Raw genomic sequence first — 63,251 nt, 5'->3', positions numbered from 1 at the left:
ACTTTTTTTCTACAGGCCCAAAATGTAAATTGATACGTTTTAAGACGTCTTAACAGCCAAATTGCTACAAGGAAATCTGCAAGAAAGTCACATGACTGATGCAATTTGTTTGCAATGATGACAAATGCCCCAAGGGAAGCAGTAACCAACTGTCTTGTGTAGTCACCAACTGACTGAAGCAAAACATTATCAAATGCAGTTATTATCTGTAGATCAAGAGATTTATGTTGAGAAACCCATACTAGATGCAGAGGAACAGCTGCTTATTGAGTAATTAGTCATTAGCTCAAAAAACAATTATCACTCTGGGGATTTTAGGACTATAACAGTACAAAGATTTTACTTAATATGCCTGCATGTGTTTTTTTTGATAATGGCAGCCAAATGATAAAGGCTTTTCTAATTTCTTTGTCTTCAATTTCTACAGCTTACATCACAGAAAACATGGTATTTTGAGTCCATAAAGGAACCTATAGTGTTGCACAACAATATATGGTTATTGGTGCCCCGCGTGAGGCTTGGATACACAGAGATTTCTATCCGGCACAAACAAACAAATAAATCCAAAGAGCTTGAATTAAAAATAATCCGTTGTTCAGCCTTGAACCAGCAACAGAGTGGTGCTGATTTCGCTGAGCAGGAAGCTGCATCGAACTCTCACCAGTAACTCAGTGCTTCTTTAAAGGTGCAACGTGTAAATTAATTCTGGTTAACCTTTTAGGTTAAAATTCAGCTTTTCCTTAAAGGTGCAACGTGTAATTAATTCTGGCTAACCTTTTAGGTTAAAATTCAGTTTTTCCTTAAAGGTGCAACGTGTAATTAATTCTGGCTAACCTTTTAGGTTAAAATTCAGTTCCTCATTAAAGGTGCAGCGTGTAAGTAATTCTGACTAACCCTTTTAGGCTAAAATTAACTGCTAATTTAGCGACTTTAACTCACAGTGGCTATTATAACTAACTGAAACCTTCACTCAAAGACTGATAACACCCTGTTTGCTAATATTCTGAAGGAATAACTAGCATATTTAACACTGCAAGTGTTGTAAGACGTTGCTACGGCAACGCACCAGCTTTTGCTAAAATACTGAAAGGAATAGTATTTTAAGCGTCAGTCACGGCAGTCCGTGCAATTTTAAAACGCTAAAACCTGTGCGCACAAAGGTTAATTTAGTGTTTTTCTGCTACAAAACTAGCAGTTGCTGCCAAAAGGTGCAGCTTTGAGCTATCTGCAGAAGCTCTACTAGGCTATTTTTGGTTCGGTTGTTAAAATGGAGGGACAGAGTAGTGAACTGACCAACTCCCAGCAACCAGGTGGCGCTGCGGCCCACGACTATGAACCTGGCCTACTTTCTGGACAAATATTGTCCAAACTGGTCGCGGTTGCTCGAGAACCCGACTACCCTTCTAGGGATTTCACTGAAGAACAGCGTAGCGACGAGCTAGAAGCTGTAATTGATCAAATAGAAAACCCGGATGGTACAAAACCAATCCAGGTTCACTTAGCTAAGTTAGCCCTGATCCTCTATCAGAGAGAACTCCAACATGATCGAGAGATCATGAAGCTCCAGAGCATGCTAGCTGAAAGGCAGCAAAATGGAAGGCAGAAGGATGACGAGGAGGAAGACGGCACCGATTCTGGGGAAGATGGGGAGAAGACCCCGCCCCCTTCTGCTGATGACAACAGACAGTGGGAAGGGGGGAAACACCATGACTCTCTGGACGGACGCACGCCGCAGGGGAGAGATGAAGCTTATCTGTCCCAACCTTCGGCCCCGTTCCCTACACACACTCTAGGGCATTCAGGACCACCTAGGGGCCGAGAGCAGTTCGCCCTCGAATCCCAGGTTGGACCACCACCCTCATCTTCACGGCCTTCTCAATCAGTGAGAAGTCGACCAGCTGAGCGGCACCTCTATTTAGACCGCTCCCCCAGTCCACGAAGGGTGCAAGGTGCCGATTGGGGTTATGCACCCCAAGCTGCACCTCAACCATCCACCCATCCTAGCTACTCCGGTATTCGGCATGCCGATAACCAGCTGCAGGACAAAGCATCATACGCCAGTCCGTACCCGGACAAAGCGTATTACGCAGATGCCCCAGTTGAAAGACGCAGGCTGCACTACGCAGACGTGCCCCGGGAGGAGGATCTCCCAGGACACCCACGTGACGTGCCAGCAGCCCGCCACAACATGCCGGACCCCGATTTGGGCCCCAGGAGTCAACATTGGGAGCCCAGAGCACACCAGCGATATCCAGCGCCTTCTGAGACAGACCGTGGGTCAGAGTCAGAGGATGACGCGCCGTACCGTGAGTCAGGGCTCCGTGTACGTCAAATTGAATCGCTAGCTAAAGACATAGAACGCTTTGATCCTAACACCAATGAATCCAATGTCGACGATTATCTCAGGGAGATAGAACGTTGTCTGCTTGATCTTCCAGCACCCTCTTCAAGGGAAAAGCTCAAGCTAATTTGGAAAACCACATCTAGAACGGTGCACGGTTTCATGGAAACTCTACCACCTGACATTCGTGATCGGTACTCCTCGCTCTGCCGAGCGTTGAGAGATGAATACGCCACGTATGCAGACTCTGCGTCAGCTACAATGGGGGCCTTCTCCATCAAACACGGGAGGAACGAACCCCCCAGAGAGTATTATCGCCGACTCAAAAGTGCTTATTTCCAAGGTCGAAACGGCCCTGGGCTCGAGGAAGACCCTGCCTTCAGATCCCTGTTCATTCACAACCTGCACGAGTGTGTTCGCTCCGAAGTCTCAATGTATTGTCGGATGAAAAAACTGACAACTCAGGAGATTAGGAGATACGCTCAACAGGCTTGGGAAGCCGGCGGAAAGCCCCAAAAGCCTGACGCACATCACCGCGTCATGCACCTAGCTCCCGACGCCGAGCCGCGTTTGGAGCTTGAAGGCACAGAAGCTCCACCCACTAAGCCAAAATCTGCTAAACCTAGACCTGTTAAACCGCGAGAGCAGTCCCAATCTCCTCAACAGGGGAAGGGGGGTGCTGATTGGCCGCCTAGGTCTGGACAATCAGACAGGAAGTGGCCCAACCAAAATCAACGGCAGGCAGGTCGGAACAGTGGAAGGTTTAAGGAGCGCCGCCCACAGGTAGGTCCCGAACACAAGTCCGCAGGTGAGTACTTGACCAAAGCCGACCTCCAGGAGATGTTTCAGCAGTTCCTAGCTAAACAGAAGGAACAGCTGAGATCTGCAGAAGAGACCCCTGCACCAAAGTCTTCTTCTAAGAAGCCAGACCCAGAGCCAACGTCCGCATGACTAGGCGTGGCTCAACCTCCCAGCGTGGCCAGGACCTACCTGATCAGCTGGGGGAACACTACTGATAGATCACAGGAGTCTCCTGAAATCTACCCCCCAGAGAAACCTGATACTAAATTTCTGAAGTTCCTTGGTGACTTAACAAACCATGATCATGCTCGCCGTTTGTACTGTAGCACCAACGTAGGTGGATGCATACAGGTTGATGCTCTGCTGGATACCGGCTCAGAAATCACCCTGATGTGCTCCACGCTGTTCCATCGCGTGTCTGACACCATGCGGTCGCTCGGGAAACCAGTCCAGGTTGAACCTTGTGACCTGAAAATCACCAGCTACACCCAGACCCGGGAGTGTATCACTCACCGGGCGTGGCTGGACATCACCTTCCAAGACATGACTCTGGTTCACCCGTTTTATGTCTGCCAGCTAGACACTGAACCACTTCTCATTGGTCAGGACCTGCTTGAACGTCTAGCTCCCCTCATCGACTGCCAGAAGGGTCAACTGTGGGCCCAGGTGGACACACCTAAGCCCTGGAACCCAGATAGCAGCCGACCATCCTCCATTCTTGAGGTCAGCATAAGTGAGCCGCAAAACCCTTGTTCCAAGGTCATGCCCCTCCCTACGGCTCCCACAGACGATGTCCGCCTGCAAAGGCATGAAACCGCTCCTGGAACTCCGTTCCGCACACATTCATCTTTTCTCTGCTCGCTGAAGAACGTCAGCCTGCAGCCATATGCACCACACATAGTTGGTGGTCTTACCATCAACTGCACCCACATCTCAGATGCTCGCCTTGCTCTTTGGTCTGAAAAGTCAGCCATCAGCCAGCAGACGTTTGAACACCTGCGTCAGAAGGACCCCCTTCTGGTCAGCGTGACACGTAGCCATCGGCTCTTGTCACCTACTTGGCCGCAGAGGCTCCTGAAAGCGCCAGAGGTCTGCTCTCTGACTATCCAACTTGGAGCAAGACAGGTCACACATACATTCAGCATCATACCACAGCTTGATCCACCTGCACTCATTGGAGCAGATCTGCTGGTCCGACTCGGTGCCCAGCTGGACACTTGCAATCAAGTCCTTTGGGCCCGGGCCACACCATCCTCTGAGCCCCGCTCAGAAGGCCCTGAACACTTGCTGTCCGGTCAGACCATTCCACAGGCCTGCCGTGCAGTGGTTGAAGCCAGCACGGTTCTGCCCCCATTGGTCAAAGGGGTGCCTGTTCGTCTGACTCTGATGAAGCATCAGAAGCTGCCAGGCACACAGGCCTTCTTCCAGCCATCACCACACTTCTTGGAGCTCAACTTAGCCGTCTGTGGCACGCCACTCTTGGAGCTGAACAATCGTTCTGCTTACTTGTTGGTCGAAAATCCGACCCAGAGTCCTATCCACATGCCGGCAGGAAAGCCCTTGGGCATGCTGATAGATAGCTCATTCCATGACTTCGAACTGTCAGTCCCCGTGATCGGACAACTTCCGTTGTTCTTGAACGACAGACAGGTTGGTGTAGACACATTCAGTACTTTCCCTTCACAAATGATTACCATCAAGCGGCATGAAGCCCTTCCTGAGGAACCTATTTGCAGTGCAACCTTAGATACTGACGGTGGTCAGTGTCTAACGGTTTTTGCAATAAATACTCAACCCTCTGAGTCACCGGTTGAAAGCCCGGAACACCAGAGACCCTCCTCCTCTGAACCTTATGACGGCTTCGAGGCCGAAGTCAGCCAGCAGCTTGACAAAGCGGATGCGCTGGAGTCAGAGGAGCAGAGAGCAGCGCTTAGAAGCCTGTTCTATGAGTTTCAGTCCGTCTTATCCAGGGACTCCCTGGACTGTGGACTCACAAACCTGCACACGGTTCGCATTCCGACGAACCCGAATGCCCCTCCTATTTTTGTACGTCAGTACAAGATTCCCCTCGCTGCTTATGAGTCGATCCAGGAGATCCTCGATCAGCTGAAGGAGAAAAACATCATCAGAGAGTGTAACTCCACTTACAACTCTCCCATCTGGCCGGTTCTGAAACCGACTGGGAAATGGCGTCTCACCATAGACTATCGTGCACTGAACAAACAAGTACCTCTCTCCAGATGGCCTATGATCCATTTAGATCAGGAGCTAGCCAGAGTCAGAGATGCTCGTTTCTTCTCTACGGTTGACGTAGCCAACGGCTTCTGGACCATGAAGGTTGAGCCGGCGGACCAGTATAAACTGGCTTTCTCCTTTGGAAATCGCCAATATACTTGGAACCGCTGCCCCTTTGGCTACTCTAACTCACCTGCCGAGTTCAACATCTTCCTCCACAAAGCCATGTCAGATGCTGCTTCCAGAGGGAACCTCATATATGTCGATGACATCTTGATGAGGAGTCGAACCTTCGAGGAGCACCTGGCCGAACTCCGTCACGTGCTGCAACAGCTCGCTGACGCCGGAGCTAAATTGGCGATTCTCAAGGGACAGTGGTGTCGAACCAAAGTGGAGTATGTTGGACTGCTGGTTGGCCCTAATGGAGTCGAGCCCCAAGCGGGACGCATTAGAGCCATTCAGGACATCAAAGCCCCAGCTAATCTGACCGAACTCAGGAGCTTCCTCGGAGTCTGCAACTATTCCAGGCAGTTCATTGAGGAGTACGCTGAAATAGCGAGGCCCCTCACTGAGCTGCTTCAGAACGACACACCTTTCGTGTGGGACAGACCCCAAGAACACTCCTTCCAGTTCCTAAAACAGAAGTTGGCGTCCGCACCCTGTCTGGCTTACCCAGACAAGGATAAAGAGTTCTACATAGAGGCTACTTTCTCCTCTCACTGCCTGAGCGCTGCTTTGAAGCAGAAACACGATCAGGACATGAGAGTTGTGGCATACGCCAGCAAGCCTCTGAGCAAGGTGGAACTCCAGTTCTCAGACTGCGAGAGAGCTCTCCTCTCTACAGTCTGGGCCGTCGAACACTTTCGTAGTTACATCGGTGGACAGAAAGTGATCATTGAAACGTGTCATCAGCCTGTCACCTTCCTAAACAGCCAGCGACTGCGTGAAGGAAGAGTGTCAAACAGCCGCATTGCGACGTGGATGATGGTGCTCCAAGGATACAACATTGAGGTCAAGTATGGTCAGAACACCAAGCTAGCGCTAGGACAAGGGCTAGCAGGCTGCCAGTACTGTGACTCTGACTCCGTCATGGGCCCCCTGGACACACCTGCCGCAGTCTACCCAACCGCATCCTATCATCGCTACTTTGATGAGAATGTTTGCCAAGGGCTTCCGAAAGTTTACACTGATGGATGCGCCTACCTTCACGAAGGCCAGCTCCGTGCCGGGGTTGGAGTCGTTTGGGTGGACTGTGACACTAAGCAACCAAATCACTACCGGTTGGGCCAAAAGTCTAGTCAGTACGCCGAAATTGCTGCAGTGTTGATAACCCTCCAGCAGGCGGCAGCCTTGGACATCACTCAAATCGTCCTTTGCTCTGATTCAAACTACGCTAGACACAGCTTCATCTCTCACTTCCCCATGTGGAAGGAGAACAACATGAAAAACGCCAGGAACAGAGACGTGAAACACTCGGAGTTATTCCTAGCGTGTGATCTGCTCACCACTGAGAAAGGCATAATGGTCTACTGGAAAAAGGTCAAAGGTCACTCCAGGACCCTAGGTCCGGAGAAAGATGGTAATGACGAAGCTGACCGCCTTGCTAAGCTCGGTGCTGACCAGGGAACCTGTTGGGAATTCAAAGACGAGTGGCTTCCACCCAAGGCCGTTCACGAGGTCTGCGCGATTACTCGTCGCCATGCTAGCCAGGCAGACGAACCTCGGACCGTTGAGGTACCCGTGTTTCTAGGCAGAAAACCACAGGACGCGGACCTAGTCACCATGCAGGAACAAGATCCTGACCTGAAGCTCATCCGCGAGCTTCTCCAAAAGGGCCCGATGTCTAAACAACCATCACCACCTATTGGTGCAAGCCAAGATTTGGTAAACCTGCATCGTCAACTCACGCACCTGAAACTACAAAACGATTTGTTAGTTTACATGCGTGACGATCACAGCCCGCCGCGCTGGGTTGTTCCACTCGACCACAGAGGAGTGATGCTTGCCTACGCCCACGACACTCCGGTTGGAGGTCACCGCGGAGCAAAAGCTACCCTCGCGTCACTGACAGAAGTAGCATATTGGCCGTCGATGTCCAAGGACGTACACAGCTATGTCCAAGGCTGCCTCATCTGTGCCCAGTTTCAACCCTCCCAGCCGCTTGCTAGAGCACCACTGCAACGCAGGGGAATAACCTTCCCTTGGTCCCACCTGCAGATCGACTGGGTTGGACCGGTTCCCAAATCGGCAAGAGGAAACAAATATATGCTAACTGTAACTTGCAGTTTCACAAAGTGGGTGGAATGCCTTCCAGCGCCAAACGATACAGCCGTCACAACCGCTGTACTGCTGATTAACCACGTTTTCAGTCGATGGGGACTTCCACTCTGCATTGACTCTGACCGAGGAACTCATTTCACATCCAGTGTAATGACGTCCCTGTTTGAACTTCTGGGAGTGGAAGTGAGATTCCACCTCCCCTATCACCCACAGTCATCCGGACAGGTCGAACGGATGAACCGCACGGTCGTCTCTATGCTCAAAAAGTACGTCTGCTCCACTGGGAAGGACTGGGACGTCAAGCTCCCTCTGGTCCTGATGGCCATACGGTCCACTCCACAGCGATCCACGGGGGTTACGCCCTTTGAGATGATGACCGGCAGACTGATGACTCTACCACTGCACCTCCTGTATCACCCAGAGGATGTCAGTGTTGCCACTGCCTATACCGCTCATCAGTATGTGGCAGACTTGAAAACACACCTCAGAGCTACGTTCGCGCACGCTCAGAAGAAACTGGAGACCAACGTAGAAGGCGCTAAAGCCTACTACGACCAAAAGACAACCAGCCGCGAATACGAGGTGGGTGACAAAGTATTCTACTTTCGGTTCGCCCAACCGGCACGCAAAGCTAAGAAGTTCCTGCCCTGCTGGTCAGGACCATTTGAGATCGTGGCAAAACTCTCTCCAGTTGCATACAGGTTACGCATCACCAAAGCGAGACAGGAGCCTGTCTACAAATGGGTGCATGCAAACCAAATCAAACCCTACGTCAAACCATCCCCGCGGGTACAGAGACCAGACTCCCCGCAGGAGGTAGACGTAGTCGCTATATAGTTCTATGCATGGAAATGGAAAAGGGGGGGAAGTGCACGTTTAACCCACTAACATGTACTAACCGACAAAGAACCAAGCCCCCCCCCGCCGTCATTTTCACTAACCAAGAGAAACTCCTTCCTAGACCGCTAACAGGATGTACCTACTAAAACCTTACAGAGTACTCTGGTACCTACACTAGGCTCTGATTAATGAATCTCTACGTGCAATCAAGACTTTGTCTGAAACCATACCTCAGGATATTGTGTACACACGAGTGGTGAGAGATTTGATGTAGGACCTGCTCAGGGAAGTAAGTTCCACGCTGGACAGCTTGGTTGAAAGTCGTATTTCCCCGTACTTGGTACCACTGGACCTGCTCAAAGTTAGCTTGACAGCTGCTACCCCTCTACTGTGCACCTTTCATAAATCCACCTAGCGTACAGCTTAGGTAGTGCAATTCCCATTCACGTTGATGCAGAAGATTAGAATTCGGTTTCCTGTTACATGTTCCCATAATTGTGACACCTCACATCTATAGGTTTAAGTCGATGCTGAACATTGGTATTTGAAAGGACGGTAGGCATTTCCACTTTGAACTAGAAACCTGACACTCCATCACCTCAACCTCGAACAGCATGACTCAGAGATTGAGATCATGGACGCTTTCCAGGGTTATAACTTTGCCTTCAATTTAGAAATTGACCAACACTTACTGATTGAAGGAACCAAATTTGCTAAGTTCACACAAAACCCGCGTGAACTTACTTTGACGCCCAAGACGCTACATTGACAAATTATACGACTTTAATCTGCACATTGGTCGCCCTGGGGAGGGAATGGCTCATCACGGCCGTGATAGCTTATTCCGCCTACAGGCGTGTTAAGAAACTCCAAGATAAGATGCACTTGCTCACCTACGGTGTGCCTCGTGACCGCGTTCTGGGAGACTCCAAGCGTGAATGTACCACACCTGTCTAAAGGGGGTGAGCAACATTTTCTTTGTTATTTTGTAACCCTAAGAGTAGTTCTCATTTTAGTCTACCTCACATATTTATCTGAGTGTTGCAGTATGTCACATTCTTTATAAGCTACACACTGAATGTATGACCTAAGAATGTATTTTATGAGACCTCAAGGTTGCTATGAATTTTCTTGGATGTTATATGTTACATGTTTTTTTTTGGGGTTTTCTGTATTTTTGTTTCTTACTTGGTCACATATTGACTAGTGGTTATGTGCCGGCCCAGCTCAGTCTGTCAATGACTCTGTCTGACGCACCAGCACATTGTAGTACCTCTTAGTTTTATGGTCCTTGTTTTAGCCCAAAGACTGTCCTGATCCACCCTTTGGACCAAAAAAGGGGGGAATCTTGGGACCACATAGGTCAATGCGCGTTTGCGAACTATGGACCTCGTACATCACCGCGTGCTCCATAAACTGAACTGTATGGCCGGCGGTGAGATGCCTTTGTGTCCACTCGTGGAGTTAACCGCCCACCGACCTTCCTCCTTCTACACTACTACCTCTCGCATGGACGACATCATCATTGCGTACCACCTGCGTGAGTGGCTTCTTCTCGTTATGCGCGTTGGGGACTATCCCGTTTCCTATCCTCTTTGTGCCTGACCAGGATCAAAGACCAAAGGCGCCAGGATCCAAGACAAAGACCAAAGACAAAGGCGTCCAAGGAGACCAACGTCCTAAGGGACAAACCCACCTGTGCTTCCGACAATCAAGTCGACCTACGTTCATGAGGAACAAACCCATCTGTGCTTCCGACGATCGAGCTTTGGGCGCGATCCCCGAAACCAAAAGGGGGAATGTTGAGGGTCTGACCTCATGAGGAAATTACTATGCAGTGATTTTCTCCAAAATGACTGTGCTTAAATTGCTCTGAAAAGCAAATAATCACATCAGCGCCAAGAAACTTCATTTCCCATGATGCTTTGCACACGGAAGCATTGTGATGACGTCACCGCCTAATACCAGAAACACGATCTGCGGGAGGCGGGAGCTTGGAGCTTTCCCGCGACTTCAAAGACTATAAATCATGAATGAGACAAAGAAACCTCGTTCTTTTGCCCAGGATACCTGGCGGTGAGGACACGCTTGTCGAACGTTCCGACTTCTTTGAGCACGCGGAAGCTCTAAGAGCCAAGTTGAGCCCACGGGACCGCTGATCTGCTCGTTTCTGCTCCCCTCCAGCTGATGTTTGAGGACACAGAACCCGCGGAGGGAAACAACAACTCCATCCAGCTCTCAGAAACGCTGTAAGTTATAACTCAGCACAGAAAGAAACTTTGCTGTCTCTGTCCAGCCCGTGGAGAAACACTCGTGAACGCCAAACAACGGAGAAAGCATCAAACCGACGGATGACGCCGGAAACTGCGGAGAAAAACGGAGAACCGTCAAGTCATAACAGCGGGGGACGCCTTGCTGCTTTGGTGATCAGGAAACTCATTTTTTTTCTCTCCTTTTCTTCTCCCGTTTCCTCTATAGTCTCAAATAAGCAATAAACCGCGTCTATTGCTTAAAAAGTAGCTTCGTGTTTTCCTCTTTCGTCCCAAACACGTCCGTCGGGTCATTTTGAAGAATAAACTGCTTATTAATCATTGTTTGGTATCTTTAAATGTTCGGCCATGGCCAGGCTGATAAACTAAGGATATTAACTCGTGATTAATCTTTTGTGTTGTTGCATGATCCTTTGAAATGTTTTGAGTGATTTAAGGTTAAGTTACTACTGATTCTAAGTGCTTTGGAAGTTAAAGTGCAAGTTGCCACCCACACTTTAGCCAGACAAAGGGGTCAGCCATCTTGTATTCAAGACTCCATTTTGAATCCATACACACGCACACACACACACACACACACACACACACACATACACACTACTCCTTTGTGAGAACAAAGGACCCCATTCATACATCCTCCATCACATGCAAACACATCCATCTTCAATCATATCACACGGTTATTATTCATCTATTCCACTGTTTATTCATTTGACAAATTGTTAATTAAATGTTATAAAATTCAGATTTTTGTGTCCAGTAGCTTTGTTGTGTCGAAGAGAAGTCTCTGCTCCAAGGATTCTACGAACTTCAAGAAAGACTGATAAGAGTTTTGGATTCAATTTTTCCCCGGAAAAAGGGGAATGGTGCCCCGTATATCTAAGAATATCTTAATTAATTAATAAATCAGTAAATATTTACATATTTACAGAATTTATTGAAGAATCCAAAAGTAAGTTAACGCTTGCGAATTGTTCGCTCCTAATAACCCCAACATGGTGACTGCATTATTTGTTACCCAACAGGAAATTTGCTGTTTTATTGAATCTACTGCTTTCAAAGGACAATGAAGACAATGCAAAAGACAAAAAAGTGTGATGAAGAGTATAATTACAGATTGCCATATTTAGATTGTTTTACTCCTTTTCAGATATCTAAATTTCTTTATTTACAAATTCAAAAATACATTTGTTTACTTGAACTAGTATTTAGATTTTATTCAATATTGTTGCTGTTGCACGAAAAATTTGTAACCACGAAAATGTAACTTTTCAGGAAATGAGAAAAAAAAGTTTTATTTTTATTTTCAATGAATGAGATCCATATAATCACATGAATAAATAAATAAATTAATTAACTAATTTCAGATTTCATAAAACTGATTAAGAATATTTAGACGTGAATTTAGACATTTAGATTTGTTTTGAAACATTTAGATTAAACTTTTTGTATTTGAACTTGATTATAAATCTTTATATGTAATCTTGTTAATGGGAATTTAAATTAAAATATTTCCAATAAATTGACATATTTAGTTTTTACATCCAAAATCACATAGCGAACAATCATTTAGCTGTCACTAATTATGTAATTGTCATGTTTAGAAATAATGAAGATTTCATTATTTGGGTTTAATGTTATTTATCTAAATTTCAGCTTTAAATTTTGTGATTTTAATTTCAATATTTAGATATAAAATAAATAGTTAGATTTGATTCTAAATATTTAGATTTATATTTAAATATTCAAATTTGCCTTGTCATCAATGTGGGTTGTACCAACATGCTGCTTTATCCTCGTACCAAGGTCAGCACAGTGGTGGAGGTGGGCGTGCCAAGCCTTCCGCCTGGTATCACAGAGGTATCCCCCTGTGATGCTAGAATGGCATCTCAGTTGGGATATGAAGCAGTTTTGGATCAGCTTAAGAACTTGGATCTGTCAAGCCTTCCTATGAATGAGCATGAGAGGGTGAGGTCTCGGTTCGCTCGTTACAGCTCTGTTTTCTCAGCTCACAATGGTGATTTGGGCTGTACCAACTTGGTCGTACATTAGATCCCTCTTCAGGACGACGCTCCTGTTCGCCAGCGGTTTAGACAGATCCCACCATCTGAATTTGAAGCTGTGAAGGAAGACATTAACCAGCTTCTGGAGGCACAGGTATTAAGGGAGAGTAGCAGCTCTTATGCATCACCGATTGTGCTAGCAAGAAAGAAAGATGGCTGCATTAGGATGTGTATGGACTACAGACAGCTTAATGTTAAAACCAGGAAAGATGCCTTTCCCCTTCCTCGCATTGAGGAATCACTCGATGCACTCACAAGGTGCATGTTGGTTTTCCACCCTCGATCTAGCAAGCGGCTATAATCAGGTGGCAGTGGCTGAAGCAGATTGATCAAAAACCGCTTTCTGCACCCCTTTTGGTCTCTTTGAATGGAGCCGCATGCCCTTTGGTCTCTGCATTAACCGTTGGAACGTGCTAGGGGCGTTGCAAAGAGTCTTTGGTGATAAACAGTGCCAGTCCCTGCTTATTTACCTTGATGATATTGTGGTTTTCTCCTCCTCAGTTGAAGAACATCTGCAGAGGTGAAGTTGGCCAAATGTGCCTTCTTCCAGCAGGAGGTTGGCTATTTAGGCCACGTTATTTCCATTAGGGGTGTCTACAGATCCCAAGAAGGTGGAGGTGGTGGCAAAGTGGCAGACTCCATCCACCACCTCTGAGCTGCGTTCGTTCCTGGGTTTCGCCAGCTATTACCGCAGGTTTGTGGAGGGATTTGCTAAACTGGTTGCACCACTTCATAAATTAGTGGCAGAAACTGTGAATGGAATGGGTAAGAGGAAACTGAACCAGGGTCTCAGTGAACATTGGACAGCAGAATGCCAGAATAGCTTTGGGGTGTTAGAAAGAAAGTTTACTACTGCACCTGTTTTGGCCTATGCTGACTTTTCTCTTCCCTTCATCTTGGAAGTTGATGCCAGTCACAGTGGACTGGGTGCTGTGCTCTCACAAGAGCAAGAAGGTAAAGTTCGACCAGTGGCCTATGCCAGCAGTGGGCTTAGACCTAATGAACGGAACATGAAGAATTACAGCTCCATGAAATTGGAATTTTTGACCTTAAAGTGGGTCATGGCCAAAAATTTCCATGAGTACCTGTTGGGTCACAAGTGTATTGTTTACACAGATAACAACCCATTAAGCCATCTGTCATCTGCTAAGCTGGGGGCTACTGAACAGCGCTGGATTGCCCAGTTGGCATCCTTTGATTTTGAGAAAAAGTACCGTTTGGGTAAGAGTAATACGAATGCTGATGCTTTGTCCCGACAGCATCCATCTGGGGACCAGGATTTGGGAGCAATGCTCCTTGGGACGTCCCTCCCTGAACCGTTGAAGCAGGCTCTTCAGGAGCAGAAGCCTGAGGCGATCCAGGCTGCTGTGAACACTTTCCCAGAGCGTACATCCTCTGAGATTGGTGCCCTCCAGGAAAATGATCCGGTTATTCAGGAGGGTTTGAACTTCTGAAGACATGGAAAGCATCCCAATTATGAGGAACGCAAGCATTTATCTCAGTCAGCCTTGACCTTGTTGAGACAATGGAATCGTTTGGTTGAGTGTGATGGTGTTTTGTTTCGCCAGGTTACCCTCCCCAGGACCACTGGGGAAACACTGCAAGTGGTATTACCAAAGGCCTTGCAAGAGGAGGTTTTGAAAGAAGTTCATCAGAACCATGGTCATCGGGGGTGGAGAGAACTTTGGAGTTATTCAGACTCTGGTGTTATTGGCCAGGTATGTCAACTAGTGTCGCAACGTGATGTCATAGTTGTGAGCGCTGTCAGCTTGCTAAGGAGGGACCAGTCACAGGCAGCTTTATGGGGCACTTGTTGGCCTCCCGGCCAAACGAGATCCTTGCCATGGATTACACATTGCTGGAGCCTTCTTGTGGTGGGTGGGAAAATGTTCTTGTGTTAACTGATGTATTCAGTAAATATAATTTAGCGGTTCCCACCAGCAATCAGCATGCATCCACAGTAGCTCAGGTTTTAGTCACTGAATGGTTTTCCAAGTTTGGTGTGCCAGCCCGGATCCATTCTGATCAGGGGCGGAACTTTGAGAGCACCATTATTCGCCAGTTGTGTAGTTTGTATGGCATCCAGAAATCATGCACCACCCCATACCATCCTGCTGGTAATGGGCAGTGTGAAAGATTTAATAGAACTTTACACAACCTGTTGCGTACGTTGCCGGTGTCTCGGAAACGGGACTGGAGTTCCTGTCTGCCACAGTTGCTGTATTCTTATAATACAACACCCCACCAGGCTACGGGAGAATCACCATTTTTCTTGATGTTTGGCCAGGAGCCAAGACTCCCAGTTGATTTTTTTTTTACTGGGAAGGGTTAAAGAACCTGTAGGGGGCAGTGTCCATCAATGGATCCAGGAACACCAGAACCAGCTACAGGTGGCCTTTGAAGGTACTAAAGAACGTCTGAGAGAAGCTGCTGACCGTAGGAAGAGGAGTCATGACCAACATGTGAGGGACGTCAGATTGGAGGAAGGTCAGTTTGTCTTGGTTAGACAGCTCGGCCTTAAGGGACGCCATAAGATCCAGGATGTATGGTGTTCTGTGGTGCATAAAGTGGAGAAGGCCCCAAGAGAGGGAGGCCCTGTGTACACTGTTGCACCGGTAGATGATGACCAAAAACTTAAAACTATCCACCTCTCCATGTTAAAACCTGTGGGGTGGGCTGGAGCACCAGTGGCAGTGGGTCCTTCTTGCTCATCTTTGCACAAGCAAGGAACTGAAGAATCCTTGGAGGAAGGTGATGTGGTGATTGAGAGAACAGACTTTCATCAGCTGAGTCCTACGGGGTGGCTGTGGCCCCTTATCCCGCTGAGTCATCACAACCTAGAGCTCAACTTGATCAGCAGAGACCCGGCCCTGCTGTTGTGCAGGCCCCTAGTGTGAATATGCCACCTTTGGTGCCCTCTGCTGTACCAACAGTGCACCCTACTGCCCCAAGTAGTGTGGCCATACGGCGGACGCAGCGATCCACGGCAGGTCAGCACTCTAATGTGCACCATCTTCCTAGGCCGGTGGGTAGTTCTGAGTTGCAGGTGGTGGCACCCCCTAGAACTGGGTTGAATTTGGCAACAGCATATTTTAAACCTTGGAGTGATTGGAGTCCGTGGGATTATTAATCGTTGGGATGATGATTTTGGAGGGGTGGAATGTAGCAGGATGAAACAAGTCTGCTCCAAATTAGGTGGGTTGGTGCATACCGGCTTCTGTACTCAGGAGGGCGCTGTGGGTATAAAAGGGAGCTCTGCTCACTGATGGAGCATGCTAAGGAAACGCTGCATTCTGGCGTCAGCTGCTGTCTTTAAACTGTGCCTCAGTAGGTGATCGGCTCTGCTTTGGTGGTATGTACTCTATTGGCTAATCAACTAGTTTTAAGGAGATTCGTACTCAAACTATGTTGTGCACTCAACAGCTTGGGCATTTGGTTATTTTGTGCTGGGCGTGACGCTACCGCTCATCCCAGAGTGAACTGAACATTGGAGAAGAGGTATGTAGCTCCTGTAGGGGACAGCATGTGAGTTGAACTAATCCAACTCAAGCTCTATGTGTTACAACTCAGACAGGTCGAATACCTGTGCGCTGCAGGGAGGGGAAGCTTCCTTGCGGCCTAGGATGATACTAGTTGGCGGACTGGTATGTGTGGGCCTCACCTTCTCCAGACTTGGTCAAAAACAGGGCTGTGCAGAGACCTTTGAAGGGGCGGGTGCTCAAATTTAAAAAGGGGCACACAGAATAATATTTTCAAACACCATGACATAACCACAGTATACTCAGCTGAATAACAAATTATATTTATTAGAAATTCAAAATGGAAGCGAATCATTATATACACCATAAGGACAATGTAAAGCAAAAGTAACTTGTTTAGGTAAATGGTCTGTATTTGTATAATGCCTTCTTAGGGTTCTACAGCCCCCCAAGGCACATTACAACACAATCAGTCATTCACACACACACATTAACACACTGATGGTGATGAGCTATGATGTAGCCATAGCTGCTCTGGAGCGCACTGACAGAGGTGAAGCTGCTGAGCACAGGCGCCACCGGTCCCTCCGACCCCCACCAGTAGGAAAAGCAGGTTAAGTGTCTTGCCCAAGGACACAACAGCAACAATCTCTGATTGAAGTCAGGCTCAAACCTGCAACCTTCTTATTACTGGACAACCTGCTCCACCTCCTGATCTATTGCTGTCCTATTTTACCTGATGATGGGGTACAGTGTAGCTGTTGCAGGGTCGCTCCTCTTGCTGCTGCTGATGATGCTTGAGGGCAAGGCTGTGTTGATCTCAGACTGTAGGTAGTAAAACGAACAGAGGAGAAATGTTAGTCAATTACAAAATTTATGTAAGATCATAAAAAAATGGCAAAAATTGGTGAAAACTCTTAGAAGTGTAAGACAGAAATATCTGAGACAACACCTGTGGTAAATAAATGGAAATCTAAATATTAGTGGATAATAGAGGAGTTTATGTCAGAGATAAGAATGTGACAGAAATATAAACAGAAAGAGTTGTGTGTGTCTTCAGTCTCCTCGTGTGATCTATCACTCTCCACTTGCTGTCCATCTGAGAACAAGGCAAAATTAGCTATTGTATGAATGAATTATGTAGTTATTCACATTTAACAGGTCTTGCACCTAATCCATGATCAAGTAGCTAACAAAAAACATTTTCTGGCATCAAAACATTGCAGTTGTGTATATTATTGTTTCTACACTTGTTGCTGTGATGCAACTTACCTGTACTCTTTTTTTTATCCAGCTGGTGAGGGACCCACTGCCTTTAGCTGCCTCACATAGCTCTTTCTGTCGCTGCTTCCTCCTCCTGTCCTTACGAAGCATGTCTGTACAATGATATATCATAATTGATTTACAAATATTTTTTCATGCATATAAAACTCATGCATACACATTCTGGGACATTTCATTCCTTTTCCAGAAAACTAACTGTATATAATTTGGCCACAAATTTGCTTCATGATGCTGATCCAGAATATGTCCATAATATTTTAATCATAGTGCTTTAGTAATTATAATAAAAATAAAGAATAAAACAATGTTTATGCTTTCATTCAGTTTTACTATCTACTTTGTGCAAAACAGAGAACTGTACAGATAAAATAATTTTGCTGTGAAAACAGTTTTTTTTGAATGTACATCTTTAAAACATAATGTTTTTAATACAATGCATTCAAAAAGAGAGCAAATATAAACTCCAACATTTTGAGAATATGCTTAGTATTAGTGAACTAAAAAACCCACCAGAAGGGCTGAGAAACCTTAACATCTAAAACAAAACTATGTTCCCTAAAACGCTGGACAGAATTAACAAACAAGGACTGAATATTTAGTAACACAAAACTTGTGACGGATGTTACCTTTAGTATTTTTCTTATTTCCTTTCACAAAAGGTAGCTAAATTTTAAATTTGTTCAAGTTTTATTAGTCCGCGAACCAGGAAGTGATTTTGTAAACAAGAAGCAGGGCTGTGTGAGACCCTAGTCACGTGACACGCAGCAGCGATAGGAATGCAACTTTGCGGTACCTAGTTAACAACAATATCATTTTATTGGCAAATTCCCAATACTTAAGATTGAAAAAATATTTTCGTACAAGTACTTATGTACAGAATGTTTTTGGTTAATCCTAAAGCTACTGAGGTTCAGAATCGGTACCCAGCCACAGACACACACCCAGCTAGTAATATATCACACACCTAGTGCCACAAAACAACTTAATAATGTACAAAATAATCTAATAACCGTGTATAGTAGTGTGCATCCTACTTCCCGGTGTTAGTCCGTTTCTCCCAATCAATATGTATGTCCTAAAAGCTTTGCACCACTCGCTCGGCCATGAAGAAAATGTGGGTGCTTGCTTGCAGCTTGTTGTGACCGGCTGTGCGCTCTGGCGTGAGGAAGAGACGGAATGGTCACGTGACGGTATGGTCACGTGACTCACGCCAGCTATATAACATTAAACAGAAATTTTATTAATGATTATTTTTGTTATTCTTGAGGGGGCACAAACATAAAATTCTTAAAATAAATAAATAAATAAATATATATATAAAAAAATCATTAAACCTCAAAAAGGGCACTTTGGGCACATGGGAGAAAAGGGGCAGGGTCTCAAGCACCCTCCGCCCCCCCCTCTGCACGTGCCTGGTCAAAAATATAAGTGTTAACTTGTACCTTTTCCCTGTTTCCTTTTAGATTGTGCTCTGTGGTCTGGTGGTTGGCGCCGCTGTTTCGCTTTAGTTATTTGATTTGTTGAGTTTTCCAGTTTCTCCCCCTCCTGTGGGCTCTGCATGCACCTCTGCACAGTGTCGGAGGCTTTCCCACTCTCAGCGTGGGAGTCCAGAGGGGAAAACAACTGTGTTTTATTTAAGTAGTTTTAAATGATTGTTTGTTTGTAAACCCCCCTTTTCTTTTGTGCAGGCTGGGACAGGAGGTGGTGGACTCGGTGGTGGTGGTCCCGTTTTGTGCGTTTGCTGGTGCTGGGTTCCCTCACGTTGGAGTGAATGTTCACTGTTGCCTGGGGAGACTTTATTATATTTTATTGTGCTTGCTTCTTTTTGGGATTTATCACCCCGTGTGTCCATTCCCTCCTTCAGTTGGTCTCAGTCCTGCAATTTATTTCCTGTTTGTCTTGTCGCCTTGTTTTTAATCAGAACATGTTTGAACATCTCTTTATTTTATTTTAAATAAATCAATTGTAACTTCTAGAACCACGTCTCATGCCTCATTTGGTGGACTAAACTTATGTGCCTTCTGATACTTCCTTGGGTTAAAGTCCCAAGGTGGCGTTGTTGACACTGTTGGCTGCTCCCTGAACCAAAGAAAAGGTTACAGCGTGTTGTTGGAGCACGTCATATCTATAGCACCCTCGTGAATTGCCACAATAAGGCACACTGTGGCAGCAGTACTACGCTCGTTTGCTGGCATAACGTGTCCTCTAAAAGGGGCAAGCCTACTGATATGAGGCTCCTAACAGTGAGTTGGACATTATTTTAAATTTACATATTTGCTTTACACATTCTTTAAGTTTTAAAGTTCAGAAATTTGACAAAGGGACCAACATTCTTAATAGATTCTGATTTGTACCTGGTTATTTAGAAAGTACTGATATAATAGGCGCCCCATACATTGATGTAAAGTCTCGGTGCCTCTAACCTTTCACTGCTGGGGTGTGTTTGAGCTGCTGAGCAGAGCCTGCAGCGTGAAGCAGCCTTCGCTGCTACTCTAATAACAGAGTCCTGTAATGGAGGCAGGACGCACCGTTCTCTGCTGCTCCTGGATCAGCGGAGGTGAACGTTTCTTTGCTCGGTGATTAAGGGGGAGGACCAATGGCAACAAAGGAGACGGAGAGGACGGTGACTCCTCCTCTCCCTCTCTCTCTCTCCCTCTCTGAGGGCTCTCTACATGTATATAATCCCCGAGTTGACCCAGAAAACAAACTCTTCTGACTACTGAGACGCCGCGCAGCTTGGATCCGCCTCAGGGCTGCATGATCCGCGACGTTAGACTGAAGGAACCAGTCCGGGATTGATCCAACTTCTCTGTTCGGATTTCTTCATCACATCTGGTAGGTGTTGTGCTGCTCCTGTTGAGACAGCACTTCCCCTTTGTCCCGCGGACTATTTTCTTATTTCCAAACTGACGCGTGTGGATCTGGTTATTTACAGCCTATAAAATACTCACGAAGAAAGAATATTTAAAGATGGTCATGCAATGATGTCCTCCGTCAGATAATCTGTTTTAATGACGTCCAGGGTTTATAATAGTGGGGAATATTCCTACAACTCTGGTTTTATTATAGTTGAGGCTTGGCTTCCCAGAGTTCTGACCCAAATGTGGCTCCGGGATCACATCAGATCAGATCTGCATTCATTTAATAAGACAGATCAGTGAAGAACATCATCATCCTGGGGCTGACTGTATGAGGAGTGTGTTGTGTTTTCAGTGTGCGTGTGTGTGCGTGTGTGTGTGTTGTGGTCAAGCACAGATCTTGTCATTTTGGCTGCCAGGGTATTGCTGCCCTCCCACGTTTGTGTGAGATCCACTGTTACTTATAATATTTTGTGATGGTGTAATTCTGGAGGTTTTGATGCTCCCAATATGACCGGAGGAGTAAATGAAACAATTTGGAGGATGTGAGTAGTTTCAGCATACACAATAAACAGAGTTGTTTAAATGATAATAAGTGATACATCAGTTATAGTGGATGAGGTTGTTTCCAGCTGTCCAAACTCATACTAATGCATTTAAAAGCAAAGCTGGAAACTAGGTTGTTGGATAAACCACCAGAGTGCTGGTGCTGTCCAGTGTTTATGCCCACGTCGGATCAGTTGGTTTAAAAGGAATATTTAATTAAAGGGGTTTGACTCATCAAATTATTCAAAACATACCTGTGGAACTTGGGAAGTAAAGAGGCACAGGTTTACCTGAACCCGAATCTGATCGCGATTGAAACAACAGTTGGTCAGAGTGTTTCTCTCCAGTCTTAGAAATTGTGAACTATTAGGACTTGAGCCCATGTTCCTACAACTCAGATGACCTAAAACCACACTGAGGATTTGAAGCTTGCCACCAAACGTGCTTTGGATGGGCCAAGGACGTTCAAGTGTTGAGGTTTGGAGACAAACGCGTTGTTGGAGTGAGAACCACCATAGCTTAGCTTTATGTACGATCCATTGTTCTGACTGGCTTCTCTGTAGATACCAGATGGGATTGTCAGACGTGGATTCCAGCTCAGGGACTAAAAACATTTTCATTCATTATGCAGCGATGCAAGTAGGCGGTGCCACATGACAATTAGGAGCTAGCTGCCTGCAGATCGACTAAAAAAATGCATGGACATGTTTCAAACCCTTAAATAAATACAGTGATCATTGCCAATTTGACACTCGGAAGCCTTCTCGAATCAAGCAGCAAAATGACTAACGCCATGGTGAGGTCATACCTGGTGTTTACACCCAGCGCTTGGTTCTTAACTGTCATCCTCTCACAGTTCTCCAGTTATTCAGACATGATTTGCTCTTTTGTTTTTAGTCATCCAAACTTTAGTTAGATAAAAGGCCACAAAGGTGCTAACACAGGTGCAATTTTTCATGAAATGAAGCAGTTCGTCATGCAAGTGTTGAATTCTACACATCAAGTATACAAGCAGAACGATAAAAAGTAAGGAAATGAATGTTGGGTCGATTCTTGTTTGTTCTGACGATGCTTTTATGAAGGGCTGAAAAGATTCAATGATAAACTCAATTGGAAAATAAAATTGAGGCAAAACGAACAGTATTATTATTTTAAACCACATGACTGCACGCTTCTCTATAATGATGAGTTTTACAGGGACAAATGACTGATGCGTTTCTGATAGGTCAAAATAATGACTGGATCCCTTGCAGACACAGTTACTCTTTACAGTAAGACCAGCAGGTGTAAAGGTTGGTTTATGCTTGACGCGTCCGCGAGGTCCGCTCGGCTCCGCGCGGAAAAGTTGCGTCATTTTATAATTTAAGAACCACGCCCCTCCACCGCGCCTCCGCACGGCCCAAAATTTCCGCAACGCACACCTAGGAAATTTTCTAACCACGCGGACGGTCGGACGCGGAAAAACATGGCGGACCGGCAAGAACTAGTATGGCAGAGGTTGGTAAATACAGACATTTTTATGATTCAGCTCTCAGAGATCACCGTGATCAACATGTTGTTAATAATTCTTGGAGAGAAATAGCTCGCACTGTCGGAAAAGACGAGGACGCTGTTAAAAATGCTGGAATGCCATGTTGTAAACAGTAATTTCTACTTCTACTATGGTGTAGTGTTGGATGCATGCCGTAGAGCTCCATGCTGCCCCCTACAGTTTGGGAGAATATTGGCTCACCGCAGAGACGAGCCGCATGAACCATAAACGCTGCGAGTTGTGAAGCGCGTTCCATCCGCGAGCCGCATCACCGCGCGGAAAGTGAATGCGTCAAACATAAACCACGCTTTAGTGTTCATAATCTAAAGAGCAGAGAGGGGAACAAATAACTTAATCAATGGATTATTTAGTAAACTACTAAATTACTAAATTATGTTTTACCTACAGCCCATCTTCTTGAATATAAATCTTATATTGTTGGAAAGCCTGAGTAGTCACCTTTAGAACGAGATACAACTTGTAAGGATTGTGTGTCTGTGGAAAAAACCAACCTAGCTAAATATGGCAATATGGCAGAACCTGTCAACAGGCTGTACTGGCTTCACTTTTCAACCCTGGATGTATGAAATACTTGGTCTAATCTTTGTCTATGGTTGCACACCACAACACATCTCCATTATTGATTTTAACCTGAACTCTAAAAATTAGGCTTGGATCAAAGAATATGTGCATTATTAGATATTTTTCAGTCAATAAAAAGACTTGAATGTTAAAGTTGTTTCACTTAAAGGTCAATTTTATATTACATTTGCAGTGGTCTCTAGTAGGGATGAATGCCATATATGTTGGGGTTTTCTTTTTGGGGGGGGGGGGGGTGCTGTGGTGCGCATGTTTAAGGACATAGAACTCAACTGGATGAGAAAGTTTGCAGCTTTGCGACGTTGATGTTTTATCTCCACAAATATCACACGCCTGGAGGAGTTCTGCTGTGTGGTGGACTTGCTAATGCTAACAGTTAGCTTCTGTTGTCAAGACCATTCTAAACCAACAATAGCTTTCCCCATCGTGAGTCTAGATGGGTGAGTCCATGAATGTTATGTGACAGCATGGCGTAGATCTGTCAGGCTTTTCTGAACTGAGTGTTTTTTTCCTAAGCTAATGCAGGAAATAGGGGTAAAAGATAATTTCACATTCAGCCTGCATGTTAAACTCAGAGTGACTGATCATTATCAAAAAGTTGTTTTCTCAGTGAACCTGCTCTTTAAAGTAACAATAATAAATCATACCTTTACACGTCACAGTGGCTTAGTGTGTGTGGCACTAAAGTTAAAGTTCCTTTTCTTAGGGGCACAAACCAAAACTACGTTCACAACACCTGGGGTAGTTTTACACATGCAGAAAAAAATACTCAAGTAAAAAAAATCATTAAAAGAAATCAATATTCATGTATTTAAAGTAAATTTGTTAGTTTTGCTTAAGTGTGTGTCTACATGCAATCTGAATTATATACACACATCATTTTCACCAGCTGTCTCTTAAAACTGTGAATTTTCCTCCACCAGACTCACTAATGTCACCCCCGCTGCGCTGGAAAAAGCACACCTGAATTGCCGCTCAACAGCCAATCATTTTGAATGCTAAGGTGAAGTGGAGATTTTTTGACCAATCAGCATCCGTGAATTTAATACATCTGGCGACCCTGCTACAGAAAACCGCTAGCTAGCATGGTAGAAGGTGCTGGATCTCGTACCCCCCCCCCCCCCCCCCCCCACTGTCACTCCCCCATTCACATAAACTCACTGTTGATTTATATAAAGCTGAAATCTTTCCTGTAGCTCTTGCTGTAAGATGTGCTTATTTATTCTCATTTTTACATGATTAGAATGTTTTTAAAAAAGGAAGTCAACTTCAATTTCTATGTTGTTTTCCTGCCACCTACTGGTGTAGTTGAGTATTGTGCTGTGAAGTGTGCATTAGCTGAGACACGCAGGCTGTTGGAGACGGAAAACTTGAGCTGGAAAACAAACCAAGGACAAAATAAAATGGAAAACATTAACTGCAGTTGCTCTTACAGGCTCACATGGTTGGCTTGTTTACTTATTTGAGTATTAATATTATTATTGTAGTCCTCTTTATCCGCAAATGTTTTACCATATCTGTAAAACTACTTATTAGGAAAAGGAAGATAATGATAGTTTTATAATTGCAGTCATTGTTCAAATGTTAATTTTAATACTTATAATAGGCTAAGAAAGGGGAAAAAGCTGTTTATAGTCATTGTGGTCATCTGTCTGGGTACCAGCATCAGAGCCAGTGACTGTAAAAGATTGAAGCTGATAAAGAAAGCTATTTCTGTTCTGGGGACTGCTCTAGAGCCTCTGGAGCTTGTTGTACAAAATAGGAAGCTTCATAAAAAAAGCCGGATCATTCTCTTCACAAGTCTGTTCTAACGGAGTGTCATCAGTCACAGGCTTCTTCAGATCTGCTGCAACACAATCCACTACAGAAGATGCTTCCTGTCCACAGAACAAAAACAACGACTCTTTAGAGAAACCTAAAGAATGAGTCACTATAACACAAAATCTCCTTTGGGGTCAATAATGTACTTTTGAATGAGTTATTCTGAAGTTTACCTGGATAGGTTCCAGATGCTCCCATCATGTAGCTTACTGGCTTGAGCATGACTGAGGCTCATATTATTTAGTTAGGATGCATCATCTTATTGAGTTTTGATATAAATTTTATAGTAGAAAATCTTATTCTGCTATAATATGTCTTCTGTTGTGGGCTTCTGTGAAAGAGTTAGCTGAAAGTGAGGCTAATGATAGCTAGCTCTACCCTCTTGACGAGACTTGGATTTTTCGATGACGCATGTTTTCTTGCAGTTCTGGTAAACGATGTGCTGGCAGAAGAGTTTTTTCCCAACATAGAGATTATTAGGATGTTGATGTTTTTCTGCTGTGTGTGGACAAACAAAACGTGTGGCTGACTTGGTCCCTGACACCACATCAGACAAACAAAAGGATGCATAAGCCACATTAGGGCTGCACAATATATCACAAATATATTGTTGTCGCGATATCAGCATGAGCAGTATGCATATCGCAAAGAAGGGATAAATATCACGATGAGTGGTCAGCTCAAATATTTGCTACACATAATGCATTCTGTCAAACGGAAGCATGATGTTTTTTTAACAAATCAAATAGCGCTTTTCACCCATTTAGCCAATTGGGTGGGCTCTCATAGGTTAAAAGCCCGCCCCCGAGGCAGACGGCACTTAATTTTGATGGTTATCAGACACCTGAGTTAGCTTTGTTCTGCTCTTTCTGCTTTTCCTGGGATCCACTGATTGCCTTTTCATATTAATTATTTTCTTCCCTTTCTTCTTTTGCTTTTCTCATTTTTATGATTTTTTGTCATTTTTTAATTTCTTTGTTTTTGATTATTTTATGAGTAAAGTTTTTATATATTGAAAGTAATATCGTCATCTCAATAGTAATCACTGTTATTGGATATCGCAGGTTTTCCTAATATCGTGCAGCCCTAAGCCAGATTGTTGTCTTTTGTTTTATTATTATTTATATTGTTCTCAAATCACCCTCTTGGAGGGAGATCTGGCCATCTGGTTGTGGTCTGGGGTGGTGGGTTGCTGTGCTCAGCGTTGGGCGGGGGAGCCTGCTCATCAGCACCCCAGCAGAAAGGGTCAAACTCTGGTAACCGGTGATGGTTGTACCCAGTGTGCAGCAGTACCGGGACCAGAGTGAATAGGGTGTGTATGAGGAGCATGAGTGGGTGTCCGGCGTGCATTTTTGTAAGTCTTTGGTTGTATGTGCATGTGTGAGCATGAGGGAGGGAGTGTGTGACTGTGTTTGTGTATGACTGTATATGTCAGGTGGGGCCTTTGACTCCTCCCCTCTCCTGGGACTTCTTTGTATGATATAGATCTTCATCTCCCCTCCCCCTGCCACACCTGTTGTGGGGTGTGGTGCCTTGGTCTGCCTGAGTGTTCGTGGCTCCCGGGTAAGGGGGTTTAAGATTTTTGGCATCTGCCTGACCAATCCCGGTGGCTGGCTGGTGGGGTCTGGGTTCCTGGGCTCTGCTGGGTCACCGGCGGGGGTGGTCGCCCCTGGGTCCCGGGTCGCTGGGTCCCGGGCTCGGCCGGCTAGGGGGTGGGAGGCCGCGGGCGGGCCTGTGGGCTTGCCGCTGATATCTCCCGGGACTCTACCGGCTACTGGTTGTGGCCCCCCGGGGCGATCCTCTGTGCCTCTCGAGGGGGGCGGGGGCCTTTCAGGTTGCAGTCTCCTTGGGGTTCCTGTGTTCTGGGGCAGCGCCTGGATCTCTGGGACTTGGAGCTCCCTCCATCTCCTACACATCTTTGGGGGGCAGATCTGTGGTCCCTCACACTCTCTGTTGGACGCTCCTATAGAGAAACCTTACATAAACAAGCGTGTGTACACACACAGGTGCTCACATGGTGCTCTCATAAGTATGGGCGTGGGCACGTTCAACCCATGTCTTAAGGCTGTCATTGCCACTAAATGCACTGTGATTTATTATCGTGCTATTGTTCAGTTAAACATTGTTGATTTGATATTTCATCATCACGTTGACGCAGTGATAGCTTGCTCCTGATGCATTAATGTGTATCCCATTTTTTTCTAATCTTTCTCTTTCTGCAGGTCTAGAAGCAGACTCTTGTTCATTATTGTTTATTTTTGTGGAACCCCCACCCCACCCCCTTCCCCCCTACACACACACCTTTTGTCTTTTCCTTTCTCTTTCACCTCTGACTCCGTGTCTGGTCGGAATTACAAAGCATTCAAAAATAACAACAATAAAGTTTTAAGTATCAGGTGTGACATCAAAAGCAGACGCTTTGATGCTCCACCTGAGAGTAAATCTGTAAGGCTTGTCACCAGCATTCAGACATCAATTCTGCTTGCTTCGCAGCCAGACAGGACACGGGGGGAGGGATCACCCTCCTGTTTGTTTGAAAAGAAATAAAATCATCTAAACTTGTTATGTTCTGTGTTTTTAGGGGAGATCAAACAGCCATGGCTGAGCACATGATGATGCCTATGACCCATGGCTTTAGGATGGGCATGAATGGACTTCCACAGCACAACGGTCAGCCTGGCCTTCGCGGGATGCCCAATGGCCAGGTGTTGCACTATGGCAGGAACCCTCAAAGCAATGCAGAGGTTGCCATGAGACAGAGACCAAATATGGTTGGACCAGGAGGAATGGGGAGTCCTGTGAATGGAGCTCCCATGGTCAATCATCATCATCAGATGATGCCTGGGAACATGATGTACAACAGCCAGGGTCCACAGCAGCAGCAGCAGCAGCACCACCACATGCATCCCCAACAGCAGCAGCAACCCCAGCAGGGTGGACACATGCACCAGTACCACCATGGTAACCTCACCTCTCAGCAGCTCATGGCAAGCATGCACCTCCAAAAACTCAACACTCAGTACCATGGACATCCTCTGGCCTCAGCCAACGGCCACCCCTTGCCCAATGGAACACAGTACCGGATGGGTTCGTCGCAGCTTGCAGGCATGCAACACATCGGCGGGCCTTTGGGACTCAATGGAATGGACATGGATTTGATCGACGAGGAGGTTCTGACTTCTCTGGTGTTGGAGTTTGGCTTGGATCGTGTTCAGGAGCTGCCCGAGCTCTTTCTGGGACAGAATGAGTTTGACTTCATATCGGACTTTGTGTGCAAACAGCAGCCTAGCACGGTGAGCTGTTGAACTGGATGCCGACTTGGTTTGTTTGGACCGAACACCCCAAAGAATGACTGAGCAGCTACAGTAGCACAGCGAAAGGAGACAATCTCTGTGTTCTGTTGGGTGTTTCTTTGTCTATTTATGACAAGTGTCTAGTAAACCTTCATTGTGGCCTGCCTATGCCTGCTAGTAAATGAAGAATTGTTATGAGTGTAAATGCAGGATAAAAAAAGTGCCAGTTTTCTCTTTTCTTTGAGTCGATGCCAGAAGATCTGTCGCTTTTGGCCAAATCAAGGCACCATGACATAGTGGGCTCTGTCTGTACCCATCTGGCCCTCAGCACATGTGCCTACTGTGCCAAGGCTTTTGGATAGTTGTAAATTTCACAAACATAATAGAGAAAGACGACTTTCAGAGTAGTCGTCAGGTTCTTTGGAAATCCTGTGGCATCTGTAAATGTATTTCATCTCAGACAAAAAAGAATTCAGCTGGTAGCAAATGTCTTACAAGATCTAAAAGCTAGTCTTCTTTGTTTATACAAGGACGGAAGTATTTAACATGTGGGATTGACTGTGTGTGTGAGGTTTGCTTGTGTGTGTACATATTGAAGGCTGGCTCTTCGAAAAACCTACTTCTTATAAGACAATTTCATGATCACACCTCACTCCTTGATGATAGGTTTGTAATGTTGGATATTTGGGGTTGTAATCTTGAATTTTACTGAATTTGCAACGTTTTATTGTATCTGATATGATCACTGCTGTTTAGCCTTGACAAAATTAGTGGCAAAGTAGTCCATTAGAGTTGGCTGACTCAAAACATTTTTGTAAGTTTGTAAGAAGTCTTACTGCCACATGTTGGGAGTCCATAATATTGGGTTATTGGATAATGGAAGTTTAAGAATATGTATAAAAACAAATTCCAAAAAACACGTCCTGGTCATAAGATTCTTTTAATTATCAATACATGCATGATTGGAGTTTTTTTTTTTTTTTTTTTGCACATTAAAGGAAGACTAGGCAGTTTTGGCTTTCTTTAAGCGCCCCCTAGTGTCTGTTTAGTAGAACCGAAAGCAAAACTTACCTCCTTGCCGTGCGCTTCACTTTAATCTTACAGCTGAAATGTCTCCCCAGCCTTCATTAGTGTCTACAGAAGTGATTCAGCACCAAACAAATCAACTGGTTTCATGATCTAAAAACATGCAGGAAACGTGCTGGAACCAGACTGCAGCACACGGTATGTCCGCTGTATTATTTTCTAAGTCCAACAGACCAGAACGGCACTCTGAAGTTGCAAATGCCATGTCCTGGCCACAGAGGGCGGTAGGGGTCTGAGTGACATTCTATTAACCCTGTAAAGGGTCATTTTAGCACACACTGACTCAAGAAAGTTATATAAAAAAAGAAAAATTGTTGCAAATGATCCCTTTAATGCATCCTTTAATAATCCCTTTAGTGCTGCAAGCCTTGAATCCAGAAGGATATTTTTTGTAGATGTACTGGTGCAACAATCACCAACAGGACTCAGCTTAATCAATGTTTGAAGCTTCCAAAACTCGTTTAATTGATTTGCTAGAGCAGAAAGTGAGCAGTAAAGTCATTCTCGACATATATTAATTTACTCTTCTGATTAAATGACATTTGCTCACATGCTTGTGTTAACTGAGGTAATATGCATTCTCCAATGACCCAATCATTGCAAAAATGCACATGTTCTGTGGTGATTTTTCTTGCACTCCCTCTTCTTAACCGCAGTATGAAATTTGTTTTTTGGCCAAGGTTGTTGTTTTGTAACTGTGTGGAGAACATGCGCTCACAAAGCTATTGGTGGAGTTATCTGAGAGGTCGTTGCTGTACGTGTCCACCGTGTTAACTGTGCTGCAGTTAACTCTGAAAATCTGCCTTCTCTGAGCTCTTGACAAGAGGTATCGAAACACTGAAACCCAATCACAGCATCTGATTTTTTTTTTTTTTGCAAAATGCCAACCAGTCAGTCAAACTCACAATTTCTGTCAAAACTGGGGAAAATTCTGCCCTAAGCTGAACAGTGGCCTCATTACTGCTCAGTGCAGCCTTTTTGTGTATGGTGTCTTTGTACTGTAGGCTAGAGGTGAAGGTACACTTTAAGGTACACCAATGAAAATAAGCAAAAAAAAACAAAAAGAAACAATAACACACAATGTAAATGTAAATCAGTGGCTGATTTTGATGTGTATACACGAAACTCTATCCTACATTTTTACAGTGTAGATAATGTAAACCAACGTCTTTGGATGCAGGGCCTAAAGCTTGAAGACCAAGTAGACTGCACGTTTAAACAAATGTGAGGGATGCCACCACTTTCCAACAATGTTTCTAAGAATGTACAGAGAAGCGCTTTGTGGGAATTTGTCTAAGATGATAGATTATTGTGAGATTGTACTCCTTGTTCCAAAATTACTTAGAATTAATTTGGTTACTCCTCCCACTGTCTCTTCCACTTCCCTAAAGCTTTTGTAATGGTATTGATTCTATTTTAAGAAAATGTATTTATTTTCAAATAAAATTATTTATTTTAAGAGCCGTTTTCATTGTCTCCCTGATTGCATCTTTAATTCCCAGTACCTGTTGGCTTTCAGAAGGAATTCTAGGCTGCTTCCTTACATTACTTGAAGCAGCAATATGTAATAATTCTATCATGAAATCATCACAAAACAGTCTAATGTCTCAGTCGTGCTGGAATGAAGGTTACAGTGAAGTGTTTCCTTCTCAGCTGGCTGGGAAGTTGTCATAATGAGGGGGAGAATACCAGGTGGTGGTGCAATACTTCAGAACACCACTTTGGTTTATAGCTACCTTAAACAAAACGAGAAGGAATTTGTTATCCTGAATACAGTGTTGTGCCCGAATGTGTTCATTGAATGATCGTTCGTGAATTTGTTCTTTTTTTTGTGAACGTGAACTGAACTCGTTCGTGTTTTGCCTGACTAACGTAAAAGTGAGTGCATTCATCCTGGAGTGCGTGAACGGGTTAATAAATGCGTTCTTTCGTCATTCTAGCTCCAGATCTCCACCGAGCTTTTCCGGGGCTAAAGCCTAGCTAAAACATCCTATTAACCTTAGAGTTTATAAAAAGTAGAACCTGCAAATGCGGCCAAACATAGGCAGTAGTGGTTGGTGCGGCGTCTACTCTTCTACATCGATGCTGTATGCTGGAGTCAAAGTTAATTCAGAAAAATTTAAACGGAACTTAACTTATTCACTGCCATTGATGACTAAAGTCGTCATTTGCATTTTTTTACTGTGTGGGCATCAGAACGAGCCCCCGCACCGTGAGAACAAACATCTCAGCTCTAAAGCCGATCTTCATCCGCATACGTCACATGTCACATGATCAGGAAGCAGAAAATCCATGTGTTAGGAGATCGTTTTGGGCCCTTGCTGTAAAAAAAGTGAGGTGCGAACCGGAAAAGCTTCTGCCAATCACAATTCAACAACGGATTATGAAAGAACGGATAAAGCTCGAAACGCGCGGATTCTTCCTGATGTAAGAGGTGAGTCTCCGCTTTCTTTTGGTTGTTTTGGTGTCGACATCATCCTAGCGCGCAACGTTCTGTGACTCAAAAAAAAAAACTGTAAAAACGGCGAGAAATGCTGGCAGCAAATGAGTTATACATGAGATTATACATTTTTTAATGTTTTGCACTTTTAATGTTGCACTTTGAGTTTGATACCTCAGCCTGGTTCCTGAGATTGTTTAACCAGTTCCCATAAAAAAATAAAATAATAATATTAATAACTGTTCAAATAATGTTCTCCTCATGTTATTGAGAATATACTGTAGGGTAAAAACTGCAGATGGGTGTATATATATATATATATATATATATATATATATATATATATATATATATATATATACGAAGACGTAATTTTCACTTAAGAAGTTGGGGGGAAACGGGGGGGGGGGGGGTATCTTTACAATATGTTCTAATGGGAAACCGGCTTCAACACAAATGGTTGCTTTCCGCTTGGTCCTAGAGCTCAACCAGTGTCAATTTAATATAGAGTAATATTGTTTTTGGATGGTAAAAAGTGCAGGGGTCAAAACATGACTTTGGAAAAAGTGGGGGGGACATGTCCCCCCTGTCCCCCCCCCCCCCCCCCCCCAAATTACATCCATGTATATATATATATGTGTGTGTGTGTGTGTGTGTGTGTGTGTGTGTGTGTCTGTGTGTATGTGTATGTATAAAAGAAAAAATAACTACGAACTAGTTCATTTTTGGAACAGTGATTTCATAATTTAAAAAAATTTGAGCTATGAAACAAACTAGTTCATTTTAAAATGTATGAACTGAACTTTGAACTAGTTCGTTTTTTTAAACAAACTTTCCCAACCTTGCCTGAATGTGTATTTGCCATTTGAGTGCCTTAATAATGAAGCTGAGTTTCTTAATAGACTTGCTTTTAGTAATAGTTTCATAAAAGATAATATGTTTTTAAATGTGTGTATTGTTTGTGATATAAATGCAGATACTACTGATGGAAACTCAATATTTGCCAAAGACCTGAAATAACTCTGTAAAGACAGTGCCTCACTGCTGTCAACTGAAGTTTGTTTACCTGCAGATAGTTTCACTTTTATTAGTGAGGCATGGCACACAACTTCTCAGTTGGATCACTTTGTTTCAACAGCTGAAGCTCATGCCTCCTTGTCAGACATGAGCATCTTATATGGGCTGTCTAGCTCTGATCACATCCCATTTGGGTTAAAAAAAAATACAGAGTGTGTGTCCATGTCTAAAGAACATGCCATTAGGACCAGGAAAGTTATAGACTGGCCAACCCTCTCTGAGGAGGACATCTTAAACTATCAGCTACTTACTGGGGAACTTTGGGTGGTATTTGCCTGCCCAGGGTAGCAGTCACCTGTAGATTAACTGTAAAGATCCAGAACACATATCAGCAGTAGGTAACTTGTATGATGACATAGTGAATGCACAACATAAAGCTAGCATTCCCTTACACAGAGATACAACTAAAACAAAGACTGAAGAGAGTGTGTCTGAGTATCATGCTGAAGCATGCAAGGCCTCAAAAGAGTAGGCGCTAGCGGGGACACCTAGATATGGGTGAGTGTTTCAGCATAAAAGAACTACAAATGCTAAATAAATATGCAGTGTTTTTTTTTTTAGTAAAAATGATCAAGCTGTGAGAGTTGAGTCTCTGGATGTGAAACTCAGCAATAACACCACAAAAGATTTCTGGAAAGAAGTGAAACACTGGAAGGAAAACACCTGTACCCTGTGTGGTTGGTGGAGTCTCAGGAACTGAAAATATCCTAAAGTTATGGAGACCACATTATTATGATTTGTTCAATGGTGTACCAAGTGAACCGTACAAAATGGGTAAAAGTCAAAGTATAGATGAGATCATGTTACATGAGATCCATGAAGCCTAAACTACCCAATAACAAAGCCACTGGGTTGGATGGCATATCTGCTGAACACCTAAAGTATGCTAGATTAGCACCACTTCATGCTTTATGCCTTTCATCTTTTCTTGCTCATGGATGTTTGCCTGATTCAATGCTATCTGTTCTATTGGCCCCGGTGATGAAAGACAGGGGTGGGAGATGGTAGCATGGATAACTACAGGCCGATTACTGATGTATGCAGATGACTTAGTGGTTCTATGTCAGAGCACTGCTGGTCTACAGCGGTTACTAGATATCTGCTCTGACTATGGAGAAGAACAACATTGCTTAAAGTGCAGCTAAAAGTGTAGTTATGATTTGCCGGGCCAAGGAGGACAAGCAAATAAAGTTTCCAGATTTTTATCTGTCAGACTCTGTGATCAGTGCCATCAAGAAAGTCAAAGATCTTGGTCATATCATCACAGAGGACATGACAGATGGTGACATGTATAGGCAGTGCTGTATGTTAAATGGTCAGGGATGTACACCCACTCATAGGTTTTGGGCTTTGCTCTGATAAAGTAAAGATAACCTTGTTTAAGGCTTATTGTACACCGCTGTACACGGCCCACCTATGGACTAACTATAAGAAATGTAGTATGCTCTGCCACGCTACTCCTGTGGTGTCCCTCAGGGGACCCTTCTTGGACACTTTTCAAAAAAGTGTTCTCTTTTTGGATTGGTTTTAGAAAAAAACAAGCAGAATCTCATTCCAGTGTTTTACAGACTACACTCAGTCTTACATCCCTATGATGTGTGATATAACAATTCCTTTAAATTCCATTTAGATTGAAGTCATGACATAAGTGTTATTACATCTTGTGAAAAATTCCCTCCCTCCATCCATCCATCCATCCATCCATCCATCCATCCATCCATTTTCAGCCACTTATTCAGAAACAGGTTGCAGAGGCAGCAGCCTAAGCCAAGAGGCCCAGACGTCCTTCTTCCCAGCTACCTGGGCCATCTCCTCGGGAACCCCCAAGGCATTCCCTGGTCTGTCAGTCCTTGGTCTGTCGAGAGACATAGTCCCTCCTGTGTGTCCTGGGTTTTCCCTTGGGTCTCCTCCTAGTTGGACTCGCCCGGAAAACCTCCCCAGGTCCTCCTGGATGACCAAGCTTCTCACCCTATTCTCTAAGGGAGAGCCCAGCCACCCTGCGGTGAAAACTTATGGCTTATGTTATGAAATTGCCAACATAGCCTTTCGTGAGAAAACTAGGCACCATTCTGGACAACAATTCTAAACATTTTCAGCTGCAAATTAATTGGAAACGTAAATGCAATTTTTTATATTTGCAACATTGGCAAAAAAGGCTCTTGTTTCATTTTACAAAGACCATTTGACTTTGTATCTTACTCTGGTAAGCTGTTCTTTTAGGGTATGCTTTACACATAAGATTAATTCTCTTATTTAATTAGTGAAGCCACACTCCTGATTAACTTTTTTTGTGGGACAATTGGTTGCTTGAAGAGGTGACCTCAAGAGGTCCGGAGGAGCCTGAGTCTATAGTTGCTGACCAATAGAAGGTGGAATACTCCTTTTGAAAGTAGAATATATCTTATTTTCTTACAAGTGACTGTAGGATTGAGCAAGGGAGGGCCATGCTTCAGATGATCACGGTGTAATAGAAGCCAAGATCATTTGTGAAACTCTTAATTGATTGGTCTTTAAATGCGTGTTCTGTCTAGGGATGGGTACCTTTAACATTTGAATCGATACGGTACCAATTCCTGGTACCTGTGAATCAATACTGGTTCCAATTTTTGATACTTTGGACTGATTAATAATTATTTTAATCGCTTTTAAAATTAAATATATTTTATTTTCCCAATATATAACCATATTTGATCAATATCGTGATAAATAACATACAACAGTTTGTATTTTTTCATCATAGTGTTGTACAAAATTCTTCAATATGAAAACCTGTGACTACAATTGTTCCTAAATAATGCAAAAATAAACCCAGCTCCATGTACTCCTAATTCTCTTCTATGCCCTCTGGAATAACTCTGATGAGGAGACCATGTATTATAAACTACAAATGAAACTAAAACAAACTTTGATACCATACAACAGTTTGTATTTTAATACTGTGGTGTTTCACAAACTTAACCCAGCTCCATGTACTCCTTTTGCTCTCCTTTCCCCTCTGGACCAATTGTGTCATTTCATATGATGTGAATCGGTACTCTGTCAGTACTATGGAATTTGGTCTGTGCCTTAAGAAAAAATACAGAGGTAGGAACTTCCTAGAGCTGGTAGGGAGCTGAGCATGCGCCGACGGCCGATCACCGGATACACGGCAGCGTTTGAAGCTGATGGCAGCTCGTTAACAAATATCCACAAACAATTAAGATGCATTTTTGCCTAATTTATCTACTGACAACGCAAAAAATTATCTGGTAAGTATAACTCACTCAACCTGGAGGTAAGTGGAGAAAATTTAGTACGTTTACAAAACTTTATCGACGGAGTTTTTGAGTTTTTAGTTAGGGTCCGAAGAAATCAGCAGCTGAGACCGAAACACCTGGGACCAAGAGGAGCCGTCCTCAGGACTCGGCTGAGGCCTCATCTCCCCATAAGGATATATTAGAATTATTAGATTCTATAGATAAACTGCTTCTGGGATTTGAGGGGCGACTTCATCTGCTTGAGGTTGTACACCAGGAGTTTCAGAACCTCCAAACATCTCTGGAGTTCAGCCAGGAGCAGGTGGAGCGGCTCGCTGCTGAGAACGCGTCTCTGCGGGAGTCCGTTTCTTCCCTGGAAGAGGGAATGACGCGGATCACCCAGGACAACAAGACTCTGAAGGAGACTGTTTTGGACCTTCAGGCCCGTAGCATGAGGGATAATCTGGTGTTCGCAGGCCTGCCGGAGCAGACGGGAGGGGCGGAGAACTGCGAGAAAGCAATAAAAAACTTTCTCCAGACCCAAATGAAATTACCCGAAGAAATGGTAAAAAACATCACCTTTCACCGGGTACATCGCCTTGGAGCTAAAAGAGTGGAACGCAGAAGACCTCGTCCCATCGTGGCTAAATTTGAACATTTTAAGCAGAAGGATCTTGTTAAAAGTCAGGGAAGAGAGCTCAAAGGGAAAGATTTCAGCAAAAATGATCAGTTCCATAAGGAAATCCTTGATCGGCGCTGAGTCCTCTTTCCGCTGCGCAAAAACTTTATCCAGGATGGGAAAAGAGCTGTCATCTCGGTGGATAAGCTTTATGTGGACTGCAAACTTACCAAGGAGTGAGGAGTGACAGACTGGCTGTATTAGCCCAACAACAGGTCAGACATTTATTATTCTTATCAGGATTCACTGGGTTTGATCACGTCAGGATTAAACAGCTGCTAAATCCGTATTCTAGATGATGAGATCACCTGTTCATCACCACCTCACACCCCTATCACCTTTTCTTTTTAGTTCTTTCTTCTTCTTTAACCTGTATAATTCTTTCCTTTCCTCTCTTTACCTGCTTCTGTACCTTTACACCTGTATGACACAACCACACAACTTTCCAACACTGAGTCAAACTCAGCACGCGCATGCACGCAAGCACGTGTGTGTGTGTGTGTGTGTGAGTATATATATATATATATATATATATATATATATATATATATATATATATATAAAATCCACAGCACAATGTCATAATTTATGCGTCAAATTATACAACCACAACACTGTTGGATATTTATTATTATTAATATTATTATTTAATTTTCTGTTATTTATTAACATACTATTTTATACATTTAGTTACTTATTCCATCTTATTCACATGAAAGCGTCATATTTTAGCTACTCACATGCACATCTATGGGTGCACCAAGGTTTGTCTGATGGAACGTACATGGAGCTTGGCTCCAGAGGGAAAAGGTTAAAGATTTTTGATCAGCTAAAGAGAGTGCAAGCAGACGTAATATTATTACAAGAGACTCATAGATCTGCCACATCCGCAGATGAACTTAAAACACCTGAGTTTCCCAGCATGTTCTCTGCCTGCTATAACTCTAGGCAAAGGGGTGTAGCTATTTTAATACACAAAAACATCAATTTCACAGTATTGGACACAGTCTCTGATCCAGAGGGTAGATTTATAATGTTAAAATATCTTTACAGAGCCAAAGCTTATGTATTGTCAGCATATACTGTCCAAATATTGATGACCCTCCATTCTTTCATAATTTTGTCTCTGTACTCTCCGAACACTTGGACTGTCCACTTATACTAGGAGGCGATTTTAATTTTTGGATGAACTCTTTAACAGACAGGCTCAGTACAGCTGGAACTCAGTGCAATTGGCAATCCACTAACATGTACATGAGTGATTATGGGTTTTGTGATGCATGGCGATCTCTTCATCCTAACTGTAGAGAGTATACTTTTTTCACACATCCATCACTCTCATTCACATTTAGTTAATTTTCTAGTCAGCAGCTCATTCTTGGCTGACATTTCAGACACTGAGATACACCCCATAGTTGCCAGCGACCATGCCCCGGTTTCTTTAACTCTGGTAAATAAGAAGACAATCCCACCAAGCAAAAACTGGAGGTTTAATACATCACTGCTTAAAGATGAAGGTTTTATAGAATTTTTTTAAAAAGGAGTGGGCTTTATATTTATAACATAGTGACCTGCCTGGAACATCAGCATCTATTCTCTGGAAGGCAGAAAAGTCAGCGATGAGAGGTAAAATAATCTCTTTCTCATCACTTAAGAAAAAAAAAAACAGAAAACAAACGTATTCAGGAGTTAGAGGAAATGATTAAGTCTTTAGAGGCATCCACAGAAGAGGAGTTACTGAGCAAATTACGTAAAGCTAAATTAGAACTTCATGGAATTATTGACAAAAAGACGCAATTTTTAGCACAAAGACTATGAATAGAAAACTTTGAACATAGTAATAAATCAGGTAAATTTTTAGCTAGCCAGTTAAAAATTAATAAATAGAAAACTACCATATCTGCTGTTAAAGACTCAACCGGGAATGTAGTTTATGACCCTGAAAGAATAAACAACACTTTCAGAGACTTTTACCAAACTTTGTACTCACCACAGATAAACCCATCAGATAACGAGATCAATGAGTTCCTTGACAGGCTAACACTTCCTAAATTATCAAACAGCCAAGTTACAGTCCTGGACTCACCACTAACATCAGCTGAGCTCCAGGAAGCCCTTAAATCCATAACTAATAGGAAAGCTCCAGGTCCAGACGGGTTTCCAGCAGAGTTCTACAAAGAATTCTGGATCATTCTGACTCCAACATTTTTCAGAATGGTGAGGGAAATCGAAGAGAGCGGCGGATTACAGCCAAACATGAACTCAGCCAATATTAGTCTCTTGTTAAAACCAGGCAAAGACCCTGCATTTCCTACCAGCTATCGCCCAATTTCTCTTATTAATGTTGATCTCAAAATAATTTGTAAAGCCCTGGCAAAAAGATTAGAGAAGGTAAACCCTTCATAATACACCCTGACCAAACTGGTTTCATCAAGGGTAGACAGTCATCCACAAACTCACGTAGATTACTTAATTTGATATATTTCTCTTACAGTAGAAACATAGAAACTAGTATATTATCTCTAGATGCAGAAAAGGCTTTTGATAGAGTTAACTGGAAGTTCTTATTTGCAACTTTACATAAATTTGGTTTTGGGAACTTCTTCATAAACATGCTACAAACATTATAAAGTTCACCAACTGCAGGTGTCAGGACAAACGACCAAATATCAGCTATTTTCTGTCTTCAGAGGGGGACCAGGCAAGGATGCCCACTCTCCCCCTCACTGTTTGCTATTTTGATCGAACCACTAGCAGCAGCAATTAGGCAAACAACAGGTATTAAAGGGATAAAGTGTAATAAAATAGAACATAAGATCAGTCTTTATGCAGATGATGTTTTACTCTTTCTCCGGAATTCTCAATCCTCTCTCTCCCATTCAATAGAACTGATAAAATCTTTTTCAAAAGTTTCAGATTACTCTATAAACTGGTTAAAATCCACAGTTCTACCAATTAATTTCTCTTTTGTCAATTCACTTAACACACAATTGGAGTCAGGGAATGTCACATACCTGGGAATTAATGTCTCTCCCAAGTTGGCAGATCTAAACTACATCCCACTTTTAAAGAAAGTGGAAGATGATCTTGCAAGATGGAAATCCTTACCGATATCACTCATGGGGAGAGTTGCTACAATTAAAATGATGGTCTTACCCAGAATTAATTACTTATTTTCAATGATCCCAAACAAACCACCAGCGGACTGGTTTAGATCTCTGGACTCCTCAATTACCAAATTCCTTTGGCAGGATAAACATCCAAGAATTAGCTTAAAAATGCTTCAGAAGACCAAAGACAAAGGAGGACTGGATCTACCCATCTTTTATTATTATTTCTTAGCCAACAGGCTGCAATATATACCAAGATGGTTGCAAGATAACCCACTAGATGAGTCTTGGTTAGACATGGAACAGACACGTTGCAATACGATAGAGCTTTCAGACTTACCATTTTTTAGCTCAAGCATAAGAAAACATGAAGGCTTCAAAAGTATTAGTATCAGCATCTTTCTGACAGCATGGTGGGAGTATCTAAATAAACGACAGAGCTAAATGACAGAGTCTTCACTAATACAATGCAGACGCACACCTATCTGGAATAATCCTGATATTTTGCAAAATAATAAAATGATGAACCTTCCGGACTGGAAAAATAAAGGAATCCTATACCTGGAACACATATATGAAGGACTGGACTTCATCCCATTTAATAGAATAGTCTCCCAATTTGGAATAGAAAAGAATAGCTTTTTAGAATGCCACCAAATTAAATCTGTAGTCAAACAAAATTTTAAGCTCAATAAAATAGAATTACAAACACCACCAAGGGTATTAGACTTCTATAATCTCAACCCCCCCCCCCCCCCCCCAAACTACTGTCTAAAGTATATAAGACACTGTCCAAAATAGATGTTAGAATAGCAATCACTATTGAAAAATGGGAGGTGGATCTATCAGTCAGCTTTGACCAGAACTTCTGGTCCCAAACTTGTTTAAAAACTTTAAAAATGATCAGACACTCCAATTTACAATTAATTCAGTACAAAATTCTACACAGAGTACACTATACAGGTCATCGGATGTTCAAGATGGGGTTTGTGTCGTCTGACACCTGTACACACTGCACAAACAACATTCCTGACAATTACATTCACGCACTGTGGTCCTGTCCACCCATCAGGAATTTTGGGGTAGAGTATGTGAAGACCTGTCAAAGTGTCTGAAATGTCATATCCCAACCACCCCCTCTCTTTGTTTACTGGGAAACCTGGACGATGTCCCAGTTGAAACATCTGTGGTTCACGTGGTTCTGACTGCCATATGGATCGCTAAGAAAACTATCCTCTTGAATTGGAAAAATAGAGAAACTCTCTGCATTAACCAGTATAGAAATCTTTTGTTAGATCATATTACACTTGATTCAGCCTCTGCTTCCACTTCAAATCAATCTCTCTGGGCTCCTTTGATTGGTTCCATCACATAGCGATGACAGGGGACCATTGATATTGTCCTGCGGGATGATGTGGGTGAGGGGGTGGAGGATCTGAGTTTGGAGCATCTGGACGTTCCCTGGAGGTGGGTTCACTGGGGGGTGTCTGGGACTGGGGGGCTGTTGCCCCCCTCTGGAGGTGCTGGGGTTGCCTCGGGGGGTGGACTGCTGGCGGTTGTGAGTGAGGCCCCTTGGAGGTCTTGGCGGTGGCCATGGGTCACTGCCCTGCAGCTGCATTGCCCCTGGGCGGGTCTGGGTGGGGGCCTGGGGGCTCGGGGTGTGGGGGTGGCCGGTCCCATGGGGAGATCTGGGCGGGGCCTTGGGGGTCGGGTCCTGACATGTATGCTGCTGGGGAGAAGGCAGCAACATGCAGCAGTGCCTGACCTGGGTTCAGGGGCCTCAGGTAGACCTTGGCTTCTCTGCTGTCCCATCACAGGGGAGGGGGAAGTCCAGGAGGGGGAGGACCCAAGCTTACCTGGATGTCCTATGTCTTTTATAACCTGGAAGTTGTGCAAATGCAGGGATGGGCGTAGATATTCTGCTGGGGTGGGGCTGGGTTGGTGCCCTCGGACTCCGTGAGGCTCTGTGATGCTGCTGCTTTGGGCCCTGGTAGGATGGGCTGGAGTCTCCATGCTCTGGGTGACATTTTGACAACAGAGGTGCCTATTGGGGCCAGTCGGGGAGCTGGCTCCCTGGAGGGCTAAGCCCAACCAGCCATTCCTCCCCATCCCCACACATTTCTCTCCTCCTGCTCCCTCACATCATCACACAAACATGCACATAGGACCTTGGGGGGAGGACAAGTCAGTGAGTGCGGGTATGGACCCCATTTCCGCATTCCTGTGGTAACCTGCCCCCCAATTTTATTTGCACCTTATACACTTCCACCAAAGACATTCCAAGCAAACACACACTTAGGGCCTTGGGAGTGAGCACATTCAATGGCATTTGACAGGGGGATATCTCAGCCTCATCCCAAGTGCCGGTGCCCACTTCCAACTTTAAACTGCACTTAGACACTGAGGGCTGTGGGTGCAAGTGGGGTGGGGTGGTGCCATCAGCTGGCATAGGCCAGATGATGTCCACACTGCCCGCTCACCACAGCCATGGAATACACCTCATCAACACTCACTAACACCATATTGGAGCAGGTGGAGGGAGACTAGGGGTCTTAGCACACCTCTGTTGTTGCTTGGCTTCCTGGGGCTGGAGGCTAGGAGGGAGATCCGGCCGTCTGGTTGGGGTCTGGGGGTGGTGGGCTTCTGTGCTCAGCGTTGGGCGGGGGAGCCTGCTCATCAGCACCCCAGCAGAAACGGTCGAACTCTGGGAACTGGTAATGGTTGTACCCCATGTGCAGCAGTACCAGGACCAGAGTGACTAGGGTGTGTATGGGGAGCATGTGTGGGTGTCCGGCGTGCATTTTTGTAAGTCTTTGGTTGTATGTGCATGTGCGAGCATGAGGGAGGGAGTGTGTGACTGTGTTTGTGTATGACTGTATATGTCAGGTGGGGCCTTTGACTCCTCCCTTCTCCTGGGACTTCTTTTGATGATATAGATCTTAGTCTCCCCTCCCCCTGCCACAACTGGTGTGGAGTGCGGTGCCTTGGTCTGCCTGGGTCGTGGCTCCCGGGTCAGGGAGTTTAAGATTTTTGGCGTCTTCCTGACCAATCCCGGTGGCTGCCTGGTGGGGTCTGGGTCCCTGGGCTCTGCTGGGTCCCCGGCGGGAGTGGTCGCCCCTGGGTCCCGGGTCGCTGGGTCCCAGGTCGCTGGGTCCCGGGCTCGGCCGGCTAGGGGGCGGGAGGCTGCGGGTTGGCCTGTGGGCTTGTCGCCAATATCTCCCGGGACTCTGCTGGCTGCTGGTTGTGGCAATCCTCTGCGCCTCTCGAGACCTTCTGGTCGCTGTCTCCCTGGAGTTCCTGTGCTCTGGGGCAGCTCCTGGATCTCTGGGACTTGGAGCGCCCTCTGTCTCCTACACATCTTTAGTGGGCAGATCTGTGGCCTCTCACACTCTATTGGACGCTCCTATAGAGGAACCTTACATAAACAAGCGCGTGTACACACAGGTGCTCACATGGTGCTCTCATAAGTATGGACTTGGACACGTTAAACACATGTCTTAAGGCTATGGCGGGCAATTAATGTACTGTGATTTATTATCGTGTGATTGTTCAGTTAAACAATGTTGATTTTATATTTCTTCACGTTGACGCAGTGATAGCTTGATCTTGTTGTATTGTTGTTGTATCCCATTTTTTTTGTTAGTTATTTTTTTGTTTTGTTTTGTTTTTTCTCTTCTTTCTTTCTGCAGGCCTAGAAGCAGACTCTTGTTCATTATTGTTTATTTTTGTGGGAGGTGTTTTTAATAAGCTCAAAGTTGATTATAAAAACTGACAAACTACGAAAACACTGTTTTTAAAAGCCCAAAGTTGGTAAACTGCGGTGTTAACCTTAAAATCAAAATTCTCCAAACAAAAGGGGTTTATAAAAAAACAAAACAGAATGTGAGGCCTGGCGGACATCAGAACCCCTAGACTGCTGGATGGCACAGCCTTTTACACCAGCTGTGGGTCATTAGTGGGATTCAGGTCAGCTGTGCTCATCAGCAGCCTGGAGAAGAGGAGGAAGAGGGGCGGAGCCTGGGCTGATCACCGGGCTGGGTGATCCTGGCTGCTGGATCTGAAGAGGTCACGCTGGTGGTCATAACATATCGCCATTGCTTGCTCTTTTGTAAACAGGACACAATTGTGCCACAGCATTGCAGGACATTGGCTGCATTGTTTTCCAAAAGAGACTAATGTGGAGGTTTTTGAGCCTTCCAAATTGGAGGAGAGTCCCAGGAAGACTCAGAACATGCTAGAGTGTTTATATTTCCTTCTAACCAATAATATCTTGAGATCACCCATGGAAGAGCTGAGATGGGAGTTGGATGTGAAGTTTTAATTTTGGAATTCCATCCTCCACAGCCTGACCTTGGATAAGTAAATAAAAAGGACAGATGGTGTCTTGGCATTTGACAAGCTGTTGTAGTCGTTGACACGACCTTGTGACTATATTAACCCCCATGTTCAAACCAATTCCATTCAAAAATACTTTATTAATCTCAGAGGGAAATTACTTGCACTTTAAAACAAGAGAATAAAAACTTTTCGACTTTTAAATCCATCCATTGGAACCAGTTATTCAAGGCTGAGTCACGGAGGCAAGACGTCAAAAAGAAAAGCTGACATGCCTCTCTTCAGCAACACTATCTAGCTAACCATGGGGAATCCCAGAGGGTTGCCAGGCAACGAAAGGTGTATTTATGTCTTCAATGAGTTTTAGATCTTTCATGGGATTTTCTCACAGACGGTGAAGCCCACACCGCATTGGCTGGCTCCAGAGCAAAGGAACACTGAGTTCATTTTGAGACTCTAGAGTTCTTTCACCTATTCCCGGGTTAGGATTAGGTCAGACTAAGATCAAAGTTAATTTTTCCTTATGCAGGATGAATGTGAAAATGGCCTTCTACCCCTTTTTCCTTCATTAGCTTCTGATAGAAAATAGATGGAAAAATGTTTGCTTCGGCGCCTGACAGTTCTACGTCACACTGTCACTTAACATTCGTGGACTCGCCCATCTTGGCTCACGGCTGGGAAGGCTGTTGTTGGTTTAGCGTCCAGCAAACAACAGAACACCTCGACTAGTAGTATCTAACTGTTAGCATTAGCAACACCACCGCATAGCATAACCCATTCAGGCCTGTGTTATTTGTGGAGATAAAACATTGAACAGCAAACAGAGTCAGTGGCAGAGTCGCGTTAACCACTCTAAACCACACTGAGCCACATATTCCACACTGGGAATAAACAGGATTTTTAAGGGGGTGCCACCAAAGAGGCTTCAGCGCAACACTACAGCCGCTCTTAAGCAACATGTGTTAAAATGTCTCTTCTGTTGTTTTTTGAAATTCTGTAAAGGATCACAGGGCTATGAAAGTTTATTCACACAAACTAGGATATATCTCTTAATTCCTGTAAACAGATGGGTTAACATCATTAGTCTTATAAAGGATGCTTCAAATAATCCTCAAGAGTTTTTGAGCTCTAGTATTAAATAGCCACAATGACAGTTATGATTCAAGCATCATCATGAACATCAGAGTTTATTATTCTAACTAAGCTATAAAGATGACTTATGCAACCATTTCTTTTCTGACACTTGAAGGATCCCCAAATCTTGTGAAAGTGGAGACTTAGCTCAGAGGGAGTTTATCTCTTCTAAATATAAACAGGAAACCTTGTTATTTAGCCACTTCCTTTAACAAGGCGGGGTGGCTTAAATCCACTCTGAGTAAACACTGAACGAGTGCTGGCCGAGTCTCACATTGCTTTAAAAATATACATTCTGAATAACTTCTTGGCCATCAAAATGCAAGCTGGAGTTCTGAAGAAAATAGTTTATGTACTGCTCTGGACTACAGTGATTAAATGAAAGTGTGACTGTGCTGCACAGCACTCATCCTTATGGCTGTTTGCATACCCTTTATCAATACATTCTAAATCTCTTTCTTTTCCATTTGCAAAATTGCAATACTTCAAAGTGCTCCTTGCCTCCAATCAAATTAGATGAGTCATTTGTGCTTTTTTGCTTTTCACGTATGACAGCAAGCCATGACTAAGACATTTTCACAAAATTGAGTTGCAGCCAGGAGTGTAACCCTAGCTCCAACAAAAGCAGCCTCTAATTTCATCTAGATCATGTTTGCAAGGCTTGTTTGTTGTAGAAAACATGCTCTGTGCCAAACGGTGAGTGAAGAAGGATGTATAAATACTGACGATGTTCTCAGATGATTGCAGAGTTGTGGTCAGGCTTAGGACTGCAAAAGACTGACGAGGTTTATCAGCTTGACTTTGTTGTGTGCTTTTCTTGTTCAGGGTGGACAGATAAACATTACTGCCTGGTTCACAAATGGAACCAACACCCGCTTTGGAGGAAATTTAGACTTTTAAGGGTATTTTTACTCCAAATGTGTTCATAATAATGTTCAATCAAAATGTTTCCCTTCAGTTTAGTTTTCTCTCAAGGAAAATTGCTCAGGAACCTGGGGTCCCTGCGGTCTGGGGTAGCTCCTGGATCTCTGGGGCTTGGAGCTCCCTCCATCTTTGGGAGCAGATCTGTAAAAAAATTTTAACCCCATTTGGTTCAATGAATTGCTTGTCATTTCTTAAACAACCATGTGGAAAGACCCATACTGAATGATCACGTTATTCCATCTCCACTGATGGCATGGGCATATTCCAAGATGACAATGTTAGGATTTATCAGGCTCAAAAAGTGAAAGAGTGGTTCAGGGAGCATGAGGCATCATTTTTACACATGGGCTGGCCACCACAGAGTCCAGACCTTATTGAGAACCTTTGGGATGTGCTGGAGAAGGCTTTGTGCCATCATCAATGCAAAATATTGGTGAAACATTATTGCAACACTGGATGGAAATAAATCATGTGACATTGCAGAACCTCATTGAAACAACTTTACAGTGCCTCTCTGTAGAGAGAGCTGGGGCTTCTCTGGTGACAGTCTCCTTGGGGTTCCTGTGTTCTGGGCCAGCGCCTGGATCTCTGGGACTTGGAGCTCCCTTCGTCTCCTACACATCTTTGGGGGGCGGATCTGTGGTCCCTCACACTCTCTATTGGACGCTCCTATAGAGAAACCTTACATAAACAAGCGCGTGTACACACACAGGTGCTCACATGGTGCTCTCATAAGTATGGACTTGGGCACGTTCAACACATGTCTTAAGGCTGTGATTGGCACTAAATGCACTGTGAGTCATTATCGTGTGATTGTTCAGTTAAACAATGTTGATTTTCTATTTCCTCATTAGGTTGAAGCAGTGATATTTTTCTCTTTTGTATTGTTGTGTGCTCCTTTTTTCTTTCTGCAGGTCTAGAAGCAGATTCTTGTTCATCATTGATTGTTTATTTTTGTGGACCCCTCCCCCCCCTCCTTTTGTCTCTCCCTTTCTCTTTCACCTCTGTCTCCGTGTCTGGTCGGAATTACAAAGCATTCAAAAAACAATGACAATAAAGTTTTAAGTATCAGGCGTGACATTTAAAGCAGAAGCTTTGATGCTCCACCTGAGAGTAAATCTGTAAGGCTTGTCACCAGCATTCAGACATTAATTCTGTTTGCTTCACAGCCAGACAGAACACGGGAGAAAAATAAATAGGAACAAAACCTAAAGGTGTGTCAATTTTGTTTTTAATGGCAACTTGTTTTTGGACATGTAGTGTATCTTGCTAGTGACAACATGCTCAAGACTTGGAGCTCGGATTATGTCTGTCATAGGTTACAGATGCACTCTAATGGAACCATGGGTGCATGTATGTGGAAGTGAGTGACTTTAAATCTTTGGCTGAAGTAGCAGTATTGACAAGAGGCAGTGACATGAGCACCTTTTTCTCTCACAGAGCTGTGCTGCGCACACTAAAGCCTGATTCATGCTTCTGCATCAGCGTCAGTGCAGAGATACGCAACGCCATTACCCGTCCTTGCAGGCCTGCTGGACAGCCCCGCAAGGACGGACAGAGTTTGAGCTCTCTTTTCTAAACATCCATCCATCGAGACGGAGAACGCAAGCTTGTGATTGGTCAGGACACCGCTGTCGTCTACACCGCCGCCATTACGCCCTCAAAAGCATAAAGAGAGCCGAGGATAACTGGCGGCAGACACGGAGAAGCTTGAAGAATACCTTGCGAAAAAACTCTAAAAACATGAATGTTTAATTACCCCGTGACTGGAGGAGTGAAAAGATGCGCAGCAAGTGTTTTATTTGTGGACGGAAATGACAGGAAATGTGGGTTTAGAGGTGGCGAACGCACGAGGAAGTGGAGGAGAATGAGAGACAATTTTTTCCGTGTTAAAAAGTCTCTTATATACAAAAAAACACAATATAAACACACTATCTTGGACCAGATACATGACAGGATACCACAGAACAGCGCTATGCCCTCTGCTGTCCTGGCAGGGAATTGCTTTGCCACACTCCCCACGAGATGGAGAAGTATGAGAGCAAAACATCTCCATCCGTGCGTGTGTGCCTCCCCCTGTTGGAGCTGACGGAGAAGCATGAATCAGGTTTAAGTGATTGAGGCAGAGAGTAGGGTTGTCACGGTAACCGGTATAGCGGTAAACCCCGGTAAAAAAGTTGACAATAAAAATAACCGTCCAGTTTTTAAAAAACTATATTATCTCGGTGGGTTTACCGTGGCCGCGGTTTCAGCGCGGTGACCCTTACCAGCCACCGTCGCTTCAGCTGAAGTTCCCGCGGCGCGCACACGCACTTTTTAGTTTGCAACGGCACCAAAACTTTGAAGCTGAAATAATGGCCGAAGGAGGAGACGGCAGCGCCCAGGACATCCATCAGCCCTCAAAGAAGACTAAATCGGAAGTATGGGCATATTTTGGATTTCTGAAAAACGCTGAGGGACAGTTAATAGAAGACTGCTATCCCGTTTGCAGAACGTGCAGGAAACAAGAGTCTGCAAAAGGCAGCAACACTTTGAATCTAATGGCACATCTGCGTGACCATCACACACGTCTCTACAGCCAGTGCAAGGTAAGTTAACATTAGCATTTTAGCTTAAATGCATGACGTGAGGACTTCTGGTTGAGGGAGAATGCAACGAGTCACTATATACTGCAGCCGCAGCGTCCTCTGCCAGCATTTAAACCGTGTCACGGACACCCTGTTGCTGGATGAAGCATCTTATTTGTTGATGATGAAGAGAAATATACAATTAGTTCCTTGTCATTGATTTGTTTACTTATTCAATGCCATTTATACTTGAACATTTGGATTTGATTACATAGTGTAGTAGTTATTTTAGTAATTTGTTTAAAGTGGCTATTTATTTTAAATACATATTTTTTAAGGTTGACTTGTACAGTGCTCAAGTCAAGTGTGGACTGGAGTTTTAGATTTTCATTTTGATAATGAAGAAAACAAGTATATGAGAAAACAAGTGGTGTTTCTTTGATTTGTTTACATATTGTTTATGTTTCGAATGTTTGGATTTGTATAATTTAAACCTGCACTGACTACTGTAACATGTTCCAGAAAAGAAGCTATTTGTTCCTTTACTTGTGAAAAGTTGCACTTTTGCTAAGGCTTTGTGTTATTTTAGGTTTAATAAACACTGTTAAACCTTTTCAGAACTATTTCAGTTTGTGTAGAACAGGACTATCAATGCTTTCTGAACATATGCAACGCCGTTTAAAAAATACCGCGATAATACCGAAAACCGTGATAATTTTGGTCACAATAACCGTGAGGTTAAATTTTCATACCGTGACAACCCTAGCAGAGATCATGCACCAACTCGGGCGCTCATCTCATCTGACATCTTCTGAGTGAGCACCACTAAGAGTGGGAAAGACATTCACTTTCGGCTTTTGCTCTACAAACTGTGATTAATATCTGTGCTACCTCCAGGTTTGCTAACGACTGTTTTTCCCTCCAAGTTGTTGACCATGTCTGTTCATCTGAAAAAATTATTTCCTCAAACATTTACTCTCTTCATGACTCACTTCAGTGTTCTAGTAAACTGGGTGCTTCAGCATTGAAGGTATGCACAGATACACAAGTCAACTGTAACAAATATGGAGTGTTAAAACTGGTCAAAACAACTCTCTGGAAAACCGACTTCACAGCCTAACAAGCCAACCTATAGAAATATATTTAGTCTGGTATTACGTCCCTCAGCTCGCTAGGAGATAGGTGGTAGGTGAGGGAGCAATAAAGTTAGCGTGTGGGTGAAATAATAACAGAGTGTAGTGTCCAACAAAGGATTTTATTAAACAAAACAAAAAGGCAGATATTCACAAAAGGAAATAAGACTAACAAAATGGCACCAAGCCAAAAGGGCTGGGAAAAGGGGTTTAACCGAAACACAATAACTACTAACTCCAAGCTAATGGAGGGACGCCCTGTTCAGCAGGTACGCGGGAAAAAGTCCACAATCAAAGTCAATTGCTGTTCCTGGATTGGGTTACCAGAGTGTCAAAATCAAATACTAAGTCCAAATCGCAAAGTCCACAATCAAAGTCAAATTGTCATCAGAGAGTCGCATCTAATACCAAATACCAAAGTGAATACCTAAAGCCGAGACTAACCATCACACGCGAGGAGAAGAGAGCAGCCAAAACTCTTCCGAGCCTTCACTACCCTGGACCTTCTCCTCGACTGTGGGCAGGAGAGCAGCCTTTAACAGCTTACTGGTGATTGCTATATTACCCACAGCTGTGCAGGAGACAGACGAGGCAGAAGCCACTGAGGCCACCATGTGGCTGAAAAGGGGCAGAGCACGTAACACTGGCCACGGCCCATTGAAATAACCATGTCATGGGACAGATACTATGGTTGCCTTTTAAACTATCTGCATGCATTCGGACAGCTCCAGGACTGATCAGAACTACAGCAACGGGCCAGTCTGCCCTACACCATCAAATAAGAAGCTATTACATCCTTTATTGGAATAAGTGATTTAAGTACCTCCATCTGCTTATGTTTCAAAGAAAAGCCGAGGTCTAAATCATCCAAAGTGGATGCCAGAGCTGTTTCAAACGAACGTCATTCCTGAGCCAACACCATCTTTGTTGTTTTGCTCTGTTGCAGCTCTGGTGCTAAGTCTGCCCATCGTCTTTCCACCAACATAGAGCGCTGTGATTGGCCAGACTTAAAATTATTTGTGCCAATGGTACACCTGCAGAGGCTACAATGGAGTATAGGTAGTCCGACCTGTAGAGTAAAATCGTTTACGACTGCTTTGGTTGGTCTAGATTTCTAGGCTACGGACTTCATACTGTAATACGGACTTCATACTGTAATACAGACTTCATACTGTAATACGGACTTCATACTGTAATACAGACTTCATACTGTAATACGGACTTCATACTGTAATACAGACTTCATACTGTAATACGGACTTCATACTGTAATACAGACTTCATACTGTAATACGGACTTCATACTGTAATACAGACTTCATACTGTAATACGGACTTCATACTGTAATACAGACTTCATACTGTAATACGGACTTCATACTGTAATACAGACTTCATACTGTAATACAGACTTCATACTGTAATACGGACTTCATACTGTAATACAGACTTCATACTGTAATACGGACTTCATACTGTAATATAAACTTAAAATGAAAATGAAAAGGATGTCTGGAATGAAAACATCCAACAGCTACAAATGAGCATTTTAATCTTCAGAGTCTTTGTCACTAAATTTACACCTGTTAATACGCGTTCAGGTAGTATTGACAGCATTTGAAGGCTTATCTGACTTGATGTCTACCTCGGCGTGTTTAATTAACAGCTGTGATGGACAGCTTGCTCGTCCATTTTTCTCATTTCTCTCCAACTTTTCAAGTTTTTCATTTTCATCAAACAACCATTTTGCTTTTTTCTATGGAGTAACATAGACACAATAATAAGACATTTCTGCAAAATTATTTAAAGTTTTATGTTTCCCATTGATTTTCGTATGTAGAGACATGAATGTCCTCATTTGTGATCCAGCAGTGACACTTCCCCAGCTGGGTCACGCTGTCCTGGCTGTACTTCTTTTCACAGATTATCCATCACAGGAGACACAAAGTCTGCTGTAAACCATTTTTAATCTGACTGCCTTTTATCTGACTGCTGTTCCGTCCACAAGATGAAGGACACTTCAAGATTTAAAAGAATCATTTTTAATAAACTCTTTTCACTGTCTTATTACAAGGTTCATAAATAATCATCATGGTTCATTATAAATGTATTTAATTGCTGAAATGAATTATTATTCTTTGGTAAATAATAATTATTATTATATGATAATCAGTAATCTTTAACAGTGTAAAGAAGGTCATGTGCACTTATACACACCATGCAGGACACAGACATCAGGGTTAAAGGTAACTGCTCTCACATGTATTTGCTCCATAACCAAAGCTTTCTATCTCTGAAAGGGCGTGTCCTGAGGTTTGTTAAAACCTAAACTTCTGAGTTCAAGTTCAGTTCTGAGCTCACCAAAATCTCTCCGTCGCACGAGAGTCCCGGAGGATCGAGACGGCCGCTCGAAGCCTCCACTAAGCTGTTCTGTCACGATGATAGAATTGCTCCAAGAAACGCCATCTGCAACCAGATGATGCAAAACTCCTTCAGAGTTATTGATTTTTGAGACGCAACCAGTTTCATCAGTCGTTGTGACCCGGAGACATCTCAGGACCGATTTGGTCGCACCACGGTTCTTCCACCCACCTCGTGTTTGGGGGTTCATCATCCCACCTGACATCTCGGATCCAAAAGGGGGTCTCCTAACTGGGTGAGGTAGACACTTCCGACAGATTGCGTCCGCATGCCTGTTTCTTTAAGAAATAACTTAGCTCAGCTGCAAAACAACTCTTTCACCCAGAACGTGTTTTCTCTCTCTGATAGGAATCTTCTGAGATTCCATTATCTAAGACTGCTTAGCTTCACAGAACAAGACGGATGAACTTTCATAACTAAATCATTTAATGAAATGAACAATATGAGTAACTAATCATATAATGAAATGGACAATATGGTTAAATGAAATGTTTTGACTAATCTGTGCTTAAATTACTGAAGTTGAAATGAATATTATTATTACATTGGATGATTAACAAGGATGAAATGAAATATAAGACCCATATGTTTAATCAGCACACTGACTGGACAAGACACATTCACCATATCTCCATGACGCAAGTTATAATTAACATCACTGCACACAGATATTTTCTTATCCACAAAATCAGCATCTTCACATCTGAGGGAGGTGTGTATCTGAGTTTGTTGGCAAACCCCTTTACAGGGCACGTTCTGATTCATCAATAAACCAAGATATGGCCATTATTTAAAACAGCATCACTCTCTGAGTGATTAAGTTGAGCCTATCTCTGACTGGCCATCGGAGAGAAACTCTGCTCCCATCGCATCTTTAACAAGCTGTCAAAACCTGTTGCGCGCTACAGCTGACCGCAAACAGTTCCTTCAGAATAAAGCTGAACCAGCTAAGACTCCCTAAGAGTCCTTCCATAGACGCAAAACAAGTCCACCTGTTTGTCGTGACCTGGAGACGACTCTGGACTGACCTGGTTGTATTGCAGTTTCTCTACGGACTTCTGTACCATGGGATCCACAGACTCCCCGACATCTCGGATCCAGAAGAGAGTCTCTGATAAGGGTACGTAGACTCGTCAGATTGCGTCTGATGTGGTTTTATAAACCATCACTATAGTTATAGCAGACCAAATTCACTCCCACTCAGAACTCAGTTTCTCCAGATACGAAGGTTCTGATAACATCACATTCACACATCACACCTCACATTACATCCACTTAGATTAATTCATCACATAAAGTGTTTCCTAGTTGTCATGTTTTTAATTGTTTAGAAAATAAATTTCTTACTTTTTATAATTGACTCTCTCTGAATTAATACGAAGTGTCTTACGATCCCTGAATAAACAAAGAATTCTAAATCTTCTGGTTAAACATTCAAAGACCAATCAGACATGATTTCCATATTTATATAGAAATTCACATCTTATTGGTCAAATGTAGTGTAGTATATTGAGCTTAAAAAGCACCCAAAATACATACGTATGCTGACCCTACGTTGGTGTCAAAATGTGTCTTTAGATCCACGGACATCATATGTGAAATCCATGGAACATAACAAGCGGAATTAGAGATTTGCATTTTTAGCCCCATTGACTTCCATTCAACTTTTTATTTTTTGGGGAACCCATGGTCCGGAAGTAGATGGGCGTGACTTAGGCTCCCTATACTACGCACAAAAACCGATTTCACTGAAGGATGTTCCCCCATGAGACAGGAATTCTGGTGAGATAAAATGTGACTAAGAAGTAAACAAAAATTGCTTTATGATCGCCAAAATACCACATTCAAAAGGAGCTATGTTCTTTGGCTGCAAAGGTTAGACCAAGACTATTCAACATGTTTCAAAGACCGGTGTCAGTACAGGATCTGCTCGGGGTCCTTCGACTGCCGATGACGTCAACGTAGTTGATTGGCTGAACATGAAGCTTACGGAAGTGACATTATCACGTTATGATTTTGATTGGTCAGAACAAATTTGCGGTTGTAGTCTTAGCGGTTGTAGTCCTGTAGTCCAAAAATCAACACTTTTGGGAGAAAATATGTTTGAATTTCTAAAGGAAATGTAAAATATAAGCAAATGATAAACGGTGACCCTCAAAAGCTCTTGATGTTGATGAAATGGGGCAAAATAAAATATAATAACTTAATTGAAAGACACCAAGCAATATTTTGAGTCAAAGAATGTATTTAGATAACAGCTAAGGAAATATACAGATGAACTCCACATTAATACAAACAGATATGGCTTCACATGTAAGAACGGTTCTATTTTTTGTCAGTCCGATGTTGGTTTTATGCAGTTTCACATTCTTTACAAAACAAAGATAATATGGTGTTTTATTAACAAAGTACAATTATAAAGAAAACATTTAGGTGTTAACAAACAATAATTTATTAACAAAACTGCTGATGTCTTTCCAAAACGTGTGTGTGGAAGCCGAGTAGATTAGCAGTAATGTGACTCATCGGCAGTCGAAGGCATGCTTATTCTGCAGTGTGAACCGGGCTTTTTCTGCACTGTGGCTGGTTTGAATCACCCCCACAGACTATAATGGATTTATTTGAAGCTGTGATGTCCCGCTGCCGTTTTGTGCCACTGATGCTTCCAGTGTGAAATACAGGTTACGCTAGAATTCTGTTTTAAGCCTTAAGGGTGTACTGTAATATTTCAAAACATTTTGAGAGAGGACATTCTCATTACTAAAAATTAGATTAAACAATTAAGAGTATTAAGATGAGCGTTGTATCTACTGGCCAGAAACATACAACACAAATCAAAATAGCTACTTTAGTGTTTAAAACTCCAGTGTAAATTTCACACTTTATTTAGCGAACCATTCACTGTAAACCAGAAGTGAGCATTGCCAAATAAGAAAATAAATAAATAAATAAATAAAACAAAGATCCAAAGTTGTTAACTGAATTCCCTGTGACTTAAGTCTTTCTTGCAGAAATCAACACGGTTCACTGGGCAGAAGCTTCACCGGGACAATTCTCTTGGTTACCTAGACTTGCATGGCTGTTCAGACGTCACCAGCCTCCCCCCTGCTCACCCCTCCACCGATTCTCAAATGCGTCAGCACTCCTCTCTCTCACCCACCACCCCTCTTCTCCTCATATCCATGATTTCTCTCTGCTACACCTCGGCCAAGCTTACACAGCACACTGTGTCCTTGAGGACTCAGTGACTAGGCTCTCCTCCCCAATCTTTACTCTTTTATTCCTATTCTCTGTGTTTACATCTTACATCTGACACTGGAAACCTTTGTCCAAAAAGGACTGTATTCAGAAACAGCAGAGCTGCAGGTGGACATCCATTAGTGATGAAAATAAAAACCCACATAATGGTTCAGTCTCGTTCCTAAAACTAACCTTAAAGCTTGTATCATCCACTGCAAATCATCTAGTGGGCTTTCTACACGCGTGATGGGTACGATCACTTAAATTCATTAAGAATAATTTTTATTTTCTCATGTTTTTTGTTTGTTGAATATTAAGGAGAAGGCCTTACCAATCAATACTCTGTCAACTGATTATAATTTTATAAAATAATTCCACCCTGCAATAGCTTAGACTTTTATTAATGAAACATTCCCACCATGGGAATCAACAGGTGAACATCTGCCGTCTTCACCTTTTTCTGTGAAGCATTGAAGACTCATAATGATCCTTAAAGCTGGGGGATGTAGTAAAAAAAACTTTTAAAGTAACAAAAAGTGTGTCAATTTCTCTATGAAACATTTGTCCATGTAAAAGTAAGTATTCATTCATCCATCCATCCATTTTTGGCCATTTATCCAGGGTCTGGTCATGAGGCAGTAGCCTAAGCAGGGAGGCTCAGACTCCCCTCTTCCCAGTCACTTGGATCAGCTCCTCCAGGGGAATCTTATGGTGTCCCCTGGCCAGCCGTGAGACAAAGTCTCTCCAGCGTGTCCTGGGTCTTCATGTAGGACTTCTCCCGGTTGGACGTGCCTGGAAAACCTCACCAGGGACACATCCAGGAGGCATCCTTACCAGATGCCCGAGCCACCTCAGCTGGCTCCTCTCAATGTGGAGAAGCAGCGGGTCTACTCCAAGCTCCTCCCAGATGACTGAGCTTCTCACCCTATCTCTAAAGGAGAGCCCAGACACCCTGAGGAGATAAAGTAAGTCATCTTTGAAATTTACAATTCCACTAATGCATCACTTACACGACCCTACAGCTCAGGCCAGTGGTTTTGTGTATCACAAGAGGATGCTAATGTCTCAATTATGTAAATCAACAACAGTGCACCCCAGCATGCACTACGGGTTAACATGCTCACTGCAATTACTTGCACATCTAAGTTGATTTAGGTCGATCTAAAGTTATAAACTGGGAGCCTTTATCCTAGTTTACATATACTGTACCTTAGAAAACCGACCTTTTACCTGGAGTTTGTGCCACTCCGATATAGTAGGTGGCAACATGCACCCTTTTGGGTTGGCACTGTGACACAGAGAGTAAACAAACTCTGGCGAGAGTGAAGCCGACGAGTTAAAACAGGATATGTGCAATGGTGGAAGGAATGGACAACAAAGCTGCAGCATAGCTTATTTGGTACGCACTGTACTGTTTGATGGTGTTACACATGCTGCTTTGTGATTTCCACGGTCTTGTCACTTCCGGAAGTAACCGGTATCAGCTCGACTGAGCCAGTTACATGCAGGTGCAGTCAGGTTCCTACCATGTTATCTGGGGGCTTCAGCACGATTGGAACCAGTTCACCTTCAGCAAGACTAACACATTTACATGCATTTAAAAAGCAACATCAGTCTGTTTAGGGCAACAGTTTGGTTTCCTGATGCGGATGTGAATTCAAGTGGGGCAGCAGTAGTGCAGGAATGTTGAGCGGGTTGTCTAACAATGGGAAGGTTGCAGGTTCTATCCCGGCTCTGGACAGAGAATTCTTCTGTTGCATTCTTGGGCAAGACATATAAGCCACCTTGCCTGCTGGTAGTGGTCAGAGGGACCGGTGGCACCGGTGCTTGGCAGCCGTGGTTACATTGTGGCTTATCACACCCCTGTGTGTGAAAGTGTGTGTGAATGGATGGATGATACACTGTAGTGTAAAGCACTCTGGAGTCCTCTGACTCTGAAAGGTGCTATACAAGTGCTAGTCACTTATCATTTATCACTAACCACCAATGCTTAGCACACCAATGCTTTCTTGACCTGAAGTGAATTAATGTCAGCCTGTAAACTTCAAACTGACTTTGGAAGAGGGAGGAGAATGAAAAGAAGTGTGTCGTGTGTGTTGGAGCCAAGTAACTGGTATGACTTTCAAACTTATGCTAGGTCAGGCTATCATTGTAGCATTAGCAGGGGTGTACTAGGAGTTTCCCTGCTTGAGCACTACAGATTAGCTTAAAACAAGACATTAGCAGCTCCTGCAGAACACTATGAAGGCTGAGGAGATAACTTGGCAGCTAGAATCAGATTTTCCTTTGACTTATGCTAGGTCAGGCTATCATTGTAGCATTAGCAGGAGTGTACTAGGACTTTCCCTGCTTGAGCACTACAGATTAGCTTAAAACAAGACATTAGCAGCTCCTGCAGAACACTATGAAGGCTGAGGAGATAACTCAGCAGCTAGAATCAGATTTTCCTTTGACGAGACCCCCCACCCCCCACCCCCCGGGACTGGCTAAGAAGGAAATATGTTACATTGAAACCTCCTTTAATAAGTGCATTTGGATCCATTTTAAAATAAAAATAAAAAGTATTTAAAAAGAAGGCTGGCACAACTTTTTTTCACTTGAGATAATATGCCTCCATCATTGCACTTGTAAGAACTGCTTTAACATTTGTGGAACAGAAAAAAAATCAAGTGAGAAGGGGAAACAAAGCTTCTTTCTACAACAACCCATTGAGCAAAAGTACTCCAAACACATCAGAGACTAGATTTCACCAGATGAGTTAGGCTCTGCTCTCTGCACCCAGTGAGCAGTGAAAAGCCTATTGACACAGCTAGAGAAAGGGCAAAAACAATAAACACACAAAAAAAGAACAAGTGATGTGAAACAGTCAATTCCTCTCTACTCCCTCAGAAGAGAAGGGGAATTGGCTTGATTGTCTCATGAGCTCTGCTTTGTAAACAGGGGTCCCTAAAGAGACGAGGCAGCCAGGCGACTCGCTTCTGAGCAGGGATAAAATCAAAATGGATGGAAAAAACAGGATGAGAAAAAGAGCTTCCCTGTGAGAATGCCTGGCTAAAAATATCTCCTCTCTGTGTCTCTCCAAGGTCACTCTGTCATTTTGATTTGATTGGAACACAGCAGTCACAGCCATCTTCCTCCCCAGCCTCACTAACAAACGTGGCATTACTTTGTCAGCATTTATTCAAACACTGTCCATTTCTGAAGTCCTTATTATATTTTTATGGTCATTTTGCTCCCCTCTCTTAGCCATAGTACTTGCTATTTTCACCCAGGTTAGGTGGAAGGCAAATAGACTCCTTAATATTTGTGGCATACTGCAGATGTTACACTCCTCATGGGCTTTGGCATCTGTACTAACAGTATCAGAGCTGTAGAATAATGCAGGGGGAATGGGGGTGAGTATGGATTGTGATTGTTGGGTGATGCAACTTTTAGTTAACAGCTGAACTGTGAAACTTGAGGTTTAAATATATAGTCATGGCAAAAGGTTTTGAGCTTTAATAATGGTAAAAGTTTCCCGCCTTTGTCTGGATGAATGAGAATGAACTTCAGAGTGTCATAATGAGTGATCAGAGTTATTGCACAATCCACTCGTGGTGAATAAATGGTAAATGGCCTGTATTTGATATAGCGCCTTCTACAGTCCTGGAACCCCCCCAAGGTGCTTTACAACACAATCAGTCATTCACCCATTCACACACGCATTCACACGCTGGTGGGGATGAGCTACGATGTAGTTCCAGCTGCCCTGGGGCGCACTGACGGAGGCGAGGCAAAGGTGTGTGTGGTCCCTCTGACCACTACCAACAGGCGTGGGGGGGGGGGGGGGGGGGATTTCTTGCCCAAGGAAACGACAACAGAGACAAACTGAGCGGGGCTCAAACCTGTAACCTTCCGATTACGGGGCGAGCACCTTACTCCTGTGCCACCATCGCCCAGTCAGGTGGTGACAAGACAAGTACATTTTGAATAGAATTGCTGTTTGAGTTAGAATAGCGGACTCTTTGCTGGTTGCCAGTGGTTACCTTTGTAGGAACATTAATATGTGGGTTTGCTCCTTGGCCAAGGAATCAATCAATCAATCAAATCAAAGATACTTTATTAATCCCAGAGGGAAATTAGAGTTTCAGTAGATCAGACATACATGGGAAAGACACTTGACAAGAATTGGTGACTGTGGTCATTCGCAATCTGAGTCACGCTACCTTAATAGAGATAAGAGGGTTGCATGAGGATTGGTTCAGGTGGAGGGAAAAAAAAGAGGCACTTCAGAGCTACCCTCCACCAGGAGGGCAGCTTTGCTCTGCAGAAGAAAAAAAACAAACAAAAGAAAACACACCTCAGACAGAGATATGCAACATACTTCAGACAACACAACATAAGTGTCCACTAGGAGGAGTGGCAGGTTGGGACTATCCCAACTTCAGTTCCTGCAGCCACAATGAAGCAGCGCATGTCACCTCAGTGTGGATGGGGGGGGGGGGGGGGGGGCATTGAGGGTTGGAGGGTTGCACTAACCCTGAATGCTTCGGCGGCCTTCCCGCTGTCCCGCCCAGGCAGGGAATGGAGGCAGAGTTGAGTTGCCATAGCGATGGCACACTCCACATATCTTCTGAGGGGGGCGTTTTCGTTGGAGCCTTGCAGGCTCAAGGACACCAGATTCCGATTAGAAATTGTTTTGGGGCCAGACAGAGATAATTTCCTCCCTGTCTTACAGTTTGTTGATCTCTCAGAATCCCAATAATAATGGACGTTAATCTATCCCAATCCGTGCTGATTCGTCCACTCTATCCTTGATGGCATCCATCTTTTGTGCCAAAGAATGAATCTCCGCCAAAGTCCCAAGCTTACGATTCATCTCGACAATTATGTGAGTCTGTGAATTCACAGCGCGGTGCAATCCATCTCTGAGCTCCGGGATCAGGCCAATATTCCTCGACAGCTCGTTAATTTTCCAGTAAGCCAGGTAGCCTCCAAGGCCAATGAGCAGGAAACCTGACACCAACACCACAAATATCCACATGTCTTCACAGTCCTCCACAGCTGGTGCCATTGCGCCCTCAAAAACATAAAGAGAGCCGAGAATAACTAGCGGCAGACATGGAGAAGCTTGAAGAGTACCTCGCGAAAAAAAACACTCTAAAATATGAACGTTTAATTCCCCGTGACTGGAGGAGTGAAAAGATGCGCAGCAAGCATTTTATTTGTGGACGGAAATGACAGGAAACATGGGTTTAGAGGTGGCGAGTGCATGAAGCGGTGGAGGAGAATGAGAGACAAATTTGTCCGTGTTAAAAAGTCTCTTATGTACAAAAAACACAATATAAACACACTATCTTGGTCTGATACATGACAGGATACCACAGAACAGCGCTACGCCCTCTGCTGTCCTGCTGAGGAATTGCTTTGCAACACTCCCCAGGAGACGGAGAAGTATGAGAGCAAAACACTTCCATCAATCCATGTGTGTCTGTCCCTTGCGGAGCTGACGGGGAAGCATGAATCAGCCTTTAGTCTTAGAATTCTTACAATTGTTGAGGGTCTGACCTCATGAGGAAATTACTATGCAGTGATTTTCTCCAAAATGACTGTGCTTAAATTGCTCTGAAAAGCAAATAATCACATCAGCGCCAAGAAACTTCATTTCCCATGATGCTTTGCACACGGAAGCATTGTGATGACGTCACCGCCTAATACCAGAAACACGATCTGCGGGAGGCGGGAGCTTGGACAGCTTTCCCGCGACTTCAAAGACTATAAATCATGAATGAGACAAAGAAACCTCGTTCTTTTGCCCAGGATACCTGGCGGTAAGGACACGCTTGTCGAACGCTCCGACAACTTGAGCACGCGGAAGCTCTAAGTGCCCAAGTTGAGCCACGAAACCGCTACAAAGCCACTCGAACTCCATCAGGACCTGACTGGGAACGAGCGGAGCTCAATCCAGGTCTCAGAGACGCTGTAAGTTGTCAAACTCAGCACAAAAGAAACTTCGTTCTCTTTGTGTCCAGCCCGTGGAGAAACACTCGTGGGGAGAAACAACGGAGAAACCCATCAAACTTACGGACGACGCCAAACTGCGGAGAAATACGGAGAACCGTCAAATCAAAACAGTGAGGGACGCTTCACTGTTCTGGTGATCAGAAAACTCATTTCTCTCTCTCCTTTTCTTCTCCCGTTTCCTCTATAGTCCAGAATAAGCAATAAAACCACGCTATTGCTCAAAAAGTAGCTTCGTGTCTTCCTCTTTCGTTCCCAAACACGTCCGTCAGGTCATTTTGAATAAATAAACTGCTTATTGATCATTGTTTGGTATCTTTAAATGTTTTCTGCTTGGCCACGTGGTTAAACTAAAAGATATTATTCGTGATTAATCCTTTGTGTTGTTTCATGATCCTTTGAAATGTTTTGAGTGATTTAAGGTTAAGTTACTGATGATTCTAAGTGCCTTGGAAGTTAAAGTGCAAGTTGCCACTCACACTTTAGCCAGACAAAGGGGTCAGCCATCTTGCATACAGACTCCATTTTAGAAACACACACACATACATACACACAAAACACCTTGAACATTATTTTGAATATACATCCTTTTATTATATCACATGGTTATTATTCATCTATGCCACTGTTTATTCATTTGACAAATTGTTAATTAAACGTTATAAAATTCAGATTTTCGTCTCCAGTAGCTTTGTTGTGTCGAAGAGAAGTCTCTGCTCCAAGGATTCTACGAACTTCAAGAAAGACTGATAAGAGTTTTGGATTCAATTTTTCCCCGGTTAAAGGGGAATGGTGCCCCGTATATCTAAGAATATCTTAATTAATTAATAAATCAGTGAATATTCCCATATTTACAGAATTTATTGAAGAATCTAAAAGTAAGTTAAAGCTTACAAATTGTTCGCTCCTAATAACCCCAACATTAATTGGTGCAGCCCGTGTGAGGCTTGGATACACAGAGATTTCTATCCGGCACAAACAAACAAATAAATCCAAAGAGCTTGAATTAAAAATAATCAGTTGTTCAGCCTTGAACCAGCAACAGAGTGGTGCTGATTTCGCTGAGCAGGAAGCTGCATCGAACTCTCACCAAAAACTCAGTGCTTCTTTAAAGGTGCAACGTGTAAATTAATTCTGGTTGACTTTTAGGTTAAAATTCAGTTTTTCCTTAAAGGTGCAACGTGTAATTAATTCTGGTTAACCTTTTAGGTTAAAATTCAGTTCTTCATTAAAGGTGCAGTGTGTAAGTAATTCTGACTAACCCTTTTAGGCTAAAATTAACTGCTAATTTAGCGACTTTAACTCACAGTGGCTATTGTAACTAACTGAAACCTTCACTCAAAGACTGATAACACCCTGTTTGCTAATATTCTGAAGGAATAACTAGCATATTTAACACCACAAGTGTTGTAAGACATTGCTACGGCAACGCACCAGCTTTTGCTAAAATACTGAAAGGAATAGTATTTTAAGCGTCAGTCACGGCATTCCGTGCAATCTTAAAACGCTAAAACCTGTGCGCACAAAGGTTAATTTAGTGTTTTTCTGCTACAAAGCTAGCAGTTGCTGCCCAAAAGGTGCAGCTTGAGCTATCTGCAGAAGCTCTACTAGGCTATTTTTGGTTCGG

The 63,251-nt window shown here is 43.6% G+C and overlaps 2 protein-coding genes across 2 annotated transcripts; both read left to right on the top strand.

Annotated features, from left to right (window-relative positions):
- Positions 1-3,292: 3,292 nt before the first annotated feature.
- Positions 3,293-19,571, top strand: LOC129164618 (retrovirus-related Pol polyprotein from transposon 412). Its single transcript, XM_054745393.2, has 4 exons — positions 3,293-10,746; positions 13,332-13,524; positions 14,090-14,548; positions 19,282-19,571. Exon 1 carries the CDS (start codon positions 3,533-3,535, stop codon positions 8,492-8,494), a length of 4,962 nt encoding a protein of 1,653 aa, XP_054601368.2. The 5' UTR covers positions 3,293-3,532; the 3' UTR covers positions 8,495-10,746; positions 13,332-13,524; positions 14,090-14,548; positions 19,282-19,571.
- A 7,119-nt stretch (positions 19,572-26,690) lies between these two features.
- On the top strand, positions 26,691-30,787 carry LOC107396951 (cbp/p300-interacting transactivator 3). The gene has a single exon (XM_015976801.3). It carries the CDS (start codon positions 27,514-27,516, stop codon positions 28,252-28,254), a length of 741 nt encoding a protein of 246 aa, XP_015832287.2. The 5' UTR covers positions 26,691-27,513; the 3' UTR covers positions 28,255-30,787.
- The last annotated feature ends 32,464 nt before the right edge of the window (positions 30,788-63,251 follow it).

Source organism: Nothobranchius furzeri, chromosome 19, assembly GCF_043380555.1.
Source record: "Nothobranchius furzeri strain GRZ-AD chromosome 19, NfurGRZ-RIMD1, whole genome shotgun sequence".
NCBI lineage: Eukaryota > Metazoa > Chordata > Actinopteri > Cyprinodontiformes > Nothobranchiidae > Nothobranchius > Nothobranchius furzeri.
This window is presented reverse-complemented; position numbering and strand designations above follow the sequence as displayed.

Coding starts and splice junctions, on each gene's coding strand:
- LOC107396951 (XM_015976801.3), top strand. CDS start 27,514: ATGTTCTGTGTTTTTAGGGGAGATCAAACAGCCATGGCTGAGCACATG.
- LOC129164618 (XM_054745393.2), top strand. CDS start 3,533: ATGTGCTCCACGCTGTTCCATCGCGTGTCTGACACCATGCGGTCGCTC.